Raw genomic sequence first — 72089 nt, forward strand, 5'->3', positions numbered from 1 at the left:
GGACCTGGATGATATCTGACATCATGATAGTTGCTCCCATGCTGCCCACACTGTCTTCTGTCCGGCATGTTGCAGCTTCTGGTGTAGCCAGTGGGCATTGCTCTTGGAGGGATATTTCTCAATCCACCATACTCAAGCCAGTGTGTCAGCTTCATCATTTCCTGGTGATTGCAAGGGATAATGTCCAGAGACATGGTAGACACACCATTGTCTTTTCTGACGTGTCACTATGGTACATCAGTAGGCCAAGGATATTCTGAAGTTCTTCCTTCAACAGTGATGGGCTGCTCCTCTGGCTGAGGTAGATAACCCAACACGTGCCTGGGCCACCTCCATCTTAGGAAGGTGGGTTAGATCCTCTACCCACCCATGAATTGGCGATGTTTTTACCACAATCATAACTGTGTGAGATATTGGCTCTACCACCTGCAGTGCAAATAGGTAGACAGTAACTGTTTCTCAATCATATGGTATCTCTCCTTCGCTCTCTTCTGCCAAGCCTGAGACCAAAATCCTATCAGGGTTCAAGCAGAACTCTGGCATTGCTACAGGCCCAGCCAAAGCCATCCTGAGTGACATGGACATCCAGTTCAGCTGGGAGAGTAGAATCAAATATACCCAACGTCTGTGCTCGTTTAACAGCCAGTTTTGCCTGTTGGAAAGTGTTGTGTTCTGTTCTCCCCAAGTCCCATAGTTGCTCTTTTTTTGTGAGTCTGTATAATGCTCTCAGCAGCTGCACTAAATGAGGAGATATAAAGGAACACCAATATCCCAAGATACCTAAGAACTCCTGCAGCTGCTTTAATGTCATAGGGAATGCCTGAATTTTATCTGTTACTGCACTGGGTAGTACTTTAGTATCTCCTGACCAAACTACACCCAGGAACTTCAGAGACAGGCCTGAACCCTGCACCTTCTGAGGGTTTATAGCCCATCCTTTTCCCTGCAGATAGGCACTCAATGAAAGTACCACCTCTTCTAATGCCTCCAGTGGGTCAGATGCCGACATGACACTATCAATATCATGACACAAGTTAGCACTACTAGGTTTTTTCCCAGTTCACCAGGCCATGCACCACTAAGTTATGACAGAATGTTGGTGAATGCACGTACCCCTGTGGCAGGACAAGGAAGATCCACTGCCTGCCTCCCCATGTAAATGCAAATTGGTCTTGTGATTGGATTACTGAAGAATGCATTTGCAAAGTCTAGGATACAGTGGTAGGTTTTTATTTTCCTTCTCAATGTGCCCATTAGGAAGGCAATATTGGGTATGGCCACATGAACAGGTGGCCTGACATTATTTAGTTCCCTATTATCTACTGTCATTCTCCATGAGCCATCTTGACTTCTGCACTGGCCATATGGGGGGTATTATATGGTCTACATGTTGGTCTTACGACTCCAGCTTTTTAAAATTCCTGCACAGCCCTGGATATTTCATCTTGCCCCCACTGCATCACATTAGCTATCTGGCATGGTTCCAGCAGGCAAATAGGCTTATGCTTTGCATGATCTCTCAATATCACTTGCACTGACCAGACACTAGTACACCTTTCTTGGAGTCTGAACTCTCCTATAATTGCCTGGAGAGTCAGATCCCATGAAACATCTGTGCCACGCTGGGACTGGGGCAACAGACTCCTTATACTCCTGGGGCAGGAAGTACCTGACCTCCAGCCTCAACCAAGTCCCAGTAACAAGAATGGCCTGTCCCCCAAACCCACCAATCACTTTATTCCCATTAAACTTGATTGGATCTCCATGAATAATCAATATTTCTGCACTTGTATCCACTAGAGCCATTACATGCTATAGATGCTACCAAGACCAGAATATCATTAACTCAACATAGGGTCTCCAGTCCCATCTGGAGGCCCTAGTTATGGAGGTCTGACTTCCCCCACCATGCCATGAATTGTGCAATTGCCAAATCTTTTTCCTCATGTGTTTGGGGCATGACCAGAGTCACCTGAGGAGGCTTTTTCCTTTCATTAGGGACTATAAAGTCCTCTAGATTCCAAGATTTGTTGGGATTTGTTCAGTTATTTGTACCCCTGCTCTTCTGGGGGTATTTTCCACAGTTTAATCAAAACACGATTGAGTTGGCAATCGATCTTGGTGAAGGCTATCCCAGCCTGTGTAAGATCATTAAGAATTTATTTTCAGGATCACCCAGGTCCACTGATTCAAGGTCTAAGTATTTTCCAATACGATACCTTGAATTTGTTTGAAAGAGAAAGTTAAGGAAAGTTAAACTTATTTTTTCCCCTGTCAATAGGCCAAGCTGTTGCTCAAGTTTCTCAGTGCGATCACAAAGTATTTGATTCTCATTTCCTAAAGTACTATTTGAAAGTTCCACACAATTCAGCACCATTAGTAGTGGATGTATCACAGTGGATGCAGCCAATTATCATTCTTCTGTAATTAGAACATCCTTATCTAATCCACAGAAATATTCTGCCATGCAGGTTTGAAAAATATTTCCACTAACCTGCAAGTGGCCCAATTTTTCAACTAGAGCTGAAAATTCATAATAAGGGGATCATAGAAGTCCTGGGATACACTCCAGCTGGGTTTTATCTAGAGAGACAATTTTCTCCTCCTTAATCCACTCAAGCATGTTCAAGAGGAAAGCCTTGTTTTTTTGTAATATTTTCAGGCTCCTACTTGGGTGACCAAATGTAACCAACACAACCAAAAAGGTGCTACAAAAAGAATGCTTACCTGCCTCTGAAGATCTAGGGCTTGCAGGAAAGCTCTACAAAGGATGAATCACCAGCAAGTGATCTTTCTTCTGTGTCAATCAGCCCTTAAATGGGGGTCTGAGAGGTGTTGAGCCTGGCTCCACCCCTTTGGGTCACATAGGTGAATTGCCTTCACCTGTGCTTCCAAAGCTGACCAGGTCTTTTCTCCAGGTGCTCGCTCAATCAGTGGTTCAGGCTGTGACTCAAGCAGTCCCCACAGAGATGTACTAAGTGCTTCTTGAACTCTGGCACTTGGGGCTACATTCAGTGCTCTGGGTAGCCTGTTCCAGGACCTGCCCTTAGCTGCAAATTGTGATGAAGGGAGTGCCCAGGAGGCATTGGAGGGAATTTGATGAAGATGGATGAAGCCAGCTGGTATGGAAACAAAAGAAGAAAGAATAGACAGAACTGTAATTTTCACCTTCTTCAGACCTCTGTTCAGTGATCTGAAGCCTAATAAGAAGAGGCTTGCTTTCCTTTGTAAGCTTTCATGGACATCAGTGGAGTACTCTGTAGAATGTAGTCTGAGAACCAGTAGGCTACCTAGAGGTCATGACAGAGCAAAAATCTTAGCTGTTCAGGATTCTTTTAAGTCATTTACATTAACTATAGCACTTGTTTGTAATGCCAGTATTCATTTTTTTCTTATTTTTTTGGAAGAAATAGAAAAAAAAAGAATATTTTCACAAGAGCAGGTGATGGTAAAGTAGGAACACTGACTAATTCCTCTGTTAGCTCCTGATTAGCCATTCTCCAAGCTCATGAAGGATGAGAAAGGCTTGCTTTGCAGCAGTATTGATGTTCCATTTCTTGCAGGAAAACTCAGATGGGGAGTTGGGAATCTCCATATTCTTACAAACAGGCTGCAATTTCCAAAGCTATTTAAATGGAAGAAGAGAAGTCGTGAGTTTCATTTGGATGCCTTCAAATTTGTGGTGAATTATTCCTTTCAAACACATGTGCTTGATCCTTTTTATCTATCATTTGGATGAAAGATGCTCTGCAGGTTACTGTTGCTGCCAGCCAATGTGCTGATATCTGTCCTGAGACTGTCAAGTAGGCTGGTGATAGAACTGAATAAAAGCTGGAGATGAAGAGCTGGAAAACTCAAGTTTTCCAAAGAAATCATCTAGTTCAGCACTAAGATTTAAAAAAAAAAAAAGTCTCTAGGTCATTGCAGATGTTGTGTTTGACGGGTTCTTTTCGTTACTGAAAAGTGTATTTGTTGCATCAGTGTGCCTGTGATGTGTATGGTGAAGTGCTGATGGACACCCTATTTAGAATAAATATCTGAGTATTGAAAGATGGATAATAAATTTTGCTCCAATGGACTTTCAGGTAGAAGAGGTTGTATGAAGCTTTTTATCTTCAGAAACATCAGTTTGATCTATTGGTCATGTCTTTAGGAATGTGATTTCCTTTTAAAAGAAGCTTTTAGGCTGTAGGTGGTCATCTGTTCCATTGATTTTCTTTTTGCTTTCAGAAGTTCCTTCAGCCTTTTTTTTTTTTAATTTCCTCTTTTGATGCTCAAGACTTTTAAATAAGATGCAGACTGTTACAGAAGTGCCCTAAAGCATGGCAGCTGATGAAGAAAATCTACTTGTCTCTCTTCTAATAACCATGAGCTAATTAAGCTTGTCCATCAAAATCTGTTCCTGCTGGCTGTTTCTGCAAGGACAGCTTGCACAGGGACTGCGTTGTGAAAGCAGCTTCCCAGCCTTGGCCTTTGCCAAGGAGCAGCTCAGCTCAGGAAGCATAGAAGGCTCAAAGCGGCGGTCCTAGGCTCAGGTTGTGGTGCTGCCCTGCAGAGATGTATGGGCTCCGTTCCAGCAGCAGGACTGAATCACTGTGCTGTGGAGATTGCACGCTGTGCTTTGGCCTTTGAGGCAAGCAGGGGAGCCTGCCAACTGCAACCTAATCTAGCTGCAGGCGTCCCTGTTCATTGCAGGGGAATTGGACTGGATGAGTGTTATAGGTCCCTTCTGACTCAAATGACTCTACAAATTCAGCCCTGGCCTCCAAGGCACCAAGTGTGTCCAGTATATCCTTTATCAGTCCCCGATAGGCTCATCTTGCCCTCACCTGAAGGCTGACCCAGTGGCACCTTGTGCCTCGGGAGCTCTTTCCCTTCCTGTACCTCGCCCTTCTAGTGGGAGCCAATGTCTCCAGTTCCTGTAATTCTTCAGCTTTGGATCTGTGAGGTTTTGGCACTTACAGACACGCACCCATATGGCCGTGCTGCTTCTTTGACATCCTCCTAGTTACACTCCACTATCTGAAAAATTTCACTGAGCATCTGCCTGCCCTCGAGCCAGGTGTTCAGTGCAAGATGTTGCCCGGAGAAATACAGGTCAGTTCATCTGCTTGATTTGTCTGCACGTAGTTCAGAGCAACTTAGAATGGGTAAATTTAGCTTGCTATAGAAACACACTGTAATAAAATCCTGCCGGAAATCCCAGCACTTGCCTTTATTTAGGCTGCTCTCGGGAAGGATGAAGCAGCAGAGGGATGCCAGTTACATCACAGTTTTACTGATGCTGCCAGCCATTGTGGTGCGTGAATTCCCCCACTGCACTGCATGTTAGCAGGTCTGCTGCTGTTTTAGTACTAGATGCACATTAGGTGCAGTGTGACATCACTCAGAACATTTCTGATGTATTTTGGATGGCACAGAGATGGCAGAACGTGCCACTTATTGGGATTATGGAAAATGGAAGGACTAGTACCTTCGTCTTTGGCCTCGCCTCAGGCAGGTAGCTTGGGGAGGGATGTGGGATACTCTGAGGGTGACAATCTGCTACACCCCAAGAGCTGTAGCTTGGGCTGTAAGGCCTGACTGAAGCTCTGCAGCTCTTCTTTCCCACCTGATCACTTGGGCCAGATGCAGCCCACCATAAAGCCAACACAGAGGTCAAGAGAGGGAAACAGACAGCACTGGCTGAAGCCGAGTTTAAAATCTTTTATTATTTAGCTTTGCCAAACAGATAATGGAATCCAAAGTTGAACTGCTAAAATGTTTTGAAGTGGACACCACCCCTGCCCGAGACAAAGAGGGGCTCAGTGGCAGCAGGGACCCTTAGGCTATGGCAGCAGTTCAAAAGAACACTTTTCATTTTGTATGCAACAATGTAAACTTCAAAAATAGTAAACTATAACCTTTCCCCCCCAACTTTTTACATAGCATGTGATCTATCACAGATAGAAATTTAATGGCGAACCAAAATCGCGTAAGTAAACATCCTGGTGCTTACAAGTTTCATAAAAAGTGTTACATTTGATGTAAATATATTACATTTTTAACTCTTAACACTCACAATTATGGAGTAAAGCAACTGGCGATTCACCCCTCAGTCCGTGTTCTCAGACCGTACATCAGCAACCACGCTCCTGTCAGCTCCGCTGTTCATTTTCAACCACATTTTTCTACGCGTGACCAAGACTTCCCTTCCTCACGCTCACATTAATCAAGTGCAACTCCACACAGGGGTAAAACCTGTGCAAGCGAGAGGAGAACCAGGCCCCCTGCGCACAAATGCGCAGCCCCCAGAGCCTGGGCATGTCTTGGTGTCAGTGGGACCTCGGGCCGCCCAGGGCTGCAAGCCTGAGCCCACAGCGCCGCCACTCGCAGCGGGGCCTGGTTCTCCATGGATAAAGACAAGAGTTCTGTAGAAGGCACTGGATTTCTCTTGCATGATTCTAAACATGAACTACAGCCATGTGCAGTACAAGGAGGTTTGGGCTCTGGATTCCTCTCCCGCTAGTACTTCAGTGCAACCGCTTTTAGCACTCAGATTTCCTTCCAGTTCCAGCACAGCACACGCTCGGCTACGCAGTCATTTCCAAACTTCCTTCCTTCTACTCTCCCCCCCATCTTCCTGTCCCCTTGAAGTTTCCCTTTTGGTTCCTTTAAAACTTTCAGAGTATAGCTCTGGTCAGAAATAAACAGGTGATGTAGCATAGCATTAATTTCTTTTAAATCACAGTGTGCAATGCGTCATTCGGTACCTAATGCTCAGAATGTCTGCCCCGCTTCTCAATGAAAACCCTTCTTTAAAATAACCTATGCAAATATATTTTGACTATATATTACATTCATTTAAAAAGAGAAGAGAGGTTCTTGGTTTGCAGTTTTTTCAGTGTACTACTTAAGTGAAAGGTCTGATGTGAAAAAGGTACAAGCAAACTGGACATGCCAAGACTCGACGCCTTAGATGGTGATCATATCAAAACTGTACAGGTTATGTACACCGTGGTGGCCAGGTGTGCTTCTTGCCAAGAAAAGACCTTTGCGTCATCCTCTGTAAGGTAACCACAAAGTTTTGGTAAAAAGAGCATTTAATGAGCAAAGGATGACATGGAGGGGCGAGTTCTCCGGCTTTTGTTGGGCAGTCCTGAAGTGACATCTCCGTTCCCTTCGGGGAGTTCTTCCTTCTTTCGGACTTTGAGACGCGTGAGGAGCTTTATTACCCAGACGTCCCACTCCTCTGGCAAGAGCAACAGGAGGAAGCCCAGGCCGATAATGACGATGGCGATGACTCGGACACTGTTGAAGACAATTTCACTCGTGTAGTGATCAACAACTGTGTGGGACATTGAACTGGTGTTATTATGAGGGACAAAGCGTTAGGGCAGTACCCCCTTCCCTCCCCCGTCCCCGGCTCTCAAGGCTGGGCTGGGTGAGCAGAGAATGCTCTGCCTGCTGGTTCAGTGCGGGGCAGGGCACGGCCCAGGCAGGAGAGGGCAGCAGGCCCGGGGCCTCAGGGCACAAATGGGGACATTGCTGCAGCAGCCTCTCACATGCCGCCAGCACTGCGTTACCGTGCAAAGCCATCACACTGCCTTTGTGTTTGTCAGCACTAAGCAGAGGTCTTCAGAGAACGATCCCTACCCCGTGTGCTGTAGCTCTCAAATTGAGATCACCTGCATGTCCCTGGAGGTGTGCCACGTGGGAGGTGAGCACGTGCCTGGGCAGCCAGCAGGCATGGATTTAGGAGCCTGCCCTGGGAGAGCAGAGGGAGCTGCCTGCACTGGAGGGTTTTTTTCACAACCACGACTAACACGCACCAGAGCCTCAGGAGGCAGCCTCCTGCCAGCACTGCCTGCGAGTCCCACGGTGCACTTAAGGAGCAAGGAAGTGTAAGTGATAATGTGGGAACAGGTTGTTGCTTCTTCTGATGCCTGTCTGAGAAGGGTGAGGGCTGTGGCTTGGGCCAAGTTTGCCCATGCTGTCTGCCCTCACAGCCCTGCAGCCTCTACACCTGCAGCATTATTTACCAGGGCAGACACGTGTTCTAGAGGGTAAGCAAGTACATTGGTTTCAATTTAACATTAAGGCTGCTTGAAAAAAATCGTTACGAATTGATTTCTACTTCATGGGAGAGGTTTTATCCCAGCCTATGGATGGATGGTTTCAAGTCTAGTTTGTTCTTCAATAACATACCATCTCCAGGCAGCAACTTAAAAAGCAATTCTAGAAATTATGCAATACTCTACAAGGTGTATTTAACAATTAAAGTTTACATTTTTAATCAGTGTCCTCTCTATAAGTTTCTAAAAGAAGATTAAAATGTCTCTAACAGAGCTCTTTGCCCTTATCCCCAGCACACATCTGGGAGGCCACAGCTCTCACGCAGTCATTAAGGTGCAAAAGTCAGAAATTCTTACCCGCGTTGACTGGGACGCTCAGAACAATGCCAAGAGAAATCAAGGTGGGGTATGTAATAGCAATTCCGAAATTCAGTAGGATATTGAATGCTGAAGAAGGAAAGAAAAACACCTTTTACTACAGTCAAACTAAGCAAAGAGAGCACCACTCAAAATACTTTCACTTTATAGTTCCCTCTGTGTGCTGTCATATAGAAAGTGGGGGTCTGCCCAGGACTCTGCTGTTCACAGGGAGCTCTGTCCCACTGGTGCCAATGGCAGAACCAGGGTGAGGTCTGGGCACAACCCATCTCTCAGTGTAATGCTGGTTAACTCACTCCTGGTCCTTCCAGCTTTCTCTACCAACCCCCCTGGCTCTGCTGACAGGAAATACTTCTCCTCAACACATGTGGTTCAGCAAGGAACAGCATCGCACTTCTGGTGATCATGAAACAATAAAGCCTGCATTGAGCATCTCCTCCAAGCAGAGTTCCCCTGGCAGCAGAAGACAGGCAGCCAGCTACCAAATCCCTATCAGCACTACGAGCTTCAAAAGGTGCTTGCCCCTTAGGAATGGCCATTAGCTATTACTTCTTTATGTCAGCAGAGGCACCAGAGGCTGGCCTTGATGGGCCGGGAAAAACCTCTGGCTTGGATGATGCTGATTAGCTCAAGGTGTAGCGGTTAGGAGAACCTTTGCAGTGTGGTCTCACAGCACCTTTTAATGATGGCCTTAATGCCTGGCTCTGCATTTCCACCTGGCAATGGGCCCCCTATGACTTCTCAAGCTAAAACTTAGAAGGGAAATTGGCTGCAGTATGTCAGAGAGCTGCAGCTCCCTCCAGTGGCCAGCTTCAGGCATGTTCTTCCACCCCAAGCAGCCTGAAGGCTCCCTGTGTACTCACTCAATAGAAGAATTGAAAATCCGCAGAGGTTTCCCCAAGGAACGATGTCAAAAGAGCTCCAGTATTCCACTTTGGTAAAATAAAGGATGACAGGAATACAGGTGACAAAGAGGACATTGAAGACGGCCAACACGGACAGGAATAAGGCAGCTTCTCCAAATTTTGCACTGCCCAGAAGAAGTTTGAATAAAACCTACAAGACAAAAATCACACGGGCTGCTCTAAGTCTTGCACCACTTCCCTATGGGGCTGGCAGCCCAGCTCCAGCAGCTCCTTGCATCCTGGCCCTGCTTAGGGAGCACGTACGCAGCAATGTGGGCCTAACGCCTTCCCGTGGGAGACCCAGGTGTGCTTACCTTGTAGAGAGCAGACATTGAGGCAGAGCCCACCACCAGGGCTATCCCAATGACAGAGTGGCTGTGAAACCCGTCAGCGTACGTCATCATCACTATCCCTGCAATAGCAAATATAGCAGCCACGATCTGGTTGGAGACAAAGAAAGAAAGCTAGCGTTACTGGACAACCCCCAGTGTGGAAAAACGCGACAGTAGTTTTACATTAGAGGGCAGCACTTCTGCATCATCTGCCCAAGTCCTGAGGTAAGAAATGAGCATCTGGTTGGCCAGGCTGAAGATAGAGGTGTGAAGGAGAAGCTGCACTGGGCAGCATGCAGCAGGCTAGCCCTCTGCATCCCATCCTGGACTGGGGTGAAGAAGGGGGTTCATCTCTGCCACAGAGCCTCCCCATCAGTGGGTACCTGAAGCACGTGCATGACAACAACACACAAGTAAGAAACCCCTAGTGCCAGCATGAAAAGCTCTGAGTCCTAAGGAAGTTTTGGGAGAGAGCACACACAGAGCACGGAGCAAGCTGCCAGGGCAGAGAGCAGCGATCATCCATCTGCACACCTCCTCCCTGAGTCCAACACTGCACTCCGCACTGACAGTGCCACAGGTTGGACAAGCACCAGCAAAACACTCTTTTTCACTTCGATCAAAATGGCCAGCTGGGATAAACGTGATACATCCCTGCCTCCAGGATCATCTTGGGATACCTTTGCTTATGTACTCAGCAAAACCCAGTTAATTTGTTTTCTGGCTACCTCTACCTGGGAAGCTGGACGGGTGAGCACAGGCACCAGCTGGTGGGGCCGGGCTGCAGGCAGGGTGCTCTGCACTGCTGCCAGCCTTTGGCTGCAACCCCACACGGCTGGCCAGGCCTCCTGCTGGACGGGAATATTTCCTGCAAAGTTAATTCTCAGCAGCGAGGTACGCAGCCTCTCCAGAGCACTGAATGCTTTGCTTGGGCTGATGAGCATAGAGCTCTTCAAACAGTGGGCAAAATATAGATCTGACTGCTGTATTAACGTGTGACTGCTGATGTGGTGAGGCCGGAGGGACTCGTGGTTACTGCTGGGTCACAGTGGCGGATGCCAGGTGCCATCTGCCCAGCTCTGCTGCCAGAGGACACCGCGTGCTGAGGGCTGCCAGAATGGCAGCGGGGGCTGCGAGGTTTCCAGTTCCCTCAGAAAACTTTTACTCAGCAGAGACAAGCAAAGGCTGCTGTATGCTCAGAGCATGGAAATAGCAGGCAGCCCTTGTGCCTTGCTCTGGACCAGGCCACTGCTCTGGCAGTGGGGAAGGAAAGGCAGAGGGAGAGAGGGAGAAGGAGACAGAGTTAAGGAGTCACTTACCCTCACTCCCATGAACCTGTCCCGCAGAACGATCCATGAGAGCAAGAACACAAACGCTTTGTTGCAGCAGAACAGCACGGAGACGTCCGTAGTGTTAATTTTCTTTATTGCATGTAAGTAAAGGTAGTTCGTGAGTGTCCAGAGAACACCAAAGGGTGCTGCCTTGGTAAAAAACACCTTCAAAGTCAAGCCGTTGTCCCCAAAAAACCGGCAGCACTCCCTACAACAAGGAGAGAAAGGCACCATGAGTACACCAGCCAATCTCAGTCTGCAGCAAACACACAGGTTTCTTTTCATTCTTGCTCCTTTTCCTTTCCTCAAGGGGAAGAGGGGCACACACCTTAAAGACAAGGAGAAAAACAGGTCTCGGTGCCACCGCAACAGCCGTCACTGGGTAGGCTCCCTGCAGCCATCCCTGCCCATCACTGTGCCCTCTGGCAGCTGCAGCCCTGCCAAGTGGGCTGGGAGAAGCACAGGAGAGAGCACAGGGACACAGACAAAAGTCACGCTGTCCTGGGTTTGGTGTGCCCAGATGATCCTGGAGGCTTACAGCTGGGGCACAGCTGCCCTTGCTCTGAAGATAAAGACACCGCCACAGCTTAAATTAAAGTATATCCACTATAATTAGTGTGAGAGGGACAGGAAGGATATAGTCAAATCACAGAATCATTGAATTGTAGGGGTGAGAAAGGACCTCTAGAGATGAATGAAATGAAAAAACTAAAAGAGAATTTATTTGGGGATTTATTCCAGGGGAAAAAGAGTTACTCCTTCCAAAAATTGTTCCCCAAATATTGCATTGGATGTCACTATTTCATACACAGTACAGTTCCTCACATTCATATGCCTACAGGGTGGACAGCCCCAGGAACAGCGTTACAAGTCCAGGAATTAAGTGTCTCCAGCAGCCCCCAGATGAATGACCAGAACACAGCGTGGAAGCTGTGAGGCAGGAAGGAGCCTTTCCGTCAAGGGTCTCCCATGTGTCACCAAGCATCCTCACCCCTGCCATATCCCATCGTGGCAGGAGGCAGCCTCTTGCCAGCAATGTTTCCAGAATCCACCATCCAACCAACCAACCATTTCTCTGTTTTCACTGCCATGCTCATGCTGTCACAGTCAAGGAGTCCCCTGGTGTGCTCCTACAGGAGCATTAAGGGAAACACGGTCCTGCGGTGCAAGGATGACTCTGCACGGTACAGTCATGGGAAGCGAGACGGGGCTGGGAGGTAACACACACAGTAACCCCAGAGCAGCTGGCACAAAAACCACCTCAGAAGAAACAACCTTCAGCTCTAGATGTTTTGGCAGAACATTCTGGACACAGTTCCTCCTGTTGTCTGGTTATCTCTCTTTGGCACAATGTACCCAGTGTGTATCCTAATGCTTTATGGGGACTCTCTGGCAGAAAAACAGCCGTGGCTGTGCAGGCACGTCCGGATGCACCAGAAGAGCCTGCCTATGAATATTTTAACAACTTCATCTGCTAATGAAAATGTAACTTGTTAAGAAAGAAAAAAACCATCTAGCCCAGGGGCAGTCCATAAGCACTCAGCATCTCACAGTACCCCAAAGCTGCAGGATGGATGGAGAACCTGGGCTGTCCCCTCACACTTAGGCAGGACAGAGAACTCCAGCTCTGCCTGCAAGCTCAGGCAGTGCTGTGAGGCTGTGCACATAGCATTGCTCACTGCTATGGCCAGGGAGGCCATAACCCTATGGGCTGATGGAGGGCTGAGGTGTGCCCTGGCACTGCACGTCTCCAGGCAATAGGACTGGAACTCTGCTCTAACTATGGTAATCGGTTTACAAATTGAATGCAAGGCATTAGCAAGGCAGTGGTGAAAGACCGTTGGAAAGCCAGAATGGAAATGTCAAATGAAGAGTTTCACTGCTTTTATTTTTTACTCTGAATTGTTGTTTCATAATCCTTTGTATGCTAGTTCTTGTTTTTCCTCATAATCTTTTTAATGTGTATCTTCATTAACACAGCAAATGGCAAATTAGCTCTGCCCCACTGTGCATGTCTGCAGCACAAGGCTATCAAAATATCTGTCACTGGAACTGAGCATCCCCAGTGAGGTTAACGGCAAGCAGTTGGTGCCAAAATTGCATGCTAAGTAAGTAAGATTTAAGTCATGTCAGAAGCAGGTGCAGCAGTCAAAGAAAGCTTGCAAATAAAAGATGACACTAAAACTCTTTTTTTCCCCCCCACTGAACTCACAGTTACATGCTTAACACTATTCACCTTCCACTGCCTTTTATGCCTTTAACCATTGCTAGGAGGTTAGCTAGTTGCTCTGCTTTGAACCTCATGCAAATGACTGTATACAATTCCGCCCAAACAGGGAGGAATGCTTTTCGCTCCTCTTTGCAAATAAGACCATTTCCTGAAGAGGAAGGTAGACAAGAACCAGACAAAATACGCGCAGCAGTTCCCCCAGCCCTGGGGCTCGGCCTCTTGCTACTCATTGCAAAGCCTAATTATGCCAGAAAGGTGTCCAAGCCACTGGGGCTGCTGCTACATTTCCAGGGTAGATGCAGTAAGGTGGAAAATACCTGGGAGGAATGCACATATACTCTGCACAAGCCAGGTATTTTACTTTCCTGCCTGCTGACTTGTTACAATTTTCTCACTGTCAGTGCTCATACTGCAGCCTTCTTGAAAGCATATTTTCTTCTGCCATTGCTCCTCGTGGTTGGCTTTTGTTCTTTGTAGTTTGCACTTCTTGCTTTGTTTGACCTTGCGAAGTGTGTATCTGCAAATTGAATTTAGCTAAATAGCTCCCGATTTTCACCAGTGAGCACAGGCTCCCCAGAGCACAGCAAAGCATCCAGCGTGCCAGGGAATCTGGCTTCTTGATTAGAGATTGGCAGGCAAAACATGTTTTTGCTGATCCCTGCACTGATGAGGCCTGCATGGATAAATAGTCTGCAGCAACACTGCTAACAGTCATACATTCTCCATTCATTGTACAGAAACTGTCACGGACCAAAATGTCACATCACATCTTCTATGGGACCTGAAAGCCAGCTGCAGCAACCAGAGCCAGATGGACAGCTGAGGTGCTATGGCAGTTGAAAGAAGGGACCAGAATAAAAGGCAAGACGTTTTTTCATAATTTATCCTGTTAGGGCTGTAACATTCATCCTGCATTATGCTCACGAGATAGGCACAAGAAAGCTGTGCAGAGATGAAACACAAATTAAGCAAAAATACTCCTCCAAACTCCTCTCCGGAAGCGTACACAGCCTTTCCCAAACTATGGGATCAGGCCTCCAGCTCTACTTCCCCCTCCCTCATGCCATTGCCCATGTAGACAGCATCCTCCCACCCTCCTCACTAGGCCTCAGGGACAATGGCTCCTCCCCTGCTGTTTCCCCGTGTGCCTGGAGCACTGCAGGAGGAAGGCTTCCTGAAACTGAGGAAGGATGGAGAAGCTCCTGACGTCAGGTACTGTGCAGCCACTTTCCTCAGCTCTGGGGTACTATGCAGTTCCTCAGAAATGGATGGTATTTAAAATAATCCAGTGGTTTGTTAACACCCGTATTCTTCAGTAAGCATTTCATTAAAAGCAAGAAATGACCCTAGAAGCCAATCCAGACACAGCTGCCATTTTGAACGATGCTGAGCAGTACCTGTTTCTACATGTAATTTGGAGCCAATGTTCTGCCTTTACACTTTCAACTATTCCAAGAGTTTCCATCTCATTTGCTGAAACTCATTTGGATGGGAAATGAAATGAGAAAAACGTCTTCTCTCAAACTAAATAAAAAATCTCCAGGCTGATCTCAGTTCTCCCAACTAGAGTGGCAGAGGCAATTGGTTGAGCTGAGCACCGTACACGTGCCAAACTATGCATTTGCACAACAAACGGTCCCAGGAAATGCTTTGCTATGGATTTACATCATACATCAGAATGGCTCCGAAAGAAGCAAATAATACAAATCTTACAAACCACCCGAATACATATTTCCAAGACAAGTCTTAGCACGCATTCAGAAGCCTTAACGAGAAACTGTTTAAACTAACAACAACAAGAAGCAGTTTAAAAGTACAAGACCAAACTGCAAGGAGAAGTCACAGAGTGCAGACTCTCTTAGCAAAACCCAGCAGCGGGAGCCCTGGGCTGCAAAAACATGGGGAAGAGTCAGCCCCACGCCACTGCTGCCCTTCATCATCATGTCTACAGCAGCCAGTCCCTTGTCCCTTCCACTTGGGACTGTCCAAATGGATCTCCAGCCTTCTCAGAGCTTCCTCCCTGATGATGATGCCAAGGGATGTTGGCACCTTTCCTCGGGCTGTCTGGCACTGTTGTCCCTGAAGCCGTGCCTGCAGCACGCTGCCAGCTGTGGGACTGCCACCAGCACAGAGAGGGAAATGCCATTTTGGAAAATGCAGCAAGCACTGCTAACAGAAAGGGGCTTTCAACGCGACGGTGTGCACATAGCCACCATCCAGCTGAACTTCTCACATGCTGCACTACACAGCAGTTTCCTAGAGGTACTCAGGGCCTAAATTTCTTTATACTTTTCCAGATTACTGGTTTTATGCAAATAAAGTGTAATACTATTGTTATGTGTGAACTCCAAACACCCACAGACCAGACAAACAACACTTGGATGTACTAGAGATGAGCTTCTTGGTGCTGCTCAAAGGCTGCTTCATGGAGCAGTTGGTTACAGAGCCCACAAGGGGATGCTGCCCTTGACTTCACCTGCTTCAGCGCACAGCGTCTGCCTTAAATCTGAGCCAGAGCCCAGCACACTGGAGGCCAGTAGGTGCTTGGATGAGACATTAGCCCAAAGTAGAACAAGCAGCTGATACAAGAGGGAGCAGAGAGAGGACTGGAAGCTTTCCAGGTGCCTGGGAGGCTCTCGACGAGCCCGTGGTGCAAGCAGTGGGCAGCTGCTGCTGTGTGGAGTCAGAGGATGGGCCCGTCTGAAAAGCAGGATGCGAGGGTAAGAAGCTCCTTTCCAGGCTGACATTGGGATGGAAAGGAGTACACGGAAAGGACCGCCAGTTCTGACAGCAGCACAGGAGCTGTTCTGACACCGGCTCGAGGAGCAGTCAGCTTGTTGAGCCAGGACTAACCACCATCCTTCCTCCACGGCAGGAGGAGGCTGGTACGAGTGACCACACAGAGCACAAGCAGAGGACTCAGTCAAGCCCAGGTCAGAGCAGAGCAGGCAACTCACATTTTTTCTTCATTCAACAAATCAAGTGGATTCCACCATTGTGAGCACTCTTTCTCAATGTCCTGACTGTGTAGTTGCCTTAGAGACAGCCACAGCAACCCCACATCAACCCCCCAGAATCTACATGGTCCCCACAGGACTCTTTTCTCACTCTGTCCTTGAATCTGACATACAAATTCTCTCTTGATTCCACCCTCGTATTCTGTTGAAAAAGCAGTACATTCCCTGGACGCCTGTAGGGTGTAGAGTGGATATTAAGACTGTGACTCAAAGGCAGACTGAGTCATTCCAAAGCTATGACTACCTTTTATCACACAAACTGACAAGAGATCTAATGGGAGCTGTGACTGTGGCTGACCATCCATTTTGACGACTACACTGCCAGTCATCTTCAGACCGCACTGTGTGGCCATATCTTCCTCCTAGACCCACCAAGGCACGATGAGGACAGGGAGAACACAGCCAGAGGCCCTAACATGGCCGAGGCCTTGTTTGCACAGATTTCCAGCCTGGTGGGGTCACTGATGGGTAACTGCTCTGGCTCCAGGAAGGCTGTTCTAGTGCATCCCATCTACCTAATGATAGTGTGGAGCTAGTGATCTTTAAGTAACTGGGTCTCTCTCATCCTAAAGGCAGTGTTCCTCTCAGTGGGGTGAGAAGCAGCACAATGTAGTCTGCTTTGTGAGAAGCAGCCAGCCGCCATATGGGTACTGCACCCCAGCTCTGGGACACGTGCTGATACTGCCCATTAAAAGGTGAGCTCAGAATGCTGGAGAGGCGCAGTAAGCAGCAACGAACTTCAGTACTGAAAAATAGCTGCCAAGGGCAGGACTGGAGTCTGGCTGTGAAGCATCCCCCCCAGCAGTGCCCCGGCTTGCTGAGGTAAACGCAGCCAAGCACTCGTGCAGTGCTCAGTGCGTGTGAGGGACAGCATATACAAACCCAGGCAGAGGAAACCTAAACACTGGGCTCTCAGGCGATTCACTGCCGGAGCTGACATCGTCACTGCTCTCCGTCATCAGCCAAAATTTCCATTGACGTCAGTGGAAGTTTGGGGCACGAAAGGCTTGTGGCGTCTGAAGCTGTGCAGCAATCACTTGCAGATATCTTGAGCTCGGCCTGTTCTGATTTATATCCAGCTTGTACGCTGCAGCTGTGACCTGCACCCACCGCTGCCTTTTGGAAGAGTCAGCTTCTGTGAGAAGCTGGCCAGCTGGACTCCTGGGGATCAGGGTTCTGTAGCCATTGGTGCAGGCAGACATAAGCAGGCAAGAATAAAATACTTCTGTGACAGATGACGCCTAGGCTTCTGAAGTGCATGGCGCTGATGGGAGGAGAAACTGCTGCAGCATCTTGGGAGAGGAAGGCAGCAAGACATGGGGGTGCTACCGTACATACAGCCATGTATCCATTACAACATGCACACATTCACATTGGACTTTCATGCCTATGAATGGTCAGAAAGACCCCACACAGAGATACGTGTTGTCCCAGCTGGGAAAACACTGTGAGCCTGTGGCTCTTTTTGCTAGTGATACCATGGCCTTGGGCCATGGGCAAAATCTATCAGCTCAGTAAATTCTCACTCAATAGCAGCAGCAAGCTGTAGTACAGATAAAGAGGGAAATAACCTCACAGCCTACGTACTAACTGTTCAGCACTGTGACAGGATGCTGGGACAACTGTGAACAGGAAAGCATGTGATTTAGGGGCTACCAAAAGAGACAAATTTAACACCATCAATTCGGCATCTAGTCAGTGAAAGGAAGGAAAGTTATACAAAAAGAAAGCAGAGAGCTCACCAACATATCAGAGAAGCTGATACGCAGCACAAATTGCTGCTAAATGCATTAAGTAAACTGGGATTGAGAAGGGAAATAATTTTTTTCTAAATACTTATATTTATTATCAGTTTTTTAGTACCTTGTATCAATAACAGGTGAATCTTTTCCACCCAAAGTTTGTTTGCCTATTTGATTGCACTGCTGATGTCCATTAGACACAAAATCAGAGCAGCCCCTGACCAGCACACACCAACTTGGAGATGTCTCACTCAAAGCAGCACTGCAGAGGAATGGCAAGACCTCAGTTTCCCATGGTGGGGTGGAAGATCTTGAGGTACAGTGGTGGCATCTACCCTCATGCTGGAGCAGGGCTTAACAGCATGCTTTAGAGCACAGTGATCTTGGAAAACAAGTGTGTGAGGAACTGAGAAAGCAGCCTCACATCACGTGAAGGACTACAGCTGATGACTTCAGAGCCAAAAGGATGGTTTATGAAACACCACGTACAGCACTTCTGAGATTCATACTTCCAAACAGACTTACTTGTTCTGACATGTCTCCCAACGGGGTATTTCTTCAAAAAACATGTTCTACACTAAGTTCCTATTGCTGGCTGCATTAATTTATTGTAAGAAAGATCTTAGTATAAATGATAATAACAGAGTGATACGTGACAGTAAGTAAATGACTTCTCTCTGTGTTACTGGTACATTTATGTCTCTCAAGGCACACAATAACTGAGAATGGCTTAGAAGTCAATTACTCATTCTACAGAAGAAATATGTAATTTCTGGCTCCCAATATGAGTACTTTCTTGTTTCAACGGCAGACAGGCAAAACTGAAAACACTGACAGACACTGTGTTTTTAAAGGAGGATTGAAAAGCACAGAAATGAAGCCATGGCAGGCAAAACTGCCAGAGACTGTGCACAAGGCAAGCTAGGCAGGTACAGCTGCAGTGAAGGGCTGAGGGAACTGTGTGGTTTGGATCTTTAAAGCCATCTGCACAAGGAGAAAATGCTGCCTATGTGCTAGGTATGTGCAGAGAATAAGATGGCCCCAGACACCTGATATTAGCAGCCCATGCACATAGTCCATGGGACATGGCAAGTGACAGAAGAGAGCTATGAAGTAGCTGACTAGACAGGCAGATGCCCCAAGCTGCAGCAGGAATGACAAGCTCCAGCACAGCCTTACTTGCTGATGCTGTTGTGGACCTGGGGGCCTGAAGCAGGAGAAATAGCAAACAAATAACCCAAATTGCTGCAGGGAGCAATTCATGAACACTGTTGCACTGAACTGCTCAGGACTTAAAAACAAACAAACAAAAAAACACCTGTAACAGCTGCCAAGGCCATTAAGCCTTAGGGTCTTTTTTCTTCCAGAAAAAGATAATTTTATTCGCCTCCCTTGTTACTACCGGAAAAGTTCAGTGGTGTAAACGTGGGTCACTTTTGTGTCCCCACTTTTAGCATACTTGCTGTTGACTTTTCTTACTACTCTGGACTTTACAGTCAACATCCTCATTAGAGACAAAATAAGAGCGTAAGTAACCTAATGTCTTTATTAGCCTTAGATTGCTCCATACAGAATGAAGTAAAGCAAGCGTGATATTAAAAAGAACAGAGCAGGAATACAAAGGGAGAGAGAGAGATCAGATAGAATTGATTGGTTCCACACGCAAACTAAGAGATTAGGACACTGAAATAACCTCTCAGTAGTGCAGTTACAAGAAAATGAGAACCATCTGAAGTTGCTGGCAAGACCAGAAATGACAAGTGGTGAGGGAGACACAGAAATCCCAGGGAATCAGAACTTCAGGTTTCAGATTTGCTGAATTTGGGAAAAAATAAATAAATTATATATATACACACACAGATTATATTATATATATACATATATATAGACTTGGAGTTCAGTTGGTGGAGCAATCTGACACTGGAGACTGCCAGAACTGCTGGAAGCCACGAGCACCTCTTGGAATGGGATGCTTGCCATTATTATTTATGAATTTGGATGGGATATGCAGCTGTTCCTTGAGGTCAGGAAGTAATTTGCTTTGAATCTGAAGACTTCCATAGATACTGTGCTTCAGAGTGCTGAGCTGTGTGCTTTAGATATGCTACATTATTTATATGAAATATTTCATAATTTTAAGGTTTTACTCCTACAGGACAAGAGATAGTGGAGCCATCATCAAAACATGACAAGAAGTCTCTGGCCAGACACTGGTACCACAGAAGTATGAAAACACAAAGCAGTCAGGTCTTGTCATTGCAATGCATATGTGGGGGGGAAATGTCAGTGTGTTTTGGATCAGGCTGTTACAGTGCACACTGCTCTCCTTCTTAGTGACATTTTTTATGTACTTGTTCTTTTTCTTTTATATTTTTATTGCCTACTAAACAGTTTAGTTCAGCTCTGCTTTGTGTGATCTTCCGTAAAAGGAGAGCAGCTCTGCCCAGAGGAGCACTCTGGAAACATCACCCTGATGAGGAGAGAGCTGGTACCTCTCTAGCATTGAATGTGCCATCCTAATCTTGGTTGCAGATCTACAAATTAGGATTTCAACGCAGTCGACACTGAAAGTACCAATTTACTTTGTACAAGACTTAGAACCAGCAAGGAGTCCTTGTCTGACACAGTGATAGCAAAGGAACTTTTCTGAACAGGATGCAGAAATCTGAGTTAATGAACTGGGAAAACCATCTGCTGGTCCAAATGCTGTACTTGTGCTTTCAGCATGAAAATTACTGAAGTAATAGCATTCCTGCCCATCCTGTGTCAGTGTTAGATAGTCTTGACAGTCCCTGTGACCCACACAAGGCAGGAATTACCAGCCTGGGCTTGCCAAGCCCAGACCCGTTTCCAGCATCAGTCCTCTTTCACGTCGTGTTCCCACTCCTCCACTTCATATGCCTTAGGGGCATCAGATAGGCACCCCTTGCTCAGTTCCTCATCCTGCAAGACAAGCATAACTCCCAGCTCTCCAGGAGCAGTGAGAATTAATGAACATTTAGTTAACTAAATAAACTAAAGCACTCTGAACCACTTTGATGTAAATGCAGAGCTGAAGTACAGCTCTACAGTCTTTGAAAGGATGATATGAACTGCAGGCACCTACTCAGCTCATCTAAGACCATGCCAGCATGTGGATAGCCCTGCAGGTTGCTGTGATAAAGAATCATCCATCATGCTGCAGGGCCACCTACATTTACCAGGACTACATTACCAGTAAAGAAAACAGTAAAACTACCTTCTGGGGAAGAGCACAGCAGACAGTGTGAGAGTCAGGATTACCTGCAGTGGAATTACATCATCATCAAGAACAGAGAGAACAGTCCTATGCTGCTTAAATGTCAGAGTTAGACTGCTGATAGCAAACTCGTGGGGATTCAGGAGAATAACACCTGCATGCCTCTAAGAAATGTGAACTGGCATTTCAAACTGACAAATGAAAACGACAGATTTTAACCTGGATTTCCCTAAATTGGACTAGATGGTGCATTTCATGCTAGAAATGTTCTGACCATTATCTGCTCCTGTGTTTATTACATTTTGATGTGCCTCTGGTAATGGCTTTAATATACTGCCTGGAACAGAGCCTGTTACAGAGTTTTCTTGCATTTAGATGTTCCGCTACCACGTGATCAACTGTAGCACAGATGAGCATCATTTTACAATACAGAAATTCTAGAACAAAACATAAGAAGATCAGGAAAGACCAAGAGCAGCTATAGCACCTGATCTAGGATCACAAAAGTAATTTCCATTCTCTGCATGTTTTTGACTATAGAAATTAAATTCTTTTGCTACGCAGCAGCTAAGTGTGCAGCACGGCCATTTCTACAACATTCACTTGTAGCTAAAACAGCTCTGTTCAGACACACAGCTGCATTTTATGGCACCTTCCTTAATTTCATGGGTAGGAGTTTCAGGGAGTGTGGGAATGTGATTTTCAGAGCGAGGCTGTAAGGGCTGTGCAGTGAGACTCCCTCCTGCCTGCAGGTCCCGAAAGCTGTAGTGAGGACAGTCAAGCACTGCCAGATAAGACATTACTGAGTTCATTTGTCTTCCACCTTCTGCTCCTGTGACATGCTTATTCCTTCCTTTGTTCTGGAGAATGACCCCGTGATCCTTACTTCCAGGATAACGCTCTGCTTCCAGAGCAGCTGCACAAACATCAGTCAAAAACCTGTTCCCTTCTTGTATGGAGCAAACACGCTGAAAAGCACAGTGCACAGGGCATCCTGACTGCAGGTTTGCAACCCGGGAGAGGAGTGGGCATTGGCCAGCTATTACTCATGCCTGAACCTGCTCTGTTTTTTATTGCTTTTGTTTTTAAATAGCAGATTTATAAAGCCCCTGGACTTAGACTGTAATTATAAAATGGCTTTTCTGGCTCTCTCCCAGAGCTGTGGCTCCAGAGGCCACTATCTGAATGTGCTACATAATTTGCATTGGATACCCTTTGGCTGCAGTTATGGTCAGCGCAATTGCAGCCACATACAAAGACTGCACGAGAAATGAAAATGCCTGGTTTTATAGCAGAAAGCATGAAAGGAGGAGGCAAAGCAACACTCAGAGCGGCTAAAAAGCAGAGCAGAAAAGCACAGTCATCTGGCCTGTTTTGGTGTGCCTGCAAATTCTTACACATGCATAGCAGGGGGGTGTTGAAAAATTTAACAGAATTACTGCTGGGGATGTATCACAGCCTACATATTCTGTAAGCAATCATCTCAGCTGAAGAGCAGACACATTAATTTAACCACATGACTTGTAAGCCTGCTTCTCCAGATAACACCAACATCTTTTTAAGACTCCTGAAGATTTCCCTTGACCTTGGATTTCAGGAACTTTTGGGTAAAGCAGCCCAGCCATGCTGGATGCCATACTGCAGGCCCTCATGGGGGAGATTCACAGGGAGACTTGTCAACTGCTGCCTCAGCTGTGAGGGCTTCCTCTTTTGTGGACATTGGTATGATCTAGAGATATTCAGGTTGTGACATGAAGGCGTGAGACACCAGCATGCCATTGGCAGAAAATGCACTTCAACAGAAGAGGAATCAGGCCTTCTGAAAGTCTTAGGCTCATCCTCATCTACATGAACATGCCTTCCTGTTCATCTGCTACACTATGCTACTGTATCACATTCTGTGTTGCTTAGGCTCACAAAGCTCAACAAGGGGCAAGAAAAGCAGGTTCCCAAGTGATGCCCACAGGCCTCTGCCTGACCTTCCCCCAGCAGGTACTGTGGGACCAATGCTCCCCACATGGCCACAACAGCAGCAGTCATCACTCACCACCAGATCTTAGCAGATTTGTCTGCATGTACATGTCTCATCCCTGCCTGCAAGCTCTGTGACACAGGCAGAGTTCTTGGCTCCCTGTTAAGCCAGGTGCTTTCCAACTTGCCAGCATAGATAGAGTTTCCTGGGAGCTCACTTCAAACAAACACTGAGCAATAATGATGCTTTACACAGCTGCATGAGATAGGCAAAGATGGCACAAGTTTAGGTAATGAAGATCCAACTTAGCATGCATACTAGCAGGAAAAGGAAATTAGAAATAAATAAATAGAACGCAAAGATACATGAATGAACAGTTCTACCGGGAAAGTCTGTCTGGGCTTGAGTTAAGCCAATGCACGGCCTGTGAGAACGAATAAGACAAAGACTAAAGTTAAGTCTCCTTACTGTTCATCTCATCACATGGCATCTAGGGAACGTATAACATGATGGTCGCTTTTATCAGCTCACAGCATCTCAGCAGCTGAAATAGTTGGTAGGTGGGCTGAGCCATAAGCCAAGACAGTCCCAGCACGCGAGAAAAGCTCAGCAGGACTGAGAAAAGGAAGAAAGCCATGTTAGCTGCCCAGCAGAAAGCACAGATTATTTTTTTCCCTGCCCTGTATCTTCAAGATACTATTCTATCTAATACTTATTGCTCTTCAGTCTTGTTACAGTTTAGTTCATTACTGTACTTCTTCAGCAAAAGGATATTTAACGTTTTCCCCTTAATTATCAGTGATACTTGTAACAACAACAATGCATGTACCAAACTACAGGAACGTGGTTAGTGCATGTCTTAAAAAGCAGCTTTCCCTAGTTCTAGAGAGTAATTTGCATAAGAACAGCAGACTTATTTTACTAATTCCCTGTCTCCAGGTTTTCTCACATTCAGCACCACAATGGGGCAGTTCTGCGTTGTGTAAGGATGCAATTAAAACCTAGAGGACTCTAAAAGACCTTTGAAAATTGGGGTTTATATGTGTAAGGCAGCTGCTTGCTATCAAATTTAACGTATACATAAATCATCCCAGAGATGAAATTAACAGAGATAAATGATTTGGCATTGAGGAAGTCCACTCAATTTCTCATTAAGGTAATATGAGAAGAATTTGACAAATAATCCACAGACAGCACAAATGAGCAAGCTGCAAGGAATTAATGAATTTCTCCACTTTCACTCTGAAAACCTGGAGAAGATCACATCAAATTAAAAGCATAAAATTAATATTCAGGTACCTAAACACACTGACTTTTTCTGTGGGCTGAGGACTGTCAGCACCCACTCATTTCAAAAGGAATTATGGGTGAGTGAAATTTGAGTTTAAAATAGAGACTTTAAAGAGGTTAAAGCAGTTAAGCTTGGCACACCCAGTGTGTGGCATCAGCCATGACAAGATTGTAGCCCAGAAGAGGGTGGCAGGACATTGCTTAGAGGAAGCTTTTCACCTTGGAAGTGGGGATGGTATATGCTGTGGAGGAAGAATTATTTGTCAAAAGCTAAGAATTTGATGAAAATGTTAGGCATATAGAGAATGAAAATGTTCTTGTTTGGGAAAACAACTCTTCCAACACTACTGCAATAAATACGTGATGGAAAGACAAGACTTTACTCCTCCTTTGTTCAAAAAGGGCACAACTTTGTCCCAGGGCATTGCACAGGACAGAGCAAGCACTTGGCCATGCTGACAGAGGGCTGGCATGGCTCCTGGCCACTGCCTAGAGCATTGGATCTATTCTGCAACGTGGGTGGGTTGCAGGGTGGTATAAAGGGAACTGAGTACCCACCTCACAGCCCAGTCAGGCACACTGTGCTCATGGGGATCTTTTGGGTCACCACTGCTCATGCTCCTGCTCTGAACTTCAGAGGGAAAGGAATTCTCAGAGCTGTGCTGGCAGTGCTTGGAGACAGGTGCTTGAGAATAAGCAGCTCCCCCACTGCAGGAAGGCAGGTGTCAGCTTGCTCAGCAAACAATACGAGGCCTGAACCTTGAGACTACACTTGGCCTCAGGGACCCACAGAACAAGGGACATATTGTGTAAGGGAATTTGTTCACCCCAGTCAAGGGCATGAACCTACATATACCCTAGAGTTATAGTGCATGATATCTGTGGCTTTTTTCCTTTTTAACCTTTTTACATTTTATAGGAAATCTGATCTGGAAGATACTCGAGACCAAATACAACATATGGGACTTTTCAGTCACCCCTGCAACCCCCTCTACTAGGGAACTGAATGTCTGCAGAAATCACTTTTGCTACAGGATTCCACAGAACTAGCAGCTTGTAACCTGTAGCACAGAGTTTGAACACATATAAAGGAATGCAGACACTTATTCTGAACATAAGTCTTACCAATATGCCCCTCCCTGGTCATGGTGGGAATCACAGAATAGCAGGGGTTGGAAGGGACCTCAAGACCTCAATCTAGTCCAACGCCCCTGCCAAAGCAGGTGCTCTACAGTAGGTTGCACAGGTAGCTGGGTTTTGAATATCTCCATAGAAGGAGACTTCACCACCTCTCTGGGCAACCTGTGCCAGTGCTCCATCACCTTTACCGTAAGGAAGTTCTTCCATATGTTAAAATGGAACTTATGTTCAATTTTACTTCTTATCCTGTCACTACACAGCACTGAGAAGAGCCTGGAAACACCAGCTTCATCCTTCTGTGAAAGGGCGCTCTTAGGGAAGAGATGAAAGTTGACCTTGGGGTACCTTCAGTCAGACTGTAAGTCTGCCTGTTGTCCCGACGGCTCACACGTGGGCGCAGGCACACACAGCTACATATACACACACATACATACAACAGTAAGGAGACATTTCCAGAAACCTTCATTATTAGCTCACTGCTCCTTCCAAAGGAGTCACTTGTTTCCCCAGTCATTAAAGTAAGAGCAAGGAATCCAACAGCAGGACCTTAGGAATGCTGCCCCAAATACCAAAACACCTCACTGAGCTTCCATCGCAGAGCCTCACAAGGTCCCAAATCCAACATCCACGCTCACAAGGCATAACCCAACTCACTTACTGACACTGTAGAGCAGTAAACTAGCTCTTCCCGTAAAATCCTCACCTACACAACTAGAACAAAGATCTTCAGGTTGATATTTATGCCTATTTTCAAGATGGGGCTCTTGTCTCAGCACTGTTGTGGATCTCTTCCTGGGACAAGCCCCTCAGGAAGAAGTACCAGCCAATACCACTGAAACTTAGTATCTTCACCTGCTCATTTACTTCATTATTAAAGACACAGCAAATAGCACCAGCAAAGAATCAAGGGGTTTGCTGACTACTCTTTCCTCATTTGGCTGATACATGTTTCCACGGAGCTGGAAGTGAATTCCAAGTGACAAATTCATCCAGATCCTCATCCTGACCAACTCCAGAGCTGCACCAACGGGAGCTATTTTTGATTTGAAAAGAGTGTAAATGAATTGAGAGTTTGGCTTACGGGGTGAGAACTGGATAACATGATGACAGAAGGGCTTTATAAACATTTATTATTCAAAAACTCTTCTGCAAATGCAGATACGCCTAGGCAATTATCTCACTTTAGCTGCAGATGGGCAATTTTGATGCAATTATTATGCACCTTCAGTACTACAAAGCTTTCAGTGCTTTTCCTTTTGAAAATGTCTGAATTATACAGAATGACAAAACTAATGAACTATTGCATCTTTTTCCTGTCAGCTGCACACCATCTCTGAGGTGCCATCAGTGAGTTTCATGTGGCAGAGCCTCCTGGCTGCAGCTGTGGGCCCAGAGCACAGGAGAGTCCAGCTTCTCACTGAAGGAAAGAAAACCAAAAATAGCCCTCTGCAACCAGGTTACTGAGGAAGGATGATTTACCATTGCACATTCAGATCATGGCATTAAAATGATCACAGAATCACAGAATTGTAGAGGTTGGAAGGAATCTAAAGAGATTATCGAGTCCAACCTCCTGCCAAAGCAGCTCCCTAGCCCAGGTACTGTTGTTTGTCACCTCCTTTTCAAACTTCCCCAGTGAGATGTTTCCACATGTGCCTAAAATCTGTGGTTAATTACTCTTCTATGATAGACAAAGGTTTTATGAGAAACTGTGACTCCAGATACCAGCAGTATAACAGCAGAAAACGTCTAAAGCCACAATGACAACAGCTTGTCTTTAGCAGAATTGCTATGAAGGAAACACATGTCTTCAGTTTTTTTTGAAACTACTTGCCTCAGTTTTCTTGCAGCAAACATATCTAGGGAGCCAGCTGATAATTTTCTTAAAAAAGTTCTGGAGATACAAAACAGCAGGTAATATTTTACAGCCTGACAGCCAAAAAGTAGGACCCAAATCAGCTGTACATACAACTGGTACGATTTTCAAGTGGAAGGTCCTCATTACGATCCCTGTTTATCTAAAAACTAAGCCAACTGAATGCTTCCCTTTGAAAAGATCCCAGGAAAGTATCATATCAGTTGGGGAAATTTTGGTTTCTTAACAAGAATGAACATACAATTCATCTGTTAACACACAACATAGCTGTTGCTGGTATGATTAAATCACATTCTGAAGTGACTCGTCTGGACCCCTCTTCTCTTGGATATGGCTTTGTGGCTGCTGAGCCCTACCAGGCCCTGGAATAACCTTAGCTAAGAAACTGCATCCAGGCACAGGACTTGGCCCATAAGCAATACCATTAAGCACACCGTGCACTGAAATCATGCATGACTTTCAGATCTAGCTGAATTCATAGAAGAGGATATTCAAGTACTATCATTTGTATGAGTTTCACGCTGCAGCACAGCTCAGTCTGCTTACATATTAGACCACCTCTGCCTCTCCATCTCTGATTTCTAAGCATGTACTAACTAGCCCTTTGCGCTGCTCCTGTTTTTCAGGCTTCTGAGAGCTCAGCCACACACTGTTAGAAATCCTCTCCCTTGTTATGAACACCTCACACGTTTTGTTTGATGCCACTTAGTTCCTTCTCCAGCCCACACATATCTAACTGACCACTACTGTATTCCACTACCACTATCCCTTTTACCCAAGAGTCCTTCTCTAGAGGGAACAGGGAAAAATCATTTGATTATTTAAATTAAGAAAAACACTACATAGCAGGTTAATGCCTTTAACAAAACAAAGAAATAGATACGATGAGGCTGTGCTCATCATGTGAGCACAGAAATCTGTCACTGTAGGGACAAGAGATCCCCTCAGGTTGCACCAACCAGAATTACAACCTGAAGTTCAGGATACCCTGGAGAGACATCTAACAGCAATGCCATTTGTAAGATGCCAGAAATATCAGACAATTACAGAGCTGAAGCTTCGTGTTTATTCAAAGTATTCCTAAGAATTATTGAGAGTTTTTGGCTATTTTCTAGGAGAGTTTTTAGACAGCAGAAGAATTTTCTTTCTGTACTTGGAAATCTATACATACTCCAGCTGAAAACAAAATACCAGATTAGTGAAGAAAACTGTAGACTTAGTGCAGAAAAAGCAGCATGCAATTTTCAAAAGCTACAGAGAGGTGGATTAAGAGGAAAAAGTATTGAAAGAAAAAAAAAGTATAGAGGTAATATAAGTAAAAATGCTATATGACATACAGAAAAGTTCTACTGCAGTGAATGGGCCTGAGCTCACATCATCCAAGGACACTAAACGTCCTACAAGAAGCTTACTGCTGAAAGGACTTTCACAATGACCCAGTGTCCCTAGAGCTTAGCACTTGCACCTGCTAAAAGAAATGGGAGATGCCATCCTTCGTCTGGACTTCCAGAGGCTCATTCACCCTATGGGAGTCTGAACTTTCAACTGGTGCAGGGGAAGGCTTTAAAAGTTATGAAAGAAATGCTGCAGATGTCCCTATGTACCAGCAAAATAAGTTCAGTCAGGGATATGGGGAAGAGCAGCTAGAAAATAAGGCCACAGTGGACCTGATTAGCAGGGGCTTGTTGAGCACAAGAGACCCACATGACATAGTGATGACTGTGAGACTATTAAGTAAATGAGCCTCTTTCCTTTAAGTCTCATAGAGTGTTAGCCCTGACTGACATACAATCCAGTATGAAGGAACACAAAGGTTGCTTCTTTTTTCCTAGAAGGAATATATATATACATATGGATGTTCACAGACTATATTATGTAACTGCCTGACAGAGTTGTTCCAAGGTCTGACACCTTGTTTTGTAGACACCTATGCTATTAACCTTCATCTTCAGCTGTTTCTCCCTTTTACCAGCTAGAGTTCTGATTAACAAACAAGGGTGGCTAGACCCCTCAGCCCCTGACCTAACAGGATCTTCAGGCAGGTACTTGTGAATTTATATGAGGCAGCCTTTTAATACAAACACAAATAACTCTGGGAAATCTGGACAGAGTCCATAACCACTAGGCAGCTGGACAAAAAGGATTTTTCCACTTCTCTGGTGCTGCCAGCCTCAAACACTTCTCACACCGTATCATCCATCTTTATTGAGAGCTGTTAATTACAGCTACAAAGCCTGTTACCATACAGGCACTTTCCCTTTTTAAAGCAGCTTTAAAGGTAGCAGCTTTCAAGATATTTTGACACAGATCTGAGCTGAAAAAAACCTGTACTTCCTTACCACTTCCTCCTGAGCTACATTGTTTTTGTTGCTGTTATAAACAATGTGGTAGAAGCTGTGTAGGATAGCCCACGTTTATTGAGTTTGTGCTCCAGATGTCAAGGTGCTTGATATGATGACTGTGGTAAAGTGCTAGAGGCTGGGCAGGGAGGGGGAGAACACTGAGGTCCCTTCAACTCTGCTGGTTTTGGTTCCACAATCTCAGTCAGCGCAGAGATGTTAGCATAGGAAGAATCAGTATAGCTGCATTCTCTCTTGAGCTCTCCTGAGAAGAGCCCCAGCAGTACAGAAGCTGGAGCTTGCTTTTCTGACTAGGGGAAGAGCCAGCCTTCAACTGTAGTGTAACAACTGACCAGGGGTCATCCAGTGCCACATGACTCTTTTTTCCCCCCCAAGCAAAAGCCATTTATATAAACACATTGTTTCATAGCACATGCTCTGCCTTAAGGTAGTAAGAATTACTTCTGTTTCTAGTCCTTGCCTCAAGTACCACTACCTCACAGAAGGCATATAATAAATTTTGAAGACATAGAAGATAAGACAAAACTATGGAACAAGTCTAATTTGCTGGACACTATTAAATGGAATAATCCTTGGAATGATTTCACAAGCCAGGCTCATGATTAAAGAGCATGTACTTCTAATCAGGCATTACCCAGCTTTTACTCTCACTTCACATTCCACAGAAGTCCAGATAGGATCACAGCTCACCGACAAGCAGTCTTCAACAGATAAGGAATCTTTGCATCAGGGGAAAGATTTCCATCAGACATAAATGCTAAGGTCTTCTCAGAATATCACATCCAGAAACACAAATGCAATCTCCAGGTGCACTCCTCAGAAACTTAAGAGGCCAAATCACAAATTCTCAGTATAATACTGTAATGCTATAACACAATGGAAAGTACAGCAATAGTAGCAGGGTCACACAATCATAGGCTCCAGCAGATGAGAACAAGCCCAAATACAGCAACCAGACACAGAAACAAAGAAGAAGAAAAAAAACCAAAAAAACCTGCTCACCTTTGAAAGGCCTCCAGGAAACAGGGATCTCCAGATATACCCTTGCCTCCACTACCAGCCCTTAAATGAGGTCTGGGAAGGGGTGGCTCCACCCCTTCCAGTCACTCAGGTGCACTGCATGCACCTGAGCTTCCCTGGGTTGGCCCTGCCTTCCCCACAGGTGCTCCATCACTGGATCAATCCGAGACTTAGTATTTCCACTACAATCAGATTCCTAAAAAAAGAAAACCATCACAACATTCTTACCAAGGTTAAGACACGAGCAAACAAAGGCAGCATTAACTACCTAAATAGAAAATAGATGCAAAAGTTCGGGGTGAGTTTAGAAATGGTGGTAAGCACAAGAACGCCTCTTTACACACCTAACAGCAACACTGTGAGAATAACCACCAGAGAAGTTTGGGTTCAGGCATTCGATCAGCCACTCACATTATCAGGTCAGTGTAGGTACTAAGCTCTCACATCATACATGTGAGAAGCAGAAAAACTACCACCCTGAACCAAGGTCCAAGAGAAGCTTCTTAAAACTTTCCAATAGAAAACATCAAGAGCAGTGCCACTTCAAATCCAAACTGGCATCTGACTCTGAGATGCTGGAGGGCTCTCACCAGCAGCAAACAGACTTTTTCTCTACCTTTCCTGTTGTTTACCTCAGGTCTCCTCTCCAGGTGTTTGCTCTCCCTGTGAATTTTGGAGGAAACTGGGCATCCAACTCCTATCTAGTAATGCTAGCACATGCAGTGTGGCACTGAGGAGGCAGCTGTGGCTCATTTCCTTGATAATCCAGTCCCTGCTACTGTCTTGTATATAGAAAAGACTCAAGTGAACAAAAATATAGTATAGAAATACTCTGGAGCTGGAGGACTGCATATTTCCTCCAGAATAGGCAGCTCCCAGAGCATAGTTTTGACAGCTGGATGAGAAAATTTTGTTTCAGAAGCTACAGAGAGCAAGAAACCATGGCATTAACCACTAATCACCTACAAAAACAAGTCTCCCCAAGGAAACAGCTGAAATGATGATTTGCATGATAATCTGGCAGTAAGATAACACAGCTGCGAGAGAGCAGCTAGGAGCCACCTCCAGGGGCACCATGCACCCCTACCCTACAGCTCACTGTGATAAAAGGGACAGTTGCTACTACAGTTTTCATCAGGAAGAAACAATTCCTTAGCTTTGAGAAATGGAAGTTGATAACAGCAAAACCTTGAGCTCTGTGGCAAAGGCTTCAGCTGAGCTAAACCCAAATTAATACCCGTGCCTGAGCTCAACTCTGTATGCACAGCAGGTTGGGCAGCCAGCAGGTGCCCATCAGCACTGCTCCTATTTCAGACCCCAGCAGCAGGAGTCATTACTTCTTCTACTTGGTCAGTAGTACAAGTTGGCCTTGTTTTCAGCCAGAAACCCTGGAAAAAGTGCTGGTTTTTTTTTTTTTTTTTTTTTTTACTGCAGAGAAGCACCGAAAACAACACAAGAAGTGATAGTTACCCGCTGATAACACATCATCAACAGTTCAGATACCTGCACATAGATGACCATAAGTATGATAAACCTGTATCCATAACTACTTTTAATTCATTATTTCAATCCCAATCATAAGCTTAAGCTCTGACAGACTGTCACAGAGACCAAACCAATATAACTTACAGCATCTAATTCTTACTTGAGTTAGATAGAAATCAGGAGTAGCTGCATCCTCTAACTTTAGTAAGAGTTCTCTTTGCTTTTTGTTTGATGATTTTTTTCCCCAAAAAGCTAAAGGGAACTTGAATTATAAAATCATTTTATCTTGGTGAACACAAAGTAAATAGGTATTATTTTAAGGCTAATGTAGTGGATTAGAGAAATAAAGTTTATAAACTAGTTTTTTTTGAAAGAAAACAGACTTCAGTTAGTGACATTTGCTAAAAACACTTCTACTCACCACGTCTTGATGCTTTTGTAGCTTATTTATGACTGTTAATGTGGTCTGCTTTGGTGGTGATGCTCCTGCCTAAGCAGTAATATAAATCAGTAGGATGCCAAAAGCCAACCACACTAGAACATTTAAATGCTGTTGGATATGTGAGACACATGAATACAAAATGCTGAGAATCAATAGTAAAAATGTAGCCAGCCACATCAAATCAGGCTCTAACCATTTTCATTTGTAAAACTCCATCATGCCCAGGTGGTACCAGCACCTGTGGGGTCAGGTTCTCTGCTGCAGAAAAGGAGGACAGTAATGAGTCAGGACTGAACCAAGAAACCTGGAATTGCTGGAGATGCTAGGCTACTGTCTCATTTCCTCCATGCCAGCAGAAATGCACGTGAATCATACAGAGAAACTGGCCCATATTCTCCTAGTTATCACGTGAAGCTACACATCTAGCCACAGAAGAGCCAAGCCTCAATCCTGAACGCTTATGTAGCTAAATCAGAAGTGATTCTTGTGAAGTTAATGTTGGTAAATTAACATACACAAGATATACTATGCTAGTTCTTTTTCATTACTGGTTTCAGTATTTTGATTCAGTTCCAAAGAATAACTATACTTCAGGACTCTCAATTTTCTTCCTTCTTTTCAAAGAACAATATTCAAATTCAGAAAGATCAGAGGCCATAGCTTGGGGTAGTAGAGAGACAAAACTATGATTCAGTGAAAAGGAACGCACTGAAACATGCTCAAATGTGGCCATGGATTAGTACAGGTATATGTGTGAATTCTTCCACTCACCTGATAAATCCCCTGCATTCCACATTGCTGAAGAGATTTAGCTTTAGCTTCTGGAGCTTTCTTTAGCCTTAATGCTTTATGAAATAATAATTAAGACCTCGATGATAAACAAATACATAAATCATCACAGCAACCATTGCGGAAAGTCTATACTCCTCAAAAATCTTCAGATAAAACCATATCATCAAAATAAACAAACATTCTGAGGTATTCTCTTGCTAAAATGGGAACAGAGTCCTCAGCTATTTCCCTAGCTGCCACACAGACTGCATCTTTACAGAGGTATGTTTTCTTCTGCCTGGAGAGACACAAAGCTAAACAAGGTTTTATAGGGATTTTTATTTCATCTTCCACACACACAAGAAGCTTTAAGCTCTAGTGCTTTTAATTTATGTTACCTCATAAATTAATAACGATGGAGGGCGGCTTATCAGATTAAATGTGTCATTTTATAAAGCAGTTTGGAAGCAGAAAGTATGAAGTCAAGATGAAGCACTCTTAAATGATCCATTAGGCACACAAATCATTACATATGTTATTTCTGGACTGGACAACAGTTGAAATTAATGATAATTTAGCGACTGTATTTTTATTATAAGCTCGTGAGCACTTGCACAAGAAGAGAAAGAGCAGTGATGAACATGGAGTGCTCTCCTGTGGCCTGCTAGAATTTCCTGGGTCATCTTCCAAGAATGAAGATCTGTGCAAAGGGTGCACAGCACCCCTGGCAGCAAGATGGGACAAATTGTCCAGGATCGATCTACATTTGGGCACAACTCTTGAATTTGATGGAGCTGCATAGGCAGCCTGCATCAGTTTCAATGCGAATGTGGGTATTCTGGTTTGCCTTAATTCAACCTCAAAGGTAGGGAAGAAATTCTATTTTTTGTTGGTCTCTGCTAGCCTGGGTACAATTTGGACAGTTGCAACACTGCCTCAGTGAAATCAGGAGCGACTCTGTGCTGCAGAAACAACTGGTATGTCTACTTGTGCTTACACAGGATAGCACTTACCATGCAGCTACTTAATGCAACTTACTGAGGTGACTTAGATGTTGTATTTCTGCCTTCTCCAACTACCTGCTCTTCATTTATCTCATTGCCAATTCCTGCCAGAGAGTTTAGGTATATATATTATAAAGTACATGAATATGGAAGATAAAAGCAGCAAGTGATTAAGGAAGTTTTTGTTTTTTTTTTTTAATGTTAGTTCCCCATCAGAACTATTTTAACTAACCAGAAGCCTATCCAGTGCCTTTTAACAAGTCTGGCTGTGCCTGGAGAACAAGCTTTCCTGAAGGTGGCCATGCCTCACACAGGCATACAAAGTCTCTAGATAGTTGCATATGTACACACATATATGCAAATACAGGGAATAACTAGGAGGGGATTCTAGAACCCAGAATCTGGCTTATGTGCAAGTTGGATCTCAGGCACAATGGAGTAGGCAGATGAAAAGTACAGCAGTTCTTCGTGCAGCACCACTGAAAGGTCTTGGTTCAGATAATGGGTGTGCTGAGGCAGATACTACATAAACACATGGTAGGTGACAGTCCTCCTTCTGAAGCTTTGCCTTATCCAGAGAGCAGGAAGAACCAGCCACAAAACAAACCTGCAGCAAAGCTAAGAAACAGAGACAGACCTCCAAACACCCATCTACCCCGACAGCAACAAAAACCCTGCAAATTCCCTGTAGTCAGTCTCCTACTGAGACACAAAAATGCACATTCTTCACTAAGCCTGCTGCAGGCTTATTTGTAATGATGTCCCCCTGTATCCCAAGCAGGCTGCAGGGTTTGCACCCGCTCTTCAACTCAGTCATCATTTAATTAAATGGAAGACATACAGTTACCAGCCCTATCAACCAACTGCAGCAACAAGGAGTATAATGCTCTGGTTTTAACCCCAGGGATATGGTGAACCACAGCCACCCACCACCCCAGAACCCATCAGTATTTAAAACACTGTTTGAGTGCAATTGGAAAGAAAAATACAGACTAACCAGATAAACTAAAATATCGTTGTTTGGGGCTAACAGTTGTTACTGTTTTTAGATTCACCTGTTGCTTTTTGCTAGCCTCCATTCCTCTCACATCCCCGAAGCCTATATGCCTGCTATGGAGTAAATGACAAACACAAGCTGAAGACCAAAATGCAGGAAACAAACGTAGCATCTTACAAAAACATCTTTAAAACTGCTGGGTTCTGCTCTAAGACCTTCACTGTTAAATTCCTCTATCTGCAGCTGCCTCAATAATTTAGAAGAGGAAGAAAATATAACTAAGAAACACAATTTCAGCGTTAATAATCTTAACTCTAGTGATATGAGGGATAGCATAACTAAGTACCCTGAATTCTTACACATTTCCTGTGGTGAGTTTCTTCCCTACTGCTGCTCAGCTGGAAGCTGAGAAATGTATACTTCTTACTGTTTAGTTTCTAAGCTACTTCATTAAAAAGCTGTGAGTCCCACTGTGCAACAGAAGGGGAAAATGTTGTTCACATCCTTCCATGTATCAGGGAGGCTCTGACACAGGACGTCCTGATGGCTGATTCATCCCATCTGTCCCACATGCCTTTTTTAAGCCAAAAGAAGATCAAGTGAAGGAGCACTCACTAAGAGGTGGTCCTTTGAGCAGCATCCTCAGCCCCTCATGGAGGATGGGCACCCAAGGCTTTCTGTGAGTGCTTCAGGCTCTACAGGCTTGGCATGCTGTGGAGATAAGGTGTGCTGAAGACAAAATGCTGTTCTTGGTTATGACTGTGCTTCCTCCCGGAAATAAACAAAACTGTTCCAGTTTAACTGGGATCAGAGTCTGGGCTTAGATTTTGGGGCACGATGCCAGGAAAATACTGTAATATCTTTTACTTGACTATTTGAGGCACTGCATGAGTTCTGATTTTGGAAAGAGTTTTCTTAGCTTACTCAAGAGATTGCTACGAAAGTCAGCTGCAAGGTAGAGGAAGAAGATACTGATGAAAAAAATGATGGCCACAGAATTTTGAACAGAAAACTCTAGAGAATTAATTACAGAAACGCGGTCTTTCACTAACTGAATTTGACTTCTTACTTTTGGAGTCAAACTGTATTAAGAATAACAAGAACATCTAGTGCACAACAGAATTAATTCAGAATACCCTTCGACAGACCTGAAGAGGCAAGCAAACATGGGCTCGATTCGATGAATAAAATGTCTGCTTTAGGGGCAGAGCACCACGCAAGAGCCACAGGAGAAAAAAAACAAAAGCTCCCATACCTGTACCTCTGCTTCGGAGACTGCTTTTCAGCTGACTTAAAAACATGTCCAAGATAATACAAAGGAAAGAATAAAAAGTTCCAGTTTGTTGCAAACCACGTTAGAGTGAAGGGTGCATCAAATTTCTTAAAGGTCAGTTTTGCTAGCTGGGTTGAGCCCGACCAGGAGGAGCAGACACCCAAGACCACGGCCACACCCCAGAAAATTTTCTTGAGTTGCGTCACGGAGCATTTCCAGCAACAGCGGCTCACCCTTCCACCGCCTTCCGCCCCGGCTTGCATCTGTGCTTCAGCTGGGGCTGGGGACTCCCGGGAGCGCTCATCCCCTGGGGAGAAGAAAACACAAGGCTTACTAGGGAAGTCCAAGCAACACTTGGTTTTTCACACCCTGGGCCCTCCTGAAGTCAGGTGGAACTTCACCAGCAAAACAAACAGTAACAACAGAAAAAAAACAAAAAACACCTTGCCACAAAACGCCATTCATTTTTAGATCATTGCAAGGCCTCTGGTTGAACTGAGGCATAGTTAGAACGTAAATAGTAATTATCACCTCTAGATTTAGGAGCTGCTGAGTAAATGGAGATTAAAATTGCATGTTGTTCTGATGTACGTAGAAAGATTTAACACATCACTTAAAACTGATGCTGTTAGGACATGTAAATGAATAAAAAATATGGATTTGAGTGCAGGAAACAGATTACAACAGCACTTGAAATTGTTATTGCCTTGGAAAATACGGAACTGGGAGGCTTACACAATATAATGGCTCCTCAAATGGATGGAGGGCATGATGCATTTCAGCTCACTGCTATGCATGACCACCTCAGTATACGTCCTGTGATTCATACTGAACTTTGGATCATCAAGCATTTCAGAGGCCTCCTCAGAGGCCTACAGCTCTCATGAGGCTGTAGCCCAGTGGCAAAAATCAGACCAGCCCATAGGCTGTCCTAGCAGCTTCTCAGTCTACACAACCCTCACTATTTTCAGCTCAAGCTTGCATCAAACATCACACAGCACATTAAGTTCAACATATCCTGTTTAACCGAGCCCAGGGTTCTGCTGCAAAGCTCAGTTTCATGTACACCTTGCTGCTGGTCCCAGTGCCCAGCACACCAAAGCAGAGGTGGTTCTCAGGACACACCTCAGCACCCACCACCCCAATTATGGACACTGTATAAACCAGGCAACACTTCTTAAAGACAACATCCGCTGTACTTCTGGTTTCAAATGAACTACATGACAGCCATCAAAGCCTCCTCCTCTTGGCTTATGGTTCTCAAAACTAGTCTGTTTTTTGAATTGTAACCTGGGTTTAAAAATGATTCCCTCTCTCCTAAAAAACCTTGCAGCTTTGCTTACCTCCTTAAACGTGAGCTCCCCTTGCTATCTTACCACTATCAGCAGGCACTGTCTAGATTGTGACTGAATGAGCAACAGGAAGCTAGGTGTTTCAATTCCTCCTGAGATCTAAAGGTGCTGAAAGATCTCAGCAGCAGACCTTTGCCTTTAGGGAGTGTAAATTAATCTCATTAAACAGCTGCTGAAGCTGAGAGTCATCTGCAGGTTTCACTCAGCTGTGATTTCTCTTAAAAGGGTCATTTCAGTTTAGTTGGTTCACTGATTTTAAGAAGAAATAACAGTAATTCGTGCTGAAATTCAGTAGTCTATAACTTCAAAAGATCCAAAGGTCATTGTGTGTATTGAAAGGCAAAAAGAGAAATGTAAGTACAGCAAGGATAATGACAGACTACACTGCCAAACATTTATATATTTTCATACAATAGGAGATAAATCAACAAGCCAGCAAATTGTCCAAACTGAACAGTACTGCGTTCAATATACAGTGGGAAGCTTACAAGCTACCTGCTAAACATCAGAAGTAGTGAGAAATGAAATAAGACTGAATATGAAGCTCTAGCTCACTTAAAAGCATTTTAATGCACTTTCTTTACACAACTTCTTATAATGAACGTGTCTTTCTCTATTGCCTGCACAGATTGGTCAGAGATCATTTGCTGTACAATGGTACAATCATTTCAGCTTCACCAAATAACATACAGGTGCCAGCACCTTCTTTACTGTCCACCACTCAAGCCTTAAAAAGATGACTGAATTTTTTAATTTCCCCTCAAGCTTTTCTAATGAGCACTGTCACTGTAAGACCAGACTGTAAGACTTCACACACATTTGTGAACCCCCATAGGAATGCTTCCCAAGGAGGAGAGCTGGGCACAGCAAAAAGGAAGCCAGGAAGGCCACTGACATTATCTATCAGGACTTCAATAAGGCCTTTGACACAGACCCCTATAACATCCTTCTCTCCAGATTGGAAAGACACAAATTTGATGAGTGGAGTGTTTGATAGATGAAGAAGTGCTTGCAAGATCATACCCAGAGAATGGTGGTCAGTGATCCAATGTCTGGATGAAGACAAGTGGTGTTCCTTGGGGATCAGCAGTGAGACCAATGCTCTTTAATATCTTCAACAACGATACAGAGTGCACCCTCAGCATGTTTGTGGATGACCAAGCTGTGTGGTGTGGCTGACGTGTCCAAGGGACAGGATGCCATCCAGAGAAGCTAGACAGACTTCAGCAGTGGGCCCAGGTGAATCTCATGATGTTCAACAAATCTGGTTTGTGGCAATCCCCACTAACACTACAAGCTGGGGGATGAAAGGATGGAGCACAGTCTTGTTGAAAAGGACTTGGGGGTCCTGGTGGATGAGAAGCTGGACATGAGCCAGCAATGTGCCCTCAGAGTCCAGAAAAGCAACTGAATCCTGTGCTGCGTCAAAAGAAGTGTGGCCAGCAGGATGAGTAAGGTGATCCTGCCCCTTGGCTCTGTGCTGGTGAGGTCTCACCTGAAGTACTGTGTTCAGATATGGAGTCCTCAGCACAGGAGAGATGTGGATCCGCTGGGGCATATCCAGAGGAGGGCCACAAAAATGATCCAAGGGATGAAACACCTCCCCTACAAGGACAGGCTGAGAGAACAAGGGCTGTTCAGCCTGGAGAAGAGAAGGTTCCAGGGAGACCTGAGAGCAGCCTTTCAGTATCTAAAGCAGATCATAAGGAAGAAGGGGACAGACTTTTTAGCAGGGTCTGTTCTGATAGGACAAGGGGAAATGTTTTCAAACTAAAAGAGGGGAGATTTAGACTGGATAAGGAAAATGTATTTTACAATAAGGAGGGGAGGCACTGGAACAGATTGCACAGAGATGTGGTGGATGCCCTGTCCTTGGAGACATTCAAGGTCAGGCGGAAGGGGGCTCAGAGCAACCTGATCTAGCTTTAGCTGTCTCTGTTCATTGCAGAGGAGTTGGACTAGATGATGTTTCTGGGTCTCTTTCAACTCAAATAATTTTATGATTCCATGACACTAAAGCAGGGTGTCCAATGAGAGCCACCTCAGTTAGCTGTGCAGCAAGCTTTGATGGGGCTGTGCCTCCACTCACAGATTATATTTCTGAAACTACCTGGACTGGCAAGTGAAATTTTCCACAGTCTAGAAGATAGCCAGCAGAGTACTCTCTCTTCCCTTCTTCTCTGCAGTTATTCCTCCTGGATGCAGAAACCAGTGTTTAACCCAGTCCTGTTGAAGATATTTAACAGGAAGGAACATGCCTGAAGCTACTGGGGTATATGATAACACAAGACAAATAGGTGTTCCGAATCACAACACTGGAATTAGGCTCTTTTTTTCTAAAATAAGAACTGGAATACATGACTGGCCTTTGGCCCAGTCGTTTTGGCACTCATTGAAAAAGAGGAAAATGACAATTATATGCTTGATCCACCAGACACTCAGTATAAAATGATGCAGTGCTTGGTGGACACCCCGCAGTATGGGGAGGACCTTCCAGGCTGAAGAAGCCTGTCCTGCTCCCTGTCATACCATGCAGATACTCATAAGCCAGCAGTTCATTTGGAGACCTTGTATACAGAATCACTGTCTTTTAGGTTTGTTCCATGGCAGTCACTCCCTATGAAAGAAAGCTAAGTTTATTGACGTTCTCTCTACTCCATAGGCAAAATTACTCATCTATGCATGTATATTTAACTTGGTGTTCAATGCATCAAACCATTCACTTTCAACAAAAGACAATACTGAATGTATCACTTCTAAAGTGATCTCGAAGGTCGAGGCTTCAATTTCTAGGGATGTTCAAACTCCGGATGCATTTACATGCTGGATGAAGTAAAAACTTATCCCAGGCATGATGGGTTTCATGGTGACGGACTTCAGACTTCTAGGTAAATATCAGTGTCCTGCTGTTTACAAGTTACAAGCAAGGACGTCTTTTAACTGTCTGTCCCTGAATGTGCATCAAGTACTCATTATTTCCTGTGCTCCCAGAAGGCTAAATGCCAAATGGGTGCAGTCTTTTCCAGTGGATATGTCACTGTCCTGGAGGAAATTCAGGACATACTTCATCTGAAAAAGCTGGACTGTCTTTGAAAAAGTTGTAGGCTGCAGATGATACGTGCACACACCATCCTATCCACACATTTACTGTGCTGAGGACTTGCCTGCTGGATGGCACTGATGACATCCAGAGTTGAAGCTTTCCTTGCCCAGTCCCTGTGTTACCATGGGGAAAATTCTCCTCACCGAAGTTGCAGGTGCACAGATGAGGTGACCGCAACCCTCAGTGTGGATGAGAAGCTTCTCATCCTATTTGTAACACTGCACAAGGGCCAGCTGGCACTAAACTCTATGGTAATTTAAATATGGTAAAATGGCTTTTTCAGAATGGATGAGGCAGGACTTTGAAGAATTTTATTTCTGGACATGTTCCTCCAGACTTCCTGTGTTTCTTCCTTTGCCCTTTGCAGAACACTGCTCTGTATGCTACTGTGTCCCTGAAAAGAGGAAATCAAGATGCTGGGATAAATCAAAAATGCCTATCATGCTTTTGCTAAATTTAGTTTTTCATTCTCCCTTTTCATTCATTCATTTTCCTGTTTCATAAATCTCAACTGGAACCATTCCTCACTCCCTCCCTTTCAGCCCAGCAACCGAAGGAAGTCACCTCCAAAGTCAATGTCATTTCCCACAGTGATAACACAATGCCAGAAAGCAGCCATTCTCCATTTCCTCCATTAAGGGTGAGACTCCTTTCAGATATTTCCATTAACCTATGATAGGGACATCTACACCTGAGCTAGTGAGCCCTAGCACCTGGCTGAGTTTAGTGGAAAAAACGGGCACTGAAATGCAGAGTTTATCCTACATATGCCTTTGATGAAGTGCCCTTTATCACTGGCTACAGTTGCTTGCAATATGTTAAGAGAAAAGCCACCCAGTGGTGGTATCACCTTCAAGCAGCCTGTCCAGTCCACATCAAGAATCTTACACCTCTCCCGATGACTTCAGACACCTGTGCACAGCTTGCCATTTAAACACTTACCATAGGGCCACAATGTATCTCACTGCCCTTGTTAAACACGATACCTACAGAAACCAAGGTTGGTATTCAATTTACCAGTCTGAGACATCTGCTGTGCAGACTTGCATATCTGAGACAGTCATTTACACATTCTGCATAGTTAGTAGACAGAAAAAAAGACATTTCCATAGCACGATTTATCTCATCTTAAAGTAGATGATAAAACAAGCCAGATGAATCACCCTCTCCAAGAGCTTGTTTCTTTCCTCTAGTCCTAAACAGTCTGAGGTGGTAAGCTCAGAACTGACTAATGTAGGTGCCTGAGCGAAGTGAGTCCCACCTCTCCACCACTGCAGTCACGCATTAGGTATAAAGCCACACAGATAGCATGGCAGACTCTGAGCTGGGCAGATATGTACATGTATATAGCAGTCAGCAATAAATTCCTTTAGCTGTTGCCAACTCATCAGCAGATGACTGAAAGAAGTACTACAAAAGTGCCCATGCAAGCCCATCAGAGACACTAAGAACAGACTAAGGTCCTGTCTATTAGGGACTGAAACATGTGCTTAAAGATTATGCACAATTCCACCAGCTTCCCCAGGCTATGAATGTGCTTGAATGTAAGCATAATGTAAGCATATTATTAAACAGCAATTCAAGTCAGGCTTCTGAAAAATCTTCTAAAGAAGGAAGAATACTTACAGGTCTCTGACAATTACAAATAAGGCATCCTCAAGGCATTTGTTTTTTGCACAAAACAAGGCTGTAAGGCTTGCAAAAATACTTCTGCTTATAATAAATAAGAGAGAAGGAGCTGAGACACACTCCTGTAAAGCACCTGATCCTCTAGGTGATTAGGAGCTCTAGAAGTACGTGACACACGGGGGATCACAGTGGGATGCTACACAAGATATATTTGCACAACCTTGGCTGCACTGTGGCCTTCTCTTCATCCAGTAACACGGAGCAATCAGTGGGAGATAGTTCCAAAACAATTACCATTTACCAACATACCTAAGAACACACACAATGACTTCTGATGGCAATGCTCTGGACAGAGGCTATATGCCTCAGTGGCAGATTCTCAAGACAGGAGTAAGTGCCAAATCCACAAAATAATGTCTCTAATTGCCACTATCTGTCTAAATCTGAAATGCTGACATTTATTCAGATGTGTTGCCCAGGTATTTTCTTCACAGTTGATGAGGTTAAAGAGTGAGGTCTTAGGGCATAGACGTCCAACCTTTTGGTTTGCCTGGACTGTACTACGTGAAAAGGAATTTTCCTGGACTGCATATACATAGGTCGCTCTGAAGTAATGCTTCCTATTTACTTTTATGGAAACTACAACAGACAGAATGAACACAGTAACTGTTTGATAGAGCAAATTCTCAGGTAAAAAACACTGTTTCTAAACACAATCACCACTATTAGCCATATTTTATTATTATTATTATTATTTTTTTTCATAATGAACAAGAGCCCGAATGCCGTGCTTGTAACAATCTGCACTAGCGGAGGTGACCCACAGTTTCTGTCACTACTGCTGAAACATGCCAACCACTGCTAAACTGCTCACATCCACTGTTCACTCCCTATCAACACTCAGCAAGCGTCAATGAATGTCAAGGCATGCAACTTTTTCTGCATAGAGAAATTCAATTCCACACTTTTGTTTCATACGCACTTCCATATCAGACACCATTCTGTCAGACTGCCCCTCTGCTGCTGTCACACAGAAATAACATATAATGGAATAGCAGTGGGAAGGTTCAGCTTCTACTGCCATACCATGAACATCTGGCTCTGACATTGTGAGCCAACATGACAAAACAGGAGCCATTATTTTTGGAGCATCTCCTAGAAAATACGTAATCTAGTTAATGTATATAAGTACCAAAACTCATTTTACATCAGGGAGCTCTCAAGGTGTTCATCAAAGATTTCTGATGAAGTTTTACTAATGCGGCACTTCATCCTTCAAAACAGTTACTCACAAATGTACATACTGGAAGAAAGCAATGGCATAATTAGAGTGTGACTAAGAAGTGAGGGATATTTCTTGTAGGAGAGACATTACTAAAGTCTGCTAAAGAGGCATGACCAAATCTTTTCTTTGACTTGAACATATGACTGCAACTGAATACACTCAATTTGAAAATTTGCAGGTAATCTATTTATGTCAGTGAAAGGTCTAGAGGTCAAGATGTATGAGGAGCAGCTGGACAGTGCTGAGCTCTGTCCTCTGTGATAGTGACAGGGCCCAAGGGAACGGCATGGAGCTGTGTCAGGGGAGGGACAGCTGGTGATTAGGGACAGGGTCTGCACCAGAGGGCAGTGGGCATGGAACAGGTTGCACAGCCCCAAGTACTGGAGTTTTGACAGTCCTCAGACATAGGGTTTGAATTTTGGGTAATGCTGCGTGGAGCCAGGGGTTGGGCTCAATGATCCTAGGGGTCTCTTTCAGCTCAGAATGTTCTACGATTCCACTTGAAATAATCACTGGAACAAGCCTATAATATCACTTCTTCCTTCTCTGGGCAAAAGACCTCCTCACTTACTGCTTTCCCAAGGAACAAGAGCATATTCTAGTTCAAGCACACTGGCTTCGCTGATTCCTGGCTCCTCTGGCCCTGGCAGGGGCACACAGCAGGGCACTTTCTGAAGCAGATGGGCTCCCTCTTCCTCCTAGCTGGGAAGCTGCAACAGCTTCAAGAGTGCTTAATGCACTGAGTCATGGAAGAGGAGCACATGCTCCCCTGCCACTTTTTGAAAGACAAAGTTCAGCCATTTAGCTGCCAACTCAACTGTGAAACAGAGCAGTAAGTATTAGAATGAGCAATACTGAGGAATGAGCATCCTAGCATAGCATAAAGCAATGCTCAGCCACGCTCATCAGGCCTCTGCTCAGCAGTACCCACTGGACAGGCTAGATCTGTCAACCTGCAGCCTTCCTGGTTTCCATGGCTGGGAGCTGACAGGCACACTGATGGAGATGGAGTTTATCTTTCTAAGTCTTTAAAAGGCTTCTGACAAAAATTCAAAACAACAAATCCCTAAAATCCCATAAATCTCATAAAACTGCAAAGAAAATAAGCAGCAGCCAGGGATGGTGCTGGAATGGATCGAAGGTTCAGTTCAAGATAGGAAACCAGGAAGCAGGGAAAAAAACAACAGAAGTGACTGAAGCCCTCAAGGTCACCTATGGGACCTGCACTCTTCAATGTGATTGTAGGTAGCAAGCGAGCAAGTGATGAATGTTTCCTAATGAAATGAAGTTATCCTACTGTCCTGGATAATTGATGAAATGGCTGGGGAGTAAAATGGGGGATGCAGAAGCAAGCATGCTAATACAGAGGTGCAGATTGGAGTACAAGGACCATGTGCTATATACACAGCAGATGGGCTCTGGCCCATCTACCACAAGGAATCCTGAGCTCTTCCCAGGCTGTTCCACAGAAAAGGCAACTTACTGCTCATGAACAGACAAAAATTGGCAAAAAAAATTGCTAACAATTATTGGGAAAAAAAGCAGAAAACAGCAAAAAGTTGTTTCTTACATCCAGGGAAATTTCAGCTGTCAGTGCACTCACAGAGCAAGAGATGCATCTCAGGCTAGAAAAACACCTTCCTAATCAATTCCACCAAGTTGGAAACAGCACCAGATGGACCTCTGGTCAGGCCCCGTGTGGTGGCTGTTTGTGTGCTTGTTGAGGAAATTGCTCTTGGCTTCCTAAGGGGAAGCTGTGAGTTCCCGTGGGTGGCTGGCAGATAAGGCTATAATGCTTAGTGCTTAGGTTTGTCTATGCACTTTATCCCAACCTCCTTAGATCCTGAAGGTCTAATAGATTGGTACATTTTTGTAATGAATACCAATTAATGCATTATAATAGAAAAATGACAAAGCCTCAGAAATCTTTATAAACACAGTTTTTAAATGATAGTATTTGGTCAAAATGGCATTGCCATGCGTGAATTTTTAGATAGCATTTAAGAAACCATAGGAGTTTAATGTAGTATCTAAACACTTCTACAGCAACAGATAAAAATAATATTAGTTTGATCATGGAATATCATGACTATATTACGTACAGATAAATACAGGAGAAAATTCTTAAAAATCACAGCAGAGGTTATTTTAAAGAATATAACCAGGGTATTAAACTGTATGGTCAGAAGGTTTGAATTTGCTTGAGGTTACAGCATAAATTGTAAGGCAGATGTAAGTACCTGTAAATGGGGAACTCTGCATGAGCACCGATTCAAAGCAAGACAATTACAAACAGTCCAGACTCTCCTCTGTTATTGGAATTTATTATATAAATTAATTAACACCAAGACATGTTAGGATAATGTATGTAGAACATTTACATTTATCCAATCATTTCACCTTAATTTCAACAGGGCAAGAAATAAGTCTGTTGGCTTGGATGCAGTCACGCCTCTTGACTGTGGAATTATGTGCCCCATACTACTGATACTACTGGACCATTCATATAACTTACCTTGTGCCAAACAGGCACAAGTTTATTCTAAAAGGTGCTACTAAATTTCTAAGTACAGCTCACACTTATAATATTTTCTATCTCTAATTATAATCATTCATTAATTCTTGGTTTATTCTGTGCCAAACATTATACCTAAACATACTAAGAGCTGGAATTAAATAGCAGGTTTGCAAAAATTGTTGAAAATACGCTCAATTTTTGTGCTTACCAAATATATTCCTTTCTTCCTCTGTCAAATACTCAGGCAAGACTTTCTGCAAAAACTACATTCTAATTCCTACTAGTGATACAGAGAGAGCTGATAAATTATCAACTTTATACGGCAGCAATTTGGGCTGTAATCCACTTAATTTATCCTCAGAGGCATCTGCTTAGAAATTCTATTAAAACCACGGCATTCAAATGAGCCTCATTAAAACATGATATTCCACTTTGAATGTTATAGGGTGGAGAGTTCCCCTAAATACCGTCTTTTTTATTATTCAGCAGAATGCATGATTGAGTCCAGAGTGAAAATGGACAATACTGAGTGCTTATTATAGTACACTGTAGAACTAGAAAGTAACACCCGTGAATGGACATAAAGAATAACCCTGATTATGAGATACATATTCACGATATTATGGAAAAATACTTTTTATTATTATTCTGTATTTCCTTCCGGAATAAAAACTGTAACTGGGAGTTTTGCCATTTATTTTGAAATCAATACCTTTGTGGAACTTCCATTAGAACAAAAACAAGTCAAGACCAAAATGGGATTCTGGGCAAATATGAGCTGGAGTGTATGTAAATTTCATCCTGACCAAAGGTTTAAGTGATAGTTTAAGTGTCCACTCTGGTGAAAAAACAAGACTGTACTCTCCACAGGAAACTGCTCTATTAACTAGCGAGCAGTTTTAGTGTCATGCCTTTCCTAAGCAATGGTTTAATCTTCAAGAGAATGCAGCTACTTAAACTGATATGAATACTATGTTCGTATCACTACATATATACAGTTATTATATTAAGAGATAAGTGAATTCATGCCAGTCAGGCTATGTTGGCTGCAGTTCATAAAAAAAAAAAGGGATGTTATTTCTCCCTTACAGAGCTTTCTGAAATTCTGAGCTGCATGGTGTTTGGGTATACACAGTTCTACATACAAGACTTTGTCATAGTCCATAGGTCCCTGCCATCCTGAATTCTAAGTCCAGTTCATTATTCTTGTAGGAGATAGAGGGCTAATCTGCTCTTGAATTTAAAACATGATGCCTCTTTAGTCCCAACTTAAGAATGAGATACTTGGAGCATCTCTTCTCCATCAACTGATAATCAGAAATGAGAGTGGACTTGACACGGATTTAAGCATGCTCACAACAGTTAAGGCAACATACATACATACATAGAATTCCACATGTAATTTGCTGCTCATAGATCTACCCGAGAAAAGAAGCAGATGCCTCCTCACCTCTCACCAGCAAGCTCAGCCAAAACTGGGTCTCCTTTGATAACAAAGCAAGACTTAGCTGAACTCATGTTAGCATGGAGGAACAATACAACTCCAAGCAAAAACAATACTACATGCAAGGATTCCAGTTGCCATTTTCTCTCTGATAGATACCCCTTCCTCTTTCCAATAAGAGGCTTTTCCAACCTTCTACTGTTTTAATCAACTACAGAAGACATGCTTTTTAGGAGTAAATACAATGCTACCCTTGCCGATAGCTGAACTAGGGAATCTGAGGTGAGTAGAGAAGCCATATCCTGATCATATTTCCTAACTTCAGTACTCTCCATGACTGAATTACGGGACTCACAGGCATTTCACCTGAGAAGTTGGTTATTTGACCAGAAATAGTGACACTGAGCAAAAACTGTAACTTGAAGAAGAGTCAACATACAACTTTTGTATAACCAAGCAGCGCTAGATTCCATGTAGAAATTTATGTCTCAAGAAGGATTCTCAAAATTTCAAGGCTAAATTCCTCTGCATTATGACAAATTAGAGCAGATTTAAGTTACTGGAACAAGGCCGTTAACAACAGAGATGGTGAAGAGCTATCTAGTACAAAGTGCCAACACAATTGGTGGGCAACTCTCCCTGAAAGCAACCCATCCCTGCACTGCTAAGAACACCTTGTTTCCTGTTGCCTTTGATCTAATGCTGCAATGACTGCCAGCAAAAGTCAGCGATGATTACAAAGTAAATCTACGCTCTCGCTGGCCAAATTCCTCCTTCTGCAGGATGCTGTCCAGGTCTGCAGTGGCACCTCACAGTTTATAATTAACAAAGATTAACTGGGCTTTGGATTTAAGGTTGACGGTACTCCAGCCAAGTTGCGAGAACCACTTTAGTACGTAAGTGAATGCGCTGTGCTTAGTATAATGGGCTAAGACAGCTACAATATAAATTATACGACATATGTGCCCTGTAACTGGGAAATGACTGGGAAATATGTGTTGAGTCATCATAGAATTTTATGTTGAACTTCTGGTCTTTTTCAAACTCCAGTTCTTATACTGAAGTGATTCTATGCTACATATCCTTTAGTCTACAGTTATCTGCTATTATGAATAGAGGGGCAACATTTTCTTCTACAAAAATTATCAAAATAGCAGGCAACACATGATGCACTCTGGTAACAATTATACAGTTATTTTTAATTAGCTATTTTTCCACCTTCTTATGGAAGAAATCTGTAATTAAATAGATCGGTAATGTGCTTACTTTTTGAGATCAAATGCCTAGATTGATTTAAGATGAGAAAGTGCACCTTGCTCCATTTAGAGATACATGGGTGAAATGCAGTGATCTGTGAAAATCTGAGATCATCCAATGGTTGCTGCTATTCTTAAGTTCTGTCACTGTAAATGAAAGTATCATTTGTCCATACTGCATACATACTGGTTCATTTCAGCCACTAAAATAAGGCAGCTTGGATAAATCTTTAATAATTTACTTTCTGCTTCATGATGCATTAAAGCTCCTGCTCTAGCATTCCTTCAGCAACATCAAAATTTTACATTCTTTTTATTTTTGTATCATTTGGGGAGGAGACACACAATGCAGAAGTAATGAGTCACCTCTAAACCTATAGCTCATGATTTTGCACAGGCAAGATGGTATAGAAAACGACGAGTGGGATGTGATCAAAGATGAGCTGGCAGGAATCCCCAGTGAGTAAGCCTAGCACAGCTCGGAGAAGCTCATTTTGAGACTGTTTAAAGACTAGGAAAGCACTGCGCCATGTGGGAAGAGTGCCAGGTGTTATGAAACAAGAAACTCCTCACTCCTTTGGAACAAGATCTTGGATATCTCCTCAAATACGCTGTTGTATTACTGAAAATATTGCAATATATAGGAAAAATAGGCAGAAGTTTACATGGGGTGAAACTAGAATGTAATTACTGCCTATATGCATGTATCACACAGTACATGGATGTGAAAGAGGGTGCCCCTTTTCCATCAGAGGAGTGAGTTACATTGACTTTACTTGGGGCTTTACACAGAGCACGTGCTGACAGGTGCAATGGAGAAGCAGTCATACTAGAAATTACAATCCCATTAATTTCCATACCTATATACAAAGACCAACTCTGCTGTCACCATTAACTTCATCCCTAGATCATACACTTAATGTGGACTCCAGCCAGGAGAAAGTAAAAGCTGCTATACAACAGGCTGAGTTTCATGGTCTCTTCCCTTATCACAAATGTTCACATCAAAAAATCAGCTAATTTTTGTCTTCAGTGCGGGAAGATAGGATGAACAAAAGCAGACATTCTGCAAATTAATTACTCCATGGAGGAGCCAGCAAGCATTTCTGTAAAAGGCCACTTTGGTGGAGAAGCACAAGCAAATGTGCAGCCATGGCTGAACCACTGAATCACCAGCTTGTTTTGCTTTCTACTTCTCTTTTCTAGAGCTACGCGAGCTCTGTATGCTTCTACAAAGTATATTTCTCACAGAAAAAGAAAAGATCACTGGGCACAATTCTTGCTGAACAAATGCTTACTTCCAGGTGGGGGTCCAACTTAGTGCTCAAAGTAAGAACAAGCACTGTCTGACTGCCAAAACCTTCAGACGACACCAACAGAACACAGCCAATAGTGGCACAGTACTTACGCAGCGATATATTTATGCAGCACCTGAATTTACTTTCTTAAAAAAGGAAGTTTAATTAGGAACATGCAGGAAACCATTAACTTGGGTAGAAGTCCTCTGGCACTCTGACCATATGAGCCTTCATGGGAGTGTTCTCCTGAGGCTGGAACGCAATTTTGGGGCTGGGGTCTATCTTTTCCTGCCTGCTCTGCAACAAGACTTGCTGCTCGTTTTTACATAAGTTGCTTCATTCTGCAGTTCCTTGGCTGCCCCATCTGAAAAATGAGGATAATTAGAATCATGTAGCTGAAGGAAGCATACTGCCACTCACGGAGGTTTTTTGCTGTGGTTGGGATCTTCAGCTTGTACTTGCTAAAGAAACTAAAAAGATTTATTACCAAAGTGATTACAGTGTTGATACATTTGTGATGAATTCCCTGCAGGCAGGAAATATATTAGAGGCCAAATTTATTTCCTATTTGTACTTGTACAAATTTCCTGTAACTCCAGTTGATGCAAACAAAGTTACTCCAAATGAGCACATGGCAGAATCTGGCTCCACAGCAACTAAGTATAGACATACACGTGTAATAACAGAGAGGTATCATTTGCATTACAAACAACTTCAAGTATTGCTAGCTCCTTTTCCTAACAGTGCAGAGGAGATGTGGCAGGCTACAATACCCTTCTGTTGGTGCCAGAGGATAACGAGCTATCCATGGGGAATAATTAAAGAGGAAGATGGGTTTTCTCTGGTGAGCTGATTGATTGTCCCGGACCTTCTCATGATGGCATCCCCTCTCTGGAAAACCCCAAGATGCAGAGCAGGGATGGAAACTTTTGCCTTCCCATGGAAGGGAATACAATCTTCCAAGAACATGGAACTCTCATGTACAAAGATTATGAAAGCAGGCAGTTGAACAGAACTGGTGATAAAAACAATCGGCAGCAAGTCAGACAAGCACAAAACAGACACTGAGCCCACACTTCTCAAAATATGAAGTGTGTGCAATGGTGCCAGGCACAGAAAACACACGGTATGGTTAATGCCTGCCTGAGTGATGCGTGGAGATACAGTTGTCTTTAAAAGTGCTAGTACAGCAGGCTCAGTGCATACTGATGATTCAATCTCTGAAATAATTTGAAATGGCAGTCACGTTCCTGAAGGCGCACAAAGTCCTTATCTTCCTTTTCAAGTAAAGAAGCTACTGCACCACCAGGAAAACATAGGGGGAATGCCAGAAGGCCTTATAGCAATGCGTATCAGTGAAAGGCTCCTCTTTGCTAACTGTCCTACAGATGAACATTCCCTGTGGTTCTGCCAATGATCTGTGAAAGGCTTTGGTGGTAGTTGATAGGGAACAAAATAAGCACAACCATGAAGCAGAAGTTGTCTTGCAGCACTGGGTACTCCTTTGCAAAGGATGTCAGCTACAAAAGAAATCTGACAAAACAAACCTTCGCCTGAGGTGTAAACTAAGCAAAGAAAGCTGCCCATCATACGCCCACTGTCTCTCTTTTACATCCTGGCTTTTTCATATGGCTCTAAGCACCAGGTGGCAAAATTAGTCAGTATTAGTCTGAAAGGCAATGTTGTCAGCTGATTTGGAAAGAGAAGCTCTCAAACAGATCCAGTCAGTTTCATTAAAAGTAAACAAACAGCAAAGGAAACCCTCACCTGCTTCCATACAACCTCTGGTCCTTATAATAAACCATTAAAACAATTTAGATTTTGCCTTCAGCGATAACAGAAAGAAGAATCTAAACTAAGGAAGGAGAAGCCCAACTAGGTCAACAAAGTCCCTGGTGGGTGGTGATACGGTATCAGAGAGCTGGTGCGCACAGCGGACATGGACATGCCTGAAAAGATTCAATTCTGCAGCACTGGGAAAGGTTGCTCTGCTTCTGTGTCTATATAAGGGAGATAATAAACTGTATTTTAACTGGTAGAAAAGAAGTATGACCCACATTTCAAAGCCAGAACCTAGTGGGTTATTATTATTTATGATTCATAAAGCTTGTGCAGTGCACCAAAAGAATGGAAGCCATGCTTCCAGCTCAGAGGACCCTCCAATACAAATCTTGGGAGAAAAACTGCTGGGCACAGGAGTGAACTCCAAGGGCTTTTAAAAATGATATTTGCAGTGTAATGAAAACCAGGTTTCTCCTTTCAGTTAGAAAATTTAGATCTGTTCCCCTACCTTTATACCAGGAGATTTTTACGCTGAGAGAATGCAACAGCTGCATTCTTCATGAACCAAAACCACAGCCTTCAGGTACTCCTAATTTTTCACTTTTCTTGTTGATTTTAGTTCTTTCCCCCCATCATCTTGGGCATTTTTGCATTTTCTGATTTTCTTCTCCACAGATATATTGGTACAAATTTTCTTTTTCTTTTCCCTTCAGTTTTTCAATATCACATTTTTTTTCTTCTTCATGAACTTTCCATGGAATCTCAGATTCACATTTTATCCCATGCTGTTCTTACGTTTTCTATTTGGATTCCTTCTTCCCCTTCTTTGCCACCTCTTGCTTGTCCCAAGTTTCTTCTCTTCCCTCCATTTCTTTCAGCCAACTGTTTTCTCTCACTGACCTCGTTCTCCCAGCCAACTCCTACATATCCCCATGGGTCCCCCAAACCTGTTCGCTCTCCCTTTGGGAACCAAGCCCCACATCCACTCCTCAGGTGAACGAACTTCTTACCCACACCTCTGAGCTCCTCCACTTACCCTGGTCTGTCTTACCTCTCCGCTCTCGTTTGCGTCCCTTGCCCTGCTCTGGACATAGCCCGCAGCTTTCTACTCCAAACCACAGTTCCTCAAGCCAGGCCTCCCATTTGCTATACCCAGAGCTTTAGGCAGCCCTCCGGAGAACAGCCATCCCCTTTAAAGATCCCTGGAAGCCTCCAGAGGTCCCGCATCCCTGAGAGGTTGACAAGCCCTCCCTGCTGCTGGACTCGCAATGGCCAACCCGGCCACGCAGCCCCAGCTGCTCCCCAGTGCCTGCCGGCGGGGCCACGAGAGACGAACACAGACGCCTGGACGAGGTTCTCGAAGGGGGTACCGCCCGAGCCTGCGTCCCCGTCCCTCCCGCGGAGTCAGCGCTCTCCAGCACCGCCGCTTCCTCCCTCCTTCCCTCCCGTCGGTTCCCACCGGCAGGTGCTGCTCTGAGGCTCGGGACTCGCTCCCGGCTCCCCGGGCTCCGACGGCACGCTGGGGACGAAAGAGCCGGGGCCGCGTTCGAGCAGAGCGGCTATCTATCGCCCGTCCCTTCCCTCCGCGGTGCGAACCCCGCGCCCCGACCCCGTCGGGCGGCGTTACCTTCCACTTTGGTGAGGGTGAGCACGGGGCTGTTGCAGGCGCTGAGAGGGGCCACCCTGGCCGAGTGCTTCTTCATGGCGAGCCCGTCGCCGGCGGCAGCTCCCCGCCGCCCCGCGCCTACATCCTGGCGCCGCCGGAGCCCTCCTGGGCGGCGCTCCCGGCACGGCCCCGCGGCTGCCCGCCGGCTCCCGGCCCGCCGCCCTCTGCCGCAGCACCGGGCGGCGGCGGCAGCGGGGGCTGGGGCTCGCCCGCCCGCCCGCTGCCGCTCGGGGCTGCTGCAAACCACACGTCACGGCGCGGCGCGCTCCCCCCAGCGCTCTGGGGGCCGCCCCCGGGTCGAGGGGGGGCCCGGGCGCCTCGGCGAGGGGCGCGGCGGAGCCCCCGGCGGAGCGCGGCGGGCCCGGGCGCACTGCGGCTGTGGACGGCGGTCCCGCAGCAGCCCGGGGAATGCCGCGGGAGCGGGCGGCAGGCTGGCTTCGGGGCTCCGCTCAGCCTACCCCCGGAGAAACATCCAAACCGCTTTTATTTGCCCGTATTTCATCCCTCCCGTATCTTCCTTCAAAACCAAGTCCAGTCCCTATCCAGCGTCGATTTCCACCATCCTTTCCCCGGTTGTTTCTGCCGGGTGAGCGAGCTTGTAATTAATCACAGCATTCAAGATGAGAGAGCACCGCTGATTTATCGATAATATTCCCACACTTGCGACAGCACACTCTGCAGCCCTCTTAGCACAGCCTACTAACTTCTTTCTGGAGGCATTAAAAATGCTCCAGTACCTACACACAAATTAAATAAAATAGGAGATTTCACATCTGGATGATGCTCAGGTGTAGCAGGTTATTACGTGATGCTGTTTGTTTCTTCTCCAGAAGTAATTTTAAGACCCCCTATGCCATCATACACTACCAATTTGTGGTAGATTTTCCCTTCTGAACCTGTAGCTGGTATTAATTAGCAGGACTCAATGGAAGTGGATCCAGGAGAGTACGCAATCTAATTAATGAATATGAAACGTATAAAACAATCATACGTCTCTAAGCTAAGAGTCAGATTTTGCAAGATGCAAAGCAAGAATAACTCCTAGGGAGTTCTGCTATGGATATGAAAACACTCAGCACATCTACCAGTTTCTACTGCGAGATGTATCAGCAGACCAAGATGCAAATACTCAACATTTCTTGAGATCTGTTCAAATTAAAATCAGTGTACTTTGCAAACAAGACCGGGCAGCCATCAATGCTCCCCAAACATTCCAAAGTATTTGTTAATTATACAAATATTTGCTCCAGAAAAGCAGCCCTGGCGGGCTGGTTAGCAAGCTGTGGGAAAATGCCACCATCCTCCTGCAGGCTGGCCATTCAGTTCTATTTAGGATCTATAGGTTTCTTGGGGGATCACATCCAGGCTATTGGCCTGCAAAGGTCTCATCTGTTGACCTGCAGGCAGACAGAGCCAAGGGGTCGTGCTGTATTTCCTGTGCTTCTTCAATCCACCTTTGGGATGAATTTCACCCGAACATCAGTAGGTTACTTTCACAGGATTCTTTTGGCAAGTTTACTGGTGTGCTCAGCATACAGACCACAAAAGCTCAGCTCAGTCAAATGAAAAGCTGGGTTTCAGGGTTGTTTCCAGGCTGTCCTGGTAGGATTATCTGATCCATGGAGTTTGCTGTGATGTTACAGAGTGGAGCTGTGTTGGAAACTGTGGTTTCATCTTGTTTCACTGGGCTGTTTCACCTAGGAGCTCAAATAGTTTCTGAGCTTTGAAAGAAGTTACATAAAGAGAGGCAAATCTCACCTTGCATGGTTCTGGCCATAAAATATCCTACAGCCACAGTGTTGAGGCAACTCCCTCAGGCTCAGATAACCAAGTGGCACCACGGAGGAGCAGACCCCAGGAAAACTGGGCTTGCTTCTGCCCCAAGCTTAGCTACCACCTCATCTGAACCTGGGCAAAGCAGGCAGGGAACTGTCACATCAGTATTTCACAGCCAAATTTCAGGTAAGTGGCTGTGTGAGGCAGAGAAAAAAAATCACGACTTCTCCACTGGCTGTAACTTATAATCACGGAGACATTTGCAGAAATTAAAAGTTAATTTATTTGAAAGTTGTCTTTGTTGCTGGGTGCTTACACTCTTTCCCTTCTGCAAGGTTTATGCTTTCATTTTTCAATGATAAGACATAATAAATACATAATTCTACTTAGAGGATGGCACTGTTCACATAATAATTCACCTGTTTTTCATCATGATTTTTACTCTTTTTTTGATTGCACATTACTTTAACTCAGCTGTGCACGCATTTGCAGGGTTGGTAATACGTTTCAGGCTTGCAATGCTCTACTTATGGCTAAAACTCCAAACATCATAGACTTCATGGCAATAAATGTTTCCTGTGGCAGGCTGGAGCTCCACTGGCTTAGGTCATGCTGGTGGTCAGGTGTACTGTTGGCAGACATGTTGGCAGACACCGTGGGACAGTCTAGAGTATCTTAGCCTCTCACATTGCGCTTGTTTCCCTCATCCTCCTCCTCTCCCAACAGTTTGCACAACCACCACACTCAGGAGCCTTCTCCTCAATGTTCAGTTTTGTCTTCTCAGAAAAGATTTCAAAGGCACCATGAACAGCGAGCTAGCACTGGTTTCAGTTGGGAATAGGACCTTTAACTGCTTTGCTGACTTTTTGGACATTGTTTCCCCAGTGTCTGCCAGGTGTGCCTAGCTAGGGCTCATGTTGTTTGCTAGGGCTGTGCTTGACCTCCGTCTCACAGCATTTTACCTTCAACTGCCTCTGATTACTTCTGTTGCCCTGGCAGATGGAAACGCAACCAGAGATCCATTCTAGGCCTGTTTTCCTCTGTGTGTAAAATCATCGGCCTCATACCACAGTAACAAAAAGCTGTGTTTATTTAATGAAGAATAGTGTGCTGAGGACTGTATTCCAAGGGCTTTAAAAATGAGAGCTGCCCTTGGCAGCACACTTGCTACTTTCTGTAACTTGGATCACAGTGCAACCTCCCCACCTCCCTATGTCTTAATGCATTTGCTGTTAGATTGCATTCAATTTAATTTATAGTAGGCATCTTACAGTATAAGCAATGCAAAGTTGATGCCCTTGGTAACATTTCAAGTTGAGTTTGTGGCTTTTTTTCCTCTGCAACAACCCTCCACTGGTCAAGAGGCAACAGAGGAGAAGGTGGCGAATGTTTGGGTTGCAGACAACTTACAGATTTGGAGAAGAAACTCTCAAAGCTTGAAAACTAGAGAAAGCAGTCCTTCCCTTCTGATACAGGACAAGGACACTTCATGTGAATAAAGCAAGGTCAGAAGAAAAATCTGGGATGGGCTAGTTGGAATTTGTTCAGGCAGACTTCTGTGTGATGAAAGCTTATGGAGCTGCTCTTGTTGCTGCCACTTACCCTTAAGTTTAGATTGAGAATTATGTTCAGTTATTTTCTGTAACAGATAAACACGTAAACGAGGATGCTGACAACAAGTTATCATGCTACCTTTAAGCTTGTGGATCATAACTTCTTTTTGACATAGAGAGGTACATTTGAGACAAAAATGGATTTTCTTAGCTATGTCTGCTATAATCTTTGACTTTAATTCTATTAGCAAATTTGATTAACCAACATGAAAAAGGTGTACAGTTGGTATTTTTCCAGTTCAGACATTTTCCTATTTAGTGTACTCATTAAGAGGACATTTATTAACTTAAGTGCTTGCCTTACCATGGAAGGCAATCATTGTGCTTAGCAACCCTAAAGGAAATGGAGTGAGGACTCGTACTTGTGTAGCCAATTTTGTAACAGGCTCCAGCTCATGCCAAAAGGAATCAATCTGCCAGGAGCCAAGTATGTGCTTGAATATTAGCTAGAAACCTAAACTGCCCACAGTCTGTTCGGCAGCAGATTGCCCTTTCCTCTCATCTATTTGAAGCGATTTGGCTGACTATTCTCCGCAAACAATTATTAGCCTGTTTGTGAGGAGCTAGGTCTATCTGAATGCAGTGTTAGTTTTGTCCGGCTACTGCATAACAACTTTCTAATCTGTTTAATTTCCCAGCTAAAAAAACATGTCAAACACACTTTTCCAACACAAATAATAGCTATTTTGGAAGTGACATTTGCTGTCCTGTTCTCATTTTGAAATATGCATTTACAACGTGCTGTCTGGTGACCATCCACCAGTGTTGTTTGCACGCTGTCTGTATTTACAACCATCATCTACTCAAAACAAATTCCCCATTTTGTCAAATTCGCATATACTTCTTTCTCCATAGTATGTAGATAGCTGTAAGGATGATGCCTTTCAAATCTTCCCTGTTCCTAAACAGGTCACTTACTTAGGTATGATGCCTTGAATTCATAGAACAAGACACCAATGAAAGAATAAAACCTGACTGGCTAGAGGAGTTCACCAGGCCTCACTGAACAGAGATTGATGTAGTCATTGCTATTCCTGAGTGCTTTCTCTTCAAATTTGATCAGACAAACAGCACTACAGATAGCAGTCAAATCAGAGTTGTTCTTAAATGCTGCAGATTGTACATACGCCCATACACCCAACAGTTCTTAGTCGTGGATGTGAAGTCCTGGTGAGAATATCTTCCTTGGGTTTATTTTAACCTTCTGTTTATAACTGCTGCAAGCACTACAGGAAGAGACAGCGCTGATTAATTTTATTTCCAAATCTCTTAAAATATTAACTGTTTCCAACACTTTCTGAGAAACTCTCCAGGATTTGTGTACAAGAAGGGCCACGCAATTCCCATCCAGTTCCTTCAGCTGACAGGCTCTGCATTTTCGCCTCAGTACAGATGCAGCTTATCTGGAATGCCCCCTTTTGGACCAGGTGGTTCATCATGTGGTAACTGATTTTTTTGCAAATCCATATTGTTCCTGCAAGGTTTGCCTTTAAGAGCAATGATCTATAATTAATACAGTGATCAGACTATTTACTTTTTTTTTAATTTTTATTAGTTGTGGGAACACAGGAAAAACTAGTAGGGAGTAAAACATTAAAATATTTCAATGCCTGTTTGCCTTCTTAAAGTGTGTCATTCTATGAAAATGGCAGCAGGTTCAAACAGTTTTGTCTGGTAGAAGCTGTTCTTCACTGCTGCTCCTGACAACTCCACCAACCCTTCTCCTTCCGCCTTTTGTCCCTTTTTGACCATTCCAAATGTTGATTCTTAAAGCTAGCAGTTCCCTGTGTAGTTTTGTCTGGAGAGAAGAAAGAAGCATTCTCATATCTTAACAGCTTGGCATTTTTATCTAATGAGTCTCCTGGGCTTGTCAGACAATTACTTTTTTTCCCAACAATATTTGAAGCTGCCTTACTACGAGACCTTTATAACCCCAAATCATACAAAATAAATCATTACACCATCAATATCAACAGATTCAGTAACAAGTATTTCTTAGCCTTCTCATTACCTAGGATACATGCAGCATTTCATATAACTGGGCATTGCCTCTGCATTTTTCACTATCGTCTAACTCCTCACCAGCTGTCTGCGTAAAGCATTGGATGTGAAATGCATTTAAATGCAGTCGTGCATAATTTCTACCATTAGAAACAGTCCTAAGCTCTGCTAGACCACTGCTGCTGTAGCATCCCACATTAGGAGGTGCTGGCTCCTCTGGTAAAGACGCAAAGGCCAGGAGACAATGTTTGGCCATGGCTCACACTTCTAGCATTGTGACAAAATAGGTTCAAAATTGGAAGTTGGAACATATGAAAACAGAATTTAAAAATCTGTTGGAAAACACTTGGAAAAAAAATTAAGAAGTTCAATCAACGAGGCAGGGTTTTGTCCTCAAAGAAAAGGTTAAGAAAAGACGGAGCACGTGTTTCCTCTCTCAAACACAAGTAGTGACCATGAGACCAAGGCAGAATCCCATCTCTTTTTCCTTCTCACCTGAACACTTACAGATCTTTGCACTGCCTTCCCAAGTAGTATTAGGCAGGAAAAGAACAAAAAATCAGATAAAAAATGGTCATCCAAAGATAATTCAGAGAAGGCTTTTCTGAGCAAATGTATTCTGTATTTTGACTCACCCTCTTTATGGACAGTGCTCTGGAATGAAATTCATAGACTCTATGTTAAATTTAAGTTTTAAAACCAACTCCTGGAAACAAGGGTCTGGTACATGTAAGAGCTCCCAGTGGTTTTTGGACTGGAGGGAGTCTCAGCCTACAGAAATAAATCAACAGTGGTTTGCTAGGCAGAAAATTGCTGCCATTGTAAAATCCAAATATGCGTAAGAGCCAACAGGTCCTTTGTTGCCCTTTTAGCAAGAAAATGGATTTGGAAAACCTTAAGGCTTTTTTTGCCCTTATCCTCTGTATATGTGCAGAGTACACTTCCTCTTTCTTGTGACTTTTTATTTAACTTTGTTACATTTTCCTTTGTCTTTCCTTCTTCTCTCCCATGCCTTTTCTTAGTCAAATTTCTCACAGTGCTAGTACAACAAAGCCTGTAATATGAACTGAATGCTTCATCCACTTACAATGCTACACAGACAATCAGAAAAAAAAAAACCAAAAAACAGTCATTTCAACTGTTTTTTTTAATTATTATTATTATTTTATTTTTACTGTTCATTTCCATCAAAATCCTTAACAGCTAGTACTGGGATTTTTATATTATTTTTATTATTTTTTATTTTTGGAGGTATCTTAGACCTCATAATTTATAGCTTTGAAGTAAATGTGCTCTCTAGTTCTCCAGTTCTTGTACTATTTGCCCACTGATTTTGAGTTTCTGCCTGGGCTTATTATTCTAGGCATAGCATTGCTATGCCTAGAAGAATTTAAGACAAGGTTGAAGAATAAAGCCATAGACACATCCTCTTCCCAGATTTTCTGCCTAGCGTTGCAGGGCTTCAAGCAAGATTCTGCTGAGCAGCAAGTCACGTCTGTGGAAGCAACAGGTTAATTTTCCTGCAGCTTCTAACTGATACTTTAAGTAAGTAGCTGGGCTGATTGCCCTCACACAGACCACTCAGTCTGGCACATTGAGTACCTGCTTTAAGTGTAGATTTTATTTAAAAGACATTATATAAGACGAACCTTTTAGCACCAAGTGCTTTGTAATTATCTACTCTCTACCTTACAGTCCTAATTACTCTAGTTTCCCACTCCTGGAGAGAATACTTGCTTCCTCCTGATCCCACTAGCTACTTCTGTCTCTTTGGGACAACTTCCCTCCCTTCTTTCACCAACTACTAAGGAAGACTGGATACAGTAGGGCACCAGATACAATATGAGAAAGCAATATAAGCCTGTTTCCTTGAAAAATAACTGCTCCAAGGTTCTGGGAAATGGGAGAGTATGCTGGGGTTGGAATGGTTCTCTCTAGATAACTATAAAATAGAAAAGCTCTTCTTGGTATGTGTTAAGAGCAGCAGCATCACGATCCTCCTACTTCATTTCAGTCTCTGCCACTACCATAATACAGAGCAAGTTACATTTCTGTCACAAGATACTCACAAGTATCCTGGGATATAACTCAACTACTTCCTTAATGTGCTTTTGAGATCCTGATGATGAAAAGTTCTAAGGCAACCATTACTGTTATTAAACTCTTGAAGAACAGATAACAGCATTAGCAATTATAATTTATCACTTTTTCTTAATAAAGATAATGAATTAATAGTAGTGCGGAGGGTGAATCTACTGTTACTGCAGTTTATCACTAGTGTAAGAATAATTAAATTCTTTAAGTTGTACACTTAATCTGAGTTTTTAAAATGACACTTAAAACATCATTTTTTAGACTAAACTCTAGGTAGTCAGAAACTGACTCATAATCTTCAGAGAGTGTCTAATTTTCACCTTGTATGTGCATGCTGATGAACAGAAGGTCAGATTTATATCTATAGCAAAGGTGTATTGCCTCCTATACATGAGAAACACCACTGAGAAAGTTTAAGTCCTTTAAGCTACTTCAAGGCTGTGAGAGTTTTGATTAGAGAGCACTGCTCAAGATGGCAAGTGAGCTGCTTGCTCCTGGTTGAAGCTGGGTTTAGAAGTTTAGGTGGACTACTCTTTCCCTTTGGAAGGGAGGTTCTTCATTAAAATATGATGGACACAGCCAGATTTATAACAGCATAAAAGTGGATTAATTAAACAAATTTCACTGCATCCACATCAGATGAATGCACGAGCAGAAAAGATTATTGTCTTGCCCAAATAATCTTGTGCTCTTACTTATTTTACATGGAACTGGACGTGTTACCAAAAATGTAATATTATGTCTGTAGTAATCTTCAAAAAACATCATGAGAATGAGAAGAAATGGAAGAATTTTCCAATAAAATTACTTCGAACAAACAAGGCAGGCTTGTAACTTTTTTTTTTTTTTTTAGATTATTCTGTCTAAAACAAGCAAAAAATTCGTAAATTCTTAAATTCTTGAAACTGGCATTTGAGACAGGGAGCAGAAGCTTCTTTCTAAAATATATCATAACCACTGACAAAATGTTCATGAGATTGTCTAGTAGGATGTCTTTGGCTTCAGCAAATGTAGGGAAACCACAGACTGGGGGAGGCCTGTGAAGGAAATCAGGAAAGGACCAGGTGAGAGAATGATCATTTCTATCTGTCACTCCAGAGCTGCTCTCCATTTTCAGCTGAAACTACACTACAGTTATTATTAAACAGTTATCTGCTTTTCCATGCATTCACCAGCACAAGGTATTTGTGTGTGATGCACAACTTTTATCCTTTGTCAGCTTGATTCCTGCCAGCCTTTAAAAATTTACAATTTACATATTGCTGCAAAAAGCTGATTTCTACAATCTTCCTTGGGACAGAAACGTCCCATTGGTGGACAATATTTGTTTTTCTCTTGAGGTAGTAGAAGTAAAGCAAGTGTAATAATGTTTCCTTGATGTCTTTTGCTAGCCAGTAATTGCTAAATCTGTACAGATTTTGTTAAAGCAAGCGTGACTTTTTAAAAATGCTGGAGTAGAAATTTAAAATTTAGTGCTTATGCAACAACGGCTATAAGCATTGAAAAGGTGTCATTCTATGCTATAAGCCTTGTATTTTACACTACAACAAGATAGCTCTTTATAAAAACCTGCTGCTGCTTATCATTAATCCCTCCACTTCTATGCTGGATTTAGTTAATACTTATAGGGAATGAATCTAGATCATTAATTAACAGTACTAAGGATATCTGTAATAAGATTATGCACATGGTTCTACATTCCCACCACTCACTTGATTTTCCTTTGAACTAATGGGAGCTTTGCCATTGGCTTCAATGCACTCAACACTGGAACTGTCACTTTTGATAAAACAGTAATAATGAAAGAGCTAAGGAGGAAACTAAAAAGTAGACAAAATTGTTAGCTGATAGATGAGAAGGATAAGGGTCGCTATAAGCTATGAGATCATAGGAAAGCTAAAAGAGGTTAGAAGTAGAAATAACAAAGATTGAGAGGACAAAGACAAGATAAGGCAAAGGCAGGTTGGCAACAGTTCAGACAGGCATTGGAAGAAAAATATCAAGCACGTTTGGAATCAGAAATAAGAAGAATACTGATCTAATTCAGAGCAAAAAACACCACCAAAACAAAGCACCTGCCCATTGTTAGGAAAGTCTGTATGAGCTTAGAATAGAGCCTGGGAATTCAGAATTCATCCTGTTCCTTTCAGCTGGAGGAAAGGAGGAAACTATGAGCTACCAAAAGCACAGATTTCTATTACACAGAGACTTCTTGTTCTATAATGCATTGTTTACTGTTAACATATGCCCTTGTGCAAAAAGACTTCCAACTTGTTCTTTGGAGAACAAAAATCCAGCTGATTTGTACCCTCCATAAAGCAAAGAAAGCTGCTTGATATGGCCACAGATGTGATAGCTGCATTACACGTCAGATAGTGAGAAGTAGACAGGCACTTCTACATCTCTTTTTGGTCTCATTTACAGTATGGTGAGGCATGCTCTGATCTTTGCAAAGAACTGGACAGATGCCTGAGTGATGGAAGGACAAGAAACCTGAGAGTGAAAGAAGGCGATGTGCCTATCCATCTCCCTGTAGACAGTATGAACCTTCATTAGGCAAGCTCCAACCTCTGCAGGATGGCAGAATCATTCCCTTGAGATCTGGAGCAATGAAACCTTCCCCCAGGGGTAGATGTGCTTTTCTTTGCTCTCCCCCTCCCTGCAGATTCAGGTTTCGATCTCAGGTTATATTTCCACTGAACTGTGCAGCAGCAGGAAAGCAGATTTATACCCTGCATATTATTTCCAACAGTGTTCCCTCAAGTGTATGTAAAACAGTATAATTCTGTCCTAGGGTTCTGTTGATATTAACAAATCACTTGAATTTTGCTCTAAGTAATTAAAATTACAAGTACTTTTTATCATAGTAAAAGGCAGGAGGCAAATGTGGCTAGGGCCTTATTATTCAGATATGTGTAATAATTCAGGCAGCAGTATGTGTTTACTCAATCAGTTTTCCTTCCTACAACAGTTTGAAGCCTTCAGGAATGCAACATATAATTCCTCAAAGCTTTGAAACATAAATCTAGGTCCCGTAGCACCTCATGGAAATAAACAGCACAAATATCAAGCCATTTTTTTTTCTGATTAACTATTTATAAAATACCTCAGATATATGCAAAATGTTAAAGAAACTAAGTGTTGCTTATGGAGACTTAAAGGTTTAGATGGAGTCAGGCTCTCTGACTCTTTCAGACATTTCTAGGAGTAAGCCAGAACTCCGTCAACAGTAAATATAAGACTCACTGTTTGCTCAATCTTTCCCAGTGAAATTTTTCCAGGATCAACTTTGAAGAGAGGATTAATACAACAACAACAACAAGAAGCATAAAAAAGGGAAAATCATTAAGCAAATGCATTCCTAGGAGACTACAATGTTATAAGGACTCTCAGGCCTATTTACTGAAGCCTCTAATCACCATACAGGGCATTTCTACAGCATTTAAGGGAACTTTATGAACTCTACTAAAAAAAAAAAAAAGTACAGACTCTCCAGGACACAAGATTATATGTGGGAACCAAGGTTTTTTCTTGGAGTCATCTCTCCATCAAAGAGCTTATCTTGTGCTCTTTTCCAAGATTGTTTGCATGGACAAGGAAGGTTACAAAAACAGAAATGACTGACTGAGACAGATGAAAGATTCAAAACACAGCTTTAAATCTACAAGGAGCTAATACCATTGCATGACTAAGCCTGAGTTAAGCTCTTGACAGTCAAGCAGGGGAAGGATGCTTGATTTTGTTAACCAGGAACTTAGAATAGTTTTTATCATCCTAAGAGCTATTCATATAAAAACTGTGTAAAATAAGGTCACTGAAGACAGCTGTGGGAGACATTTTTTGAATGATACTTTCATGTGCGGCAAAGGGCATCAGCTAAAGATAACTATTCAAAGGTGGAAGACAGGCTGAAGGATATTGATCTTATTAGTGTAATAATAAGACTTTAGAAAGGGAGGACGTGAAATATTAACTTGAGCTCTCACAGTGCAAGCTAGTATAGCTGAGTCTGTAGGAGCTCATTCCAGAAGATATTTCCAGACAGCTTGCATCTATTTCATTACATAAAGTGTAAAGAATTACTTGAAAATTTGTTTAGAAGATATTTTAAACTTTTGTTGTCTGGACAAGATTGAGAAGTGGATCCCATAGGCCAACTCCTTTCATTAAGTGTAAAAGTACTACATAGAAGTCTCCACAACTACAACTCTAACTTTTAACACATTTACATGAAACGTCATCCTTAATTTTTGTATTTCACTATACATAAAACAGAAATAATAATACTCAACTGCTTCATCTAAGTTAATGTTATATATTTTAGAAAGTTCTGACCCTCTCTCCCTGTTCTGGCAACATATAATATGTATAAAGATAAGAAAATAAGCTGTTTGCATTTAATTCAATCCATACCTCCTACATTAAACTTCATCCAATTTAAGTGCCAGTTAATGTCTTAATGCTGTCTAAATCCAAAGCAGTAGGAGGATTATTGGTTGAAGTCCTTTTCCTTATAAAGAAGTCTTCTTTATCTTTCTGAGGATCATACACCTGCTCCAGCAGATACTATTTCTCAGTGAAGACAACACCTTGGCAATAACATGTTATCTGATCATTGTAAATGCATTAATATTGAATCAACAGATACATTTTTTTTTTATCTCATTCTCTTCTTATCATTCTCTTCTTATCTCCTCCATGATTTATCAAACACAACTTTGTCATTTTTTAACGCCATCCAGGCAGAATCTATTTCAGGATTCACCTTTAAATAATTGTCATGGTTTTATGATTTTTGGTACTGGTATTCCACATCATAACATCATGTAGTGCATTTAGAGTTAAAGAGTTAATGCTCCAGCTCCGTGGACCATCGATAGTTCCAGGTATGCCTGTCTCAGAAGAGAAGAAGAACTCCATTCCCCAGAGGACTTTGCGATGCTTTGCGTTCTTACGTGTTTACGCTCAGAGGGAAAGATAAAAACTGTCTGCAGTCACGGGACTCTCTCTTCCCTTCGGGACCGAGCTCGGCAGTGGGTGTTTGTTGCAGCCGTCCGCCTTCAGCGTTAGCGTAAGGCCTTCGGTTTATCGGACACTCTCTCTCTCGCTCATTTTATTTTGATTCATTTGCCTCAATTCCAATTATATTATATTATATTGTGTTATTTTTCCTTTCTGATATCTATTTAGTAAAATAGCTTTCCTCCTCAGATCGTTGCCGCTGTTTTGTTCCTAGGCCCATCTCCCTTCTCCTTTTCCCTTTTCCCCCTTCCCCTTCCCCGGGGTGTGGGCCCGTGGGTCCCCTGCCTAAATTGTCACGGTACCGGGTCAAACTGTCCTGCAAACCGTGACAATAATAGTGTCATCTACCTATCGCATGCTCTAATCATTGAATGCCCCCAGAATCAGTAGTCAATAGCATGCAGCCACTGAAAAAGACTTGACCTTGGTGTGAATATTCCATTTACACTTACCAATTCCTTCTGGGGTCACTGTATGCAAAGTGGGGAAAAAACAAAAACACCAAGAAAACACATATTTTGTTTCACTTCTAGATAGTTCATAGTTTCAAAATTGTTTTCCAGCGGAAGTCACACAAAGTCATCAAAGAGTTTGTTGTAAACTTGTAGTATGGAAGTCACTGAACACTGGCAACAACCAAGGACATTGTGTTCTGCCCTTCGTATCCATCTTTCATTCTTTTTACCCTGTTCAACATGATGTATAGGAAATATTTAATTATTCTGTGTTTTTTTCTGTGTTTCAACCAAAGATATTATGTTCTTCTTTTTATTTCCCACCACAAATCCCAAAATAAGTACAGTATATTTAATCTGCTGAAATTACTGCCCAAAATAACTGCCAATGACTGCCTAATCAGTGCTGAGGGGTTTTGTTTTGTTTTAATATTCATAAAATATTCATAGAATCATAGAATCACCATGGTTGGAAAAGACCTCCAAGATCATCTAGTCCAACTGTCCACCTACTGCCAGCATTTCCCACTAAACCACGTCGCTCAGTACAAATCCAAACATTTCATGAACACCTCCAGGGATGCTGACTTCACCCCACCTCCCTGGGCAGCCCATTTCAGAGCATGACCACTCTTGTGGAGAAGACATTTTTCCAAATGCCCAGCCTGAACCTCCCCTGGCGCAACTTGAGATATCGCTAGTTATACAGGAGAAGAGGCCAACCCCTACCTCACCACTACCTCCTGTAGTGGGGTTGTAGAGAGTGACAAGGTCTCCCCTGAGCCTCCTGTTCCTCAGACTAAACAATTCCCTCAGATACTCTTTAAGACTCGTGTTTTAGACCCCTCACAGCTTAATCACCCTTCTCTGGACTCACCCGAGGGCTTCAATGTCTTCCTTGTAGCAAGGGGGCCAAAACTGAACACACTTGAGGTGTGTACTTGAGGTGCAGCCTCACAAGGGCCGAGTACAGAGGTGCAATCACTTCCCTGCTCCTGGTAGCAACACTGTTTCTGACACAGACCAGGAACACAGACCAGGATGCCACTGGTGTTCTTGGCCACCTGGCTGCACTGCTGGCTCATGTTCAGACAAGCATCAACTAATACCCCCAGGTCTGTTTCTTCCACATAACCTTCCAGCCAGTCTGCCCCAAGCCTATAGCATTGCCTGGGGTTGTTGTGGCCAAACTAGAGGACCTGGCACTTGGTCTTGTTGAAATTCGTCCCATTAGCCTTGGAGCAGCAATCCAGCCTTCCTAGATATTAAATTTGGGGTACTGAATAGCAAACATAAAGCATTACTACTTCTCTGTAACTTAGATACTAACATTCTGATATTCTCCTGTCTGCTTGTATATTGTACACAAGCATTTACTTTCTTTAAAAAAGATACAGTACTTGTGAACGTACCAAGTGGGGAACACAAGTTCTTTGCAACTCTATTGGGTTCAGACTTCCAAATGCTTACCAATTTGCTATTAATAGAGAGGAATATGAGATGATCTGCTGCTGGAATTGGACCATGACAAAGAAACAAGCTCATTTATAAAATGCTAATGACAGAAATTCCATAATTAGAATCCTTGCTACTTCTGCTGCAGATAGTACAGATGGATTAAAGGAACAGAGACAATTGTCTGAGCTTGTAGGAAAAATTTTTGCTGCCCAGCACTAAGGAAAATTATGAGAATCTAGAGCCTAAATAAGGGAGGAGCTGAAAAGGAGGAGGAGTCAAAATATACCTGGATGTGAAAGACAACATAACTGTGAGTAAGACAGAACATAAAAGGTTGTACCAGAAGTGCTTATTATTTATCTCAGTGAAGGGCCTATTTTGTTGTGTTTTTCAGTTTCTTTTCAAACCTTCCATCCTCAGCATACATTTCAATATGAAGGAGACATTCTTGAGTCCCAGGAGTGATTTGAACTGAGCCTTAAACTCACAAGAAACAAAGTGAGGATAACACAAAATTATTTATATTACAATCATATAAATTAGCACACTGTAAGTCATTCACTTTTGTCTCCTGTGTCAGTAATGTGCCCTGATTGCCGATGACAACCATTATTATTAGCAATAATATTAAATAATTAATAATAATAAATATTATTAGCAAACTGGATGCTCAACAGCTGAACCCAGGACAGTGACAATTGAACTATTCCTTTAAAATGTTACATTCTTCTTTTGATTACACATAGGTCACATTGAAAGTAGTATTTCCTATTTATTTCCATGGAAACCATAACCTATACAAAGAGCACAACAGCACTATTTGATAGAGCAAATTCTCAGCTACAAAACACCTTTTTTCAGCACAGTCATCACTAGTAGCTATGTATTTTTTGCCAGTGATGAATAAGAGCCTGCATGCTGCACTTATAAAAATCTGCACCAGCAAATGTGACCCATGGTCAATGTTGCCACTGCTGAAATGCACCACCCACTGCCTCACCATGCCAACATCCACTGTTTGATCTCCAGAAACAATCAGCAAGCATCAAAAAACGTCAATGAGAACCATTTTTTTATTTTTAGCATGGAAGAATTCAATGACACGCCTTTGCTTCATATGCACTTCTATGTCAGATGCCATTCTGTCAGACTACCCCTCTGCTGCCATCTGTCACGCAGCAACAAAACAGAACACTGGTGGGAAGGCTCAACTTCTATTGCCATGCCACCAACATCAGCTTCTGACAGAGGCATTAGTTCTGGAGGAGCTCTGCTAATAAACTAAGGATTTATCTTTACAGGGAATTATGCTACTTCAGTATGGTACCAGGAAGATTCTGTGACAATAGATGTTTCTTTAAACTTAGTGGTCTGACTTAGTATGATTTGTCCTGACAATAAATGTGTCAGAATTTAGGGAAAGAAAAGAAGGAACTAAAAAATACTCACTTTCTAGTGCTTTTAATCCCATATTCTTGACAGCTAGCCATGTATCTTTCTTGTAAGTATATTTGCAAGACCAAAACACTATACAGGTAGTGTCTGTCATAATATGTAAATGTATTTTCCTACAAAAGTGAGGAAATATCCACATTACAAATGATTATGTCTGTGACAAAAAGAGAGACTGCCATGTAGTCAGCAATTGAATATAGCTGTTTTATCCTGTGAGAAGAGTCTTAGCACAGATCAACCTAGACAGGCCTGAACAATGCTACAAGCACATGCATTACACTGATATTTATGTCCCGATCACATTAGCAGCCAAGGCAGGCAAATACAATACATTTCCCTAAATTGATTAATAAGAAAGTGGAGGTCCTAGAATTGCTTTGACATGTCATTTGTATGCTTTAGCATCCTGACAACACTTAAGTATGAGAGAGAGTCTTCAGTACAGAGATTTGCGTGCATAGAGCCTGCAACAGTCTACAATGCAGCACCCTTGATCTGATTAGCCCTTGCTATAGCAAGAGATGACAGCTAGATAATATTTATCTTTGATTTAATCTTCCTCTTTGTAACTGTTTTCAAGTTTGTGATCAAGAATCTAGCCCACTGCTTTGCTAGACAATATCTGTTTTTGTGCATTTTATGTCATTGAATCTCATGAGGCAAGTATGTTACTTTCTCAAATGCAAGAGACTCAGAGAAAGCAGGAGTGCAGCTGAACTCTGGAAACTAAGATGTGGCTCCATCTTCTCAACAACAGCAGACGAGGAAAGTGTTATGTGATGTAGATTAACTGATGCATGTAGGAAACAGTGGAAATAAATGATAAAGTATCTTCATGGGAGCCTTACACTGCCTGTAGATATACTCTGTTTGTGACAGATCATGAGCATCCCCTGTCTCTCCAGGCTAAGCATGGGTGCATCAACACCAGCTCTCTGCAGGCACTCGTATAAGCAACAGATTTATACTGCATATGTATCTCTTGCTATCCAGCTTTAGGCTTACCCCTACACTGATGCAGTAGTGCACTGAAGCTCAGTGTAAATGCAGTACAATATTGAGATGCCACCAGGCCTCGCTCAGCCTCCCCAGGTAAACATCTTGGGACTTCTGCAGGGTTTGATGGTGATTTTATGTTGAATTTGTGAGTACTCCTCTCAGCTGCTTTTATTGATATGCTCAAAGGATTCAGTGGAAATAAGATTATGGAAGCTCTGCTTTCTGTATTGTTATTGCTTAAGCTGACCTGATCAGCACTCAAAACAGGTTTGATATTCAAATGCTGACAATGTTTGTGCAATTTGTCACTACATTTGACAATCAAAATCTGATGATGTACAAATGTGAAATCACAAATCCAATAAATAGTAAAAAAACAATGGAAAAGGAATTAAAGTGCATGATGTATACTAAGAAAAGAGAAAATAAAGCGTTAGCAGCTGTACTGGTATTAAATAGACTCGCTAAAAATCTCCTTATGATGGCATCTCAATACTGTACTACATTTACATTGAGCTTCTGTGCTCTACTGCATCGGTGTAGAGGTAAGCCTATAGCTGGATAGCAAGAGATACATACACAGTATAAATCTGTTGCTTATATGAGGAGATGTTCTGAGCAATTCTGCAAAAACCTTCAGTCTGAACTATGTCTATTGACCTGCAGAAAGGACATATTCACAGTCTGGTCTTAGGGGTGAGAAGCAAACTCCACAGCAGCAAATGGAAAGTTAATTTCATGTTTCTGTGGAAAAATTATTCTTGCTCAGGTGACTTTGGATAAGTCACCAAATGCTCAGTTAGTCTATTGCCACTGAAGTCTGTGAAGTATGACAGAAGAGATGATGCCCCAAAGCAGGAAGCACTCGATAAAGACACTATTTTTCCAGAAGTGAACTGAAATGTCAGGAGTGCAGAGGAATGTGGGAGGTTTTCAGTGAAGGATGAAAACCAGAGCAAGGGATTAAAGCACATAGGTTTGTCTTATCTTTGAACAGCTGTCTGACACCTGATCTTCAGATAAAAC

The 72089-nt window shown here is 43.3% G+C and overlaps 1 protein-coding gene across 3 annotated transcripts; it reads right to left on the reverse strand.

Moving 5' to 3' along the window:
• Nucleotides 1-5697: 5697 nt before the first annotated feature.
• Nucleotides 5698-54325, reverse strand: SLC35F3 (solute carrier family 35 member F3). Of its 3 annotated transcripts, none has more exons than XM_065730443.1 (7): nucleotides 54152-54323; nucleotides 36840-37164; nucleotides 10989-11208; nucleotides 9652-9777; nucleotides 9296-9488; nucleotides 8412-8501; nucleotides 5698-7327 (listed from the first exon to the last, which is right to left on the reverse strand). In XM_065730443.1, exons 1-7 carry the CDS (start codon nucleotides 54225-54227, stop codon nucleotides 7083-7085), a joined length of 1275 nt encoding a protein of 424 aa, XP_065586515.1. In that variant the 5' UTR covers nucleotides 54228-54323; the 3' UTR covers nucleotides 5698-7082. The 3 variants fall into 3 exon arrangements, with proteins under 3 accessions (XP_065586515.1, XP_065586523.1, XP_065586531.1); XM_065730459.1 differs by having other exon boundaries at nucleotides 7123-7290; nucleotides 54152-54325; XM_065730451.1 differs by lacking the exon at nucleotides 8412-8501 and having other exon boundaries at nucleotides 54152-54324.
• Nucleotides 54326-72089: the final 17764 nt, after the last annotated feature.

Source organism: Cyrtonyx montezumae, unplaced genomic scaffold, assembly GCF_038088225.1.
Source record: "Cyrtonyx montezumae isolate F1298 unplaced genomic scaffold, pur_monq_1.0 scaffold_0, whole genome shotgun sequence".
Taxonomy (NCBI): domain Eukaryota; kingdom Metazoa; phylum Chordata; class Aves; order Galliformes; family Odontophoridae; genus Cyrtonyx; species Cyrtonyx montezumae.

Bases quoted from the DNA above. Each gene is read 5' to 3' on its own strand.
- SLC35F3 (XM_065730443.1), bottom strand. From the start codon at position 54,227: ATGAAGAAGCACTCGGCCAGGGTGGCCCCTCTCAGCGCCTGCAACAGC. The intron at 9,778-10,988 runs GTAAGTGACTCC...GTCTCCAACCAG, and splicing joins ACAGGTTCATGGGAGTGAGG to ATCGTGGCTGCTATATTTGC. The intron at 8,502-9,295 runs GTGAGTACACAG...TTCCTTCTTCAG, and splicing joins ATTTTCAATTCTTCTATTGA to CATTCAATATCCTACTGAAT.